Genomic DNA, 72,089 nt, shown 5'->3' on the forward strand with positions numbered 1-72,089 from the left:
TCGCCGATGAGAGGTGCACTCTAACCGGAACATTCAAGGGATTAGTTGGCTAAGCATGGGCGCCCAAGTGTGAATGGAGCGAGCTCATATAAAAGTCAACTAAACCTAAAATTCACTCATTCTCTCATTGTGCAATTGAAGAGAGCTCTTGCTTCATCTCCGTCTTCTTCTTCTTCATCTCCTTGTGGTGTCTGTATGCGTGAGAGAGAGAGAGAGAGAGAGAGAGAGAGAGAGAGAGAGAGAGAGAGAGAGAGAGAGAGAGAGAGAGAGAGAGTGCGATCGAGCATTGCGACGGCAGCACGGCGGCGGCAAGGCGGTTGAGCACGGCGCGGCGGCGACTCCTTCTTCTTCGCGACGAGGAATTCTCCACGACAGCAAGTGTAGAGCGGTGAGTGACACACCATCGCCATCTTTGAGCTTACTAGTTTAGGCTAGTTGCGTGTTTGGAGCCATTTGTGGCTCGCACACAGTGTATCGACAAGTCCCTTGCATTGACACGTGCGACAGACGCGCATATTTTTGGCGCCGCTGCCGGGGAATGCCATACACTAAGCTTGAATGGCACTCTATGCTTCTTTGTGGTGTAATTTCAATTGTAGGAAAGGTAGAGAAGGAAGGTGTGTGTGTTGAGAAGAAGGAGTTTGTTTTGCTGCTGTGTATTATTTTGTTAATAAGGAATTGAAAGGTACTCTGTTTTCTTTGTTAATAAGGTTTTGAAAGGTACTGTGTTTTCTCTGTGATAAGGTGTTAGTATTAAGGTTGTAGATCCATAATGTTAGTTATGTGTAAAGTACAGTGAGTAGTTCTGTTAGCTAGTGAGTTGTTGTAGTAGTGTGTAACGATAGCTGTATTAGTGGTAAGTAGGTAGGTTAGGTGTGTGTGTGCTCGCGTGCACATCGCGGCCGCGGCGACCTTATCCCAAAAAAAAAATTTAAAAAATAAAGGTAGGACCAAGATCGGGAATATCCCCCAGACCCAAGCCCAAGCTCACGCTCAGGCCTCAATCGCTCTTTAAAATTACGTATTTTAGCTTCACACGTAGCTAAAAATCGACCTTTTTGAGGACCAACGGAGCTTCAGGTAACCGAACGTTGTGCTGTAAAGCACACCACAACCCTCTGAGTGATATGCTCATTTCGAGCTATCACAAACTTTAATAAAAAAACCGATCATTAAAAAACATCAAAAAACGAGTGAAAACAGACGCCTAAAAAAGTAAGTGGACCTTTGAGGTTATTCGCCGACGCTTGTAGGGTGCCAAAGGTACATGCATCTGCAATGTCGTGTGATAGAGGCCGAGCAACTAGAGAGCATTTCGACTTACGCGAGTTCTCAATATCCACATACCTTAAGTTCCGGGCCCTCGGCGGGGACCCAAGGTAGTACAAACCAAGACCCAAACATAGCGGCTAGTGACTCTTCCCTTGACTACGACGTCATGAAGGGTTTCCCAATGCCTAATCCCGATAGCTCAAGCCAAGACATGCATGCCATGGGTTCACGGTTCGGGCCAAGCGTGGTTAGCCGCTTGAAGGAAACCTTTAGTAGAGCCACTCACTCCGAACATGGAGCTAATGATGTAAATCAGGGGGGCGGGGAAGTAAATTCTCCATTCATGACCAACGTAGACCCTATGCCCTTAGAGAATGTGCACGTGAATACTCCATTCACTGCACCCCCGGACTCTTCAGAGTTATTCCCCTCTGAGGGTATATTACCTGATGGTAGAAGCCTTGCTAGAGTGCAAGAGGTTGAGCGGCATATCCTACAACGAGGGAAAAGGAAATCGAGAGCTTACGCAAGGCGGAGCAACGAAGAGAGTTAAAAGCGAAATTTCCTATGTCAATATCCTCGCTAGGAGAGCAATCAAGTGCTCCTGAATTAGCGACCACTAAGGGTCAACCCATAGAGAGCCACATTGCATCTAGTTCAAAGGACACCCCTAGCACTTCAAGCCTAGATGGAGTCTTCTTAAATGAGAACTGGGAGTACGAACTACAAACAGAGACTCTAACCGACCTATACACATGTCACACCTATCACGTGGGTTGGTTAGATGTCCTACAATCCACAACGGGTGCTACCAGTGTGGAGGATCAACAACAAAGAGTTTGTGAGGTCATCCATAGGGTTATTGAGCTAGAGAGACTGAACAAGGGGATCCACATGCCTTCAACGGGTCTCATGAGATTCTTGGATACAGGGAAGGCTGAAAAACCAACCTTATCGCAAATGGAGACTCCCTCGGTAAGTCTGATGGATCCCCCATATGTTGTTTGGCCAGGGGTCTCAGTGCAATCTGAGCCTACAAGTGATAGCTTTACTTTTCCAAGTCTAGCTCATCTTTTCCTTGATGACTCCATGGCTACATGCGTACCCCAATGATAGGCATGCTAAGAAACACGCCATGGACCTCATTTGTTAGTAAAGCACCACTACATGGTAGCTCAATGCCTGCAACAGTACATACAAGTGTGTACCAATCGTATATACCTATAGGTCCTCGTACTCATGTAGTCCCTATCCCTCCCATTGTTTCAACCACCTATGCTCCACAACCACAACACCCAAGCTCTTATTTCCATGGGAAGATACCGGCTAGCATTAGCATGTCACATCCGATGTTTGCTATGCCCATGGCCACCCATATGAGCTTTGAGCCACCACATGGCACAACACCGTACCAAACGTAGAACCCAAGGGCTTCCTATGCACTAAGCCCAATGCCAATACCTACTCCACATGTAGTCTCTAGAACACCTCCACCCACGGTTCCTGCTCACTTAGGTGACTTGGCAACATTTGCTCAAGCTATCGATCGATCTATTGCTGAGAATATGCGTAACATGCCTGATAAAGAACCTAGAAGTAAGGCAGTACAAATAGCCAAGCTCACACAAAAATTTAGTGGAGACGGGGATGTGAGAAAGCATATCGAAGTGTTTGAACAAATACGCGATTCGTTAGGAGAACACAATGACCTGCATAAGAGTAATGCTTTAAGCCTAACCTTAAGTGGAAAGGCTGGGGACTGGTATAGAACCCTAAGGGTGGACCCATCAACAACAACATGTCAAATCGAAGGTTGGGCACTATTTGCAATGAGAGTTCAATTGTTGCTTCCTCCGAATCTATCTCATGGAGAGATCTTAACCTATATCTTGATTGTCACTGTCGCGAAGCTATGTCTATGCGACCGAACTAACATAGTCACTACACATAGGCAAGAGAGAAACTGGGCACTATCTGCAATGAGAGTTCAATTGTTGCTTCCTTGTGGTCTAGCTCATAGAGAGACCTTGAATCTATAGCTTGATTGCCACTATAGTGAATCTATGTCTAATGCTATGAGAGAGGAATTCAACTTCAGTTGGATATGCTTATAGCTTCAATTGAGGCCGACTAAAAAAAATCAAGAAATGCCGTAAGATCAACAACTATAATCAAATAAAAATCTCCTATCAAAATGATGCCAATAATGTATTTTCTTGCTCTTTACATGTAAATAATTTACTCAATAAATGGATGATGTAACTAGATCAATGAAAAGCAACTTCGATTGTGTCTTTTGAGACATGTTTTATGAAGAACATATGCTCACATATGTATAGATTAAGATAAAGCACAACTTTCATAAACTCAATTTTGTATAATCCTTAGTTATAATAGATAGAGAAGTTAATTACATTGCCAAAAATGTCTATCATGGGGCGTACTTGAGATATTATGACCCATATATTTATGTGCAATACATCTTTTGAAAATTAACTTATAGTGCAAAGAAAAGAGTAAGAGTATTAGAGCTCTTACCAGTATATGACCTCGATAAAAAAAAAAAGCTCTATTAGAAGGAATCTAGCAAAGATCCATTTTTGGCAATGGAAAAGGAACAAATGTGGCTCTACTCTAGCTTGCCCTCCTTTGTCAAGGGATGTAGCCATGTTACCATATACATGTGGTAGTGATGTGTGTGAACACACTAGGACAGCCGGGGCATTTTTTCCCTCTTTAGGAGGTTTTTTCCCTCGTGCATTGTATATACGCCCATCACTCTAGGGCTATCTATCTTTCCATTGCACACTAAGTTATACACTCTCTGTTGTGTACCTTGAGCTTCGTTCGTCTTCTCCAAGCTGTGTGTGTCTCTTTGCAACCCTAATTCCAACAATTGGTATCAGAGCAGGTCACGTCCTCCCGGGCTTAGTCACCAGCTGCTCTAGTACACGCTTGCTCACTTTCTCCGATTTCAGTGAGCTTTGGCAAGCGTTCTCAGGTCGACAAATACTTCGGGAAAGCTCGTAGAGCTTGGTCTGTTCAGATTTTCGATTTGGGCTCATTTCGGCCTCCGTTTCCACTACAGGCAGTACTGCACAGGCTATTTCGTCATTTTGTGCAGAATTTCTGTCAAAGCCGTTTTTTGCATAACAGGTGCCTTATAGTCTTCTACGGTTTGTGCTATAGAGCACGTGTTGTTCCCGCTCCATTTCTCCTATTTTCGGGCAGTTTTCACATCAGGTGCAGCATTTACCATGGCTGATAACAACAACACAGATGTATTCAAGATGTTTGCTGCTGAGGACAGGTTGGATGGGGACAACTACCCTATGTGGGTTTATATGATGCAACGTGTTCTTGTGTCAAAGGGTGTCTGGAACATTGTGCAGGGCATTGATGTACGTCCTAGTTCTGAGGATGTAGGCGATGTTGAGGATGTTGCAGGTCTTGCTGCAAGGATTGCAGCTGTTAGAGTTGTTTTGCCTATGGCAGAACAAGCTCGTTGGGATGTTAAGGATGCGTAGGCTCATGCATTGATTGCGTTGTCTATGAAGCGCACCATTGTTCCTCACATCCGTTCAGCAAAATCTGCAAAACAGGCTTGGGATATTTTGGCTGGTCTTTATGCAAGTCGTAATGAGGCTAAAATTGCTTTGCTGCGTAAAGAGCTGGAGTCGAAGATTATGCATGAGGAAGATGATATGGACACTTTTCTTGCTAGTGTCAAGGATATCAATGAGCAACTTATTTCTGCAGGAGAAGTCATTTCAGACAGTTCCCTTGTGCAGACTGTTCTTGATGCCTTATCAGATTCCTACCAGACTTTTGCTAGTACTTGGAGACTAATGACCCAAGGAAATCCTGAAGTTTTCAAGTTTGATGCATTATGCACATTGCTGTTGCAAGAGTCACTTTCTAGAAAAACCAGGACTAGATGGCGTGCAGTTGAACATGCTTTTATTGCTTCTCAAAGAAAGGGTGGTAACAGTGATGCAGCCACTTCTTATGGTTCTGCTGCGAGTGACAAAAATTATGTTCCTAATGCTTTTGCAGGCAGCAATTCGTCTGGAAATTCTGGTGATAAGGACAAAAAGAAGATGCGTTGCCATTATTGTAAAGCCAATGATCACTTGATCAAGTCGTGTCCTAAGTTGAAGGCCAAAGAGGCTAAGAAGAAAGAGGGTGGTTCCACTGCAAATGCTGGTTCCACTACAAATGCACCCATTGTTGAGTCTTCTGTGAAAGGAGACTGTAATGCTGATGTTGATGCAGAATGGGCTTTTAGCGCAGAGTGCACTTACAATCCTGCTGTCCATGATGCATGCTTGTCAGTTGCTGCAGATTCACATGTGTGGTATTTTGACAATGGTGCTACAAAGCACATTACCTCACATCGTGAATTGTTTACCTCTCTAGAGTCTGTCCCTCATGGGAATTCAGTCACTTGTGCCAACAACGCCTCTTATCCAGTTCAGGGAGTTGGAAAGATTGTGCTCACTGCTACTAATGGTAGTTCCTTCACACTTATTGATGCACTTTATGTACCTGGGATCAAGAAGAATCTCTTGTCTGTATCCGCACTTGCTAGACTTGGACTTATAGTCAAATTTGTGGATGACAGATGTACAGTTCATGATCTCGGTTTTGGTGATGAAATTGTTGCATCTAGGCTTTTGTGCCGTGGGCTGTATAAGCTCACTTTGTATGACAAGTGTGGACAAAATTTTGCTAATGCTATTGTAGATTCAAGGACTATTTCAAATGCAAAACTTTGGCATGCACGTTTTGGTCATCTAAATTTTGCCAGTTTGCTGCGTTTGCAGAAATCTTATATGGTCGCTTCTTTGCCGCCTCTTGAAGCACCTGTCAAACATGTTTGTGAAGGCTGTATTTTGGGTAAGATGCAGCGTTCTAAGTTTCCAAAGGATGGTTCAGTTCAGGCCACATGCAGGTTGTAGCTTGTGCATAGTGATGTTTGTGGGCCCATGCAAACTCCGTCCTTGGGCAATTACCTGTACTTCGTGACTTTCATTGATGATTACTCTAGGCATGCATGGGTACTTCCGCTTAAAGCGAAGTCCGAAGTTTTTATGTGCTTCAAACAATTTTTGGCTATGGCTGAAAATGTCTCGAAATGTACTATGGGCACCCTCCGTTCCAATCGAGGGGGGGAGTATATGTCTCATAAATTTAATGCATTTTTGGCTAGTCGTGGGATAAAACACCAATGTACAGTGCCTTATACACCTCAGCAAAATGGTGTTGCTGAGAGGAAAAACAGGTCATTGACTGAAATTGCACGATGTATGGTCAAAAGTCAAGCTTTGCCGCATTCTTTTTGGCTTGAGTCCATCATGTGTGCCACTTATGTACTTAACAGGTGTCCTACGAAAGCTTTGCAGTCTATTACTCCATATGAAGCATGACATGATAGAAAGCCTTCTATTGAGCACATGCGTGTTTTTGGATGTTTGGCATATGCTTTGGTGCCACAAGTGCAGCACAGAAAATTGGATGATAAGGCTGTCAAATGTATTTTTGTTGGTTATAGTGCTGAAAGCAAAGGTTACAGGTTGTATCATCCACAAACAAAACGTATTCTAGTTTCTCGGGATGTAGTGTTTGTGGAAGATTCTGTTCAGCCCTTGCTGTCATGTACTAGAGACAGTAATGTAAGCTCACAGGACATTTATGACACTTTGTTGCCTCTTTTCAGTGGTGGAAATACGAATGTAAGTTCCAATGAGGCAAATGTACAGCCTATGGGGGTTTCTGAAAATGTTCTAGATCAGCCTATAACTGATGCAGATTTACATGATGTACTTGATGAGGAAAGGGCTGAAAATGAGCAAGCTAGAGGTATGCCAAAATGGCTGGTGCACACTTTGCGTGACAATAAATTGGATGCACCTTTGTCTAGTCGTACTCGTTCAGGCTCTCGCCATGCATCTTATGCATCAGATTGTTATGCTTTGGCTGTGTCTAGCTTACATGATGTTGAGGAGCCTTTGTCTTTTGATGAAGCACAGAATTCAGAAAATTGGATGACTGCCATGCAATCAGAATATGATGCACTCATAGAAAATGACACATGGACTTTATGTGATTTGCCTCCTGGCAAAAAGGCCATTGGTACAAAGTGGGTTTACAAGTTGAAACGCAAACCAGATGGTGAGATTGATTGCTATAAGGCTCGACTTGTTGCAAAGGGTTATGCACAGCAAAAAGGCATAGATTATGAAGAGACTTTTTCTCCCACTTGTCGTATGACTACTGTGCGTTTTCTATGTGCATTGGAAGCTCATTTTGGTTGGGATATACAGCAATCAGACATCGTTACTGCTTTCTTGAATGGTGACATATTTGAGGAGGTTTATGTAACGCAGCCTCGCGGTTTTGTCATAAAAGGACAAGAGGACAAAGTGTGCAAATGTAACAAGGCTTTGTATGGGTTGAAGCAATCTCCTCGTGCTTTGTATGAGAAAGCTGACACTCATTTGGTCAAACAAGGCTTTCATAACAGTCCAACAGAAAGCACATTATATGTAAAGCGTGAGGGTGATGTACTTCTCATTGTGGTTCTTTATGTTGATGATTTGCTAATCACTGGACCAAATGAAAGGCATATTACTGAATTTAAGGCTGATTTAAATGCTACTTTCAAGATGAAAGATTTGGGGCTGTTGCATCATTACTTGGGTATACAGTTTAAGCAGTGTGATGGTGGTATTGCCTTGTGTCAGAAAAGTTACATAGAGACATTGCTATGTAAGTTTGGACTTGAGGATTGCAAACCTATTGCCACTCCCATGGAAACAGGTTTGAAGTTGAGTCTACATGATGCTGGCGATCCTGCTGATGTCACTCTTTACCAAACTGCTGTTGGCTGCCTCATTTATGTATGCAACACGAGGCCAGATATTCAGTTTGCAGTCTCACAGGTCAGCAGATTCATGCATAACCTAGGGTCTAAGCATTGGCAGGCAGTCAAGAGGATTTTTCGCTACCTTAGTGGTACTTTACATCTTGGCTTGTTTTATCCCAAGGGGGGATCATTGCCGCCAAACTTACATGCTTTTTCGGACTTAGATTGGGTTGGTTGTTTTAACACGCGAGTGTCCACAAGTGGTTTTTGTTTCATGCTTGGCAGTTCACGTATATCATGGTTGAGCAAGAAGCAACCTACTTTGGCCACTTCGAGTTGTGAGGTTGAGTACAGGGCAGTCTTCACAGCTGCGGTTGAGTGTGTATGGCTCAGACGCCTTATGGCTGATTTGAGTGTTGGATAGGACACTGCCAACACTATCTACACTGACAGTCAGAGCGCATTGGCAGTTGCGAGGAACCCAGTTTTTCATGCTCGCACAAAGCACATTGAGGTGCATTACCACTATGTCAGGGAGAGGCTCTCAGCAGGAGAGATCAACTTAGCTTATGTGCCAACACAGGACAACCTTGCAGATCTTTTCACAAAGGCATTGTCTTGTGAGAAGCTTGAAGCTTTCCACAAAGATTTGTGTTTACTCCCCTTTGTGGACTGATCCTGTCCTCAGGGCATGGCACTTCCCTTTACTCATGTGCCAGCTCTCGTTCACCGCATCACTCCAGAGGAAATTTGTTACCATATACATGTGGTAGTGATGTGTGTGAACACACTAGGACCGCCGGGGCATTTTTTCCCTCTTTAGGAGGTTTTTTCGCCCGTGCATTGTATATACACCCATCACTCTAGGGCTATCTATCTTTCCATTGCACACTAAGTTATAGACTCTCTGTTGTGTACCTTGAGCTTCCTTCGTCTTCTCCAAGCTGTGTGTGTCTCTCTGCAACCCTAATTCCAACAAGCCACACAACAAACATCGTGCAAGTGATAGGAGGGGACGCATGGTGGCACCCTGCAGACTTGACCCGGCTCAGGCAAAGAGGTGATGCAAGGCAATGTCAAAGGCATCACAAATATAATAAGCAAACGGGAGAGCCGATGAGGTCAGCAGGTGCCTCATGGTTGGGTGGTTAGGGCTTCATAAGCTGTCTTGACTCTGTTAAAGTTCAAATTGCATTGGACTACCCATCACAATTTTGCTGGTAGTGAGTTATGTAGGCTTCATCATTCTAGGACTGTAAGTCCAACGGAAAGAGAGAATTTGGAAAGATTCGGATTAATAAAGATGGAAATGAAATGGAAATGAGCTAGTATGTTCCCGTGTGATAACATTTTTGGTAAGAAAAGAAAAAACAAAAAGAATGGTGTTTATCCTTACTCACAACAACAACAACAACAACAACAACAATTTTAATAAATGCCCTAAGTGGATAAGACTAGACCCAAACTAAGACATGGAACATCCAGACATTGCATAACACATTATGTTACTATCCAAGAGTAGAGAGGTACAAGTAGAAATTGGTGAAGAGATAGAAATTGGTGAAGAGATAGACATATGCAATTGGAGCATGATAAGACTCATGGGTTGTAAGGTAGGTTTCACATGGCATAATTGATAGGGTTTTCCTAAGATCATAACCATTTGTTTGCTACCTCTGCCATTCTTGGTAGAGTTGGCTCGGGTGGGGTATCATTTAACAAAGAAGACAAGTGGAACGTGAGGAAAAGATAGCAGCCGACTGAGCTCCACTTTGCTGATGTGAGTGCAGAACATTGCCCAGATACCTGTACGAAAGCGCTTTAATATTGTTTTATCTGCACAAAATAAACAATGTTTGTAATGATTCTCTCTCTCTCTCTCTCTCTCTCTCAGAGAAGAGAGAGAGAGAGAGAGAGAGAGAGAGAGAGAGAGAGAGAGAGAGAGAGAACAAAACTACAAGAACATATGCCCTTTGACCACCTACTCTATGTGTGTACATTTAATGCTAATGCAAGGAGTGACTGATGAACAATTGTTTGTACAACTCTTGTGTGCGCGAGAGGGCGTCTCCAAAAAATCATTGAAGAATTTGTGAGGGCTTGAACCTCTACTCAAGTAGCTTACAAAGATAGCAGTGGGTGCGTGAGCTACTGTGGGCATCGACTGGGAAAATATAATGAGATGTCAGGCTCAACATGTCCTACTCCTAGATGACTATCATCGACAATCATTATCACTGGTACACTTTGGTGGATATACATATCTTTGCCGATGATACTACATTTGGACTACACCGACTTGGTGCACGGCAGTCACATACCGGCACGCTTTGGTGGATATGCGTATCTTTGGTAGTTATACTACATCTGAATTACACCGACTTGGTCTACCTGTAAGAGTAATCACAAACTTATCTACTCAGCTCATTCACTAGCGGTTCACACTAGACCATATTACAGGCTCCGCGAAATGTTCAATGGATAGCCCGTTGGCCAATGAAGCTCTTGTCCATGAATGCAACAAGGGGTGAAACATCAACCACATTTTTAAAGGATGATCATTAAACCAATAGGCTATTAGTCTTTCCATGTGAGCTAGGCTTATTTCTAAAATTATAACAAATTGCACTCGTTAGTCTGTAAAGGATGCTTGCTTGCCCGAGGATGGCATGGAAGAGGCACCTTTGGTGTGTACCAGGCTTCATCACACTTCATTTGTAAAAAAAGGGTTCCAAAATAATTAACCTAATAATACATTTATTGACAACAATTGTCGCCCATCAACAAATAAAATAATTGACAACACAACAAAAAATATTTTGTATTTTTTAGTTAGCAAAAAGGTTATACATCAATATAACCTTGCATACCACAAACACAATGTTTTGTACACACACTTTGATCATTTACACACACTCTAAAAAAGAATGTGTATATTCGTATGAGAGGAGAAGAAAGAGAGTCCAAAAGGAGCCACATCCGAAAAAAGCGATGTGAAGAGGTGCTCAACAGTGGGAAAGAAAGTAGAGTTTAAGCCTATGAGCAACTTGAATGGGTGTTCCTTTGAACTTACAACAGAGATAAGATTGCTCAAGTATGCAATGTGCACTTGTGGGTAAAAGAAGAGAAGGGTGGGTGGGAAAGAGAAGTGAAAATGGTTAAAGAGAAGGTAGGGAGTATGGCATATGTTACTATGTACATCACGGCGAGTGGAGTACAAGGGTGAGAAACAGCATAGGGAAGCGAGAGAACATAAATTGCTGGATGTAAAAGTGAAGTGAGAGAGAGAGAGAGAGAGAGGGGAGAGGGCGGAGTTTAGGGTCCAGGGAACTCTGAGGCTGGCACCAGCAAAATTGTGCAAAAGAACACACCTCCACGGTCCACCCACCACAACATGCCTGATTCGACAGCAGCAGAAAGGGGGGCTTCATGTTTCCCACGCAACTTACCATCTCTACACGAAGCATGCTCAGTGCTCCCGCTTTACCTCGCCCCCCTCTCTCTCTCGTCCCCATCCCCCACGCCTACGCACACAGCTCTCGCCCAACCCAACCCACATACACACACAGCGCAACTAAACAAAACCCACATGAAAGCCCCAATTTCCACTACCCGCACACATACTCCCATGTAGCATACATACGCATCCTCTCTCTCCTCTCTCTACTCAACGCCTTTTCTAAGGTAGCCATAGCTATCTCTGGCTTAACTACCTACCGTCCGCAGAGTTATCACGCCGTGACCCATCTTCTGCTGCTTGGAATTTGCACTTGCTGCTCCTTTCACATGTCATCCATTGGCATTGCATTGCACACACACTTATTATTTTTGCGTAGGCATATGCGTGTGTGCGATGCTACATATGTATGCGCTTTCAATGCCCCAAGTAGCCCGGAAAGCCAGGGCGAGTTGTTTAAAAGCGATTTCTGAGCAAGAATTTCCTGCTGGGCGGCGGCAAAAAAGGACAGACTCTAGAGAGAGACGAACACTCACAGGAAGTGAGGGAACACAGCTTGCGAGAGAGAGAGAGAGAGAGAGAGGAGAAGGCGGCCAATGCAAAGAAAGAAGCTACCTGTTACCCCCCCCTTCTTTGATCGAGTCTGCAGGGGGCCCTGATTTGGTGTGGGTGTGTGTGCTTGTGGTGGGTGTGTGTGTGTGTAAACATCGGCATCGACGAATCCCCACACAAGCACGTTTTGCCGGTTTCGTGCAAAATGGCATCATCTGCCAGCACCTCCACCATGGAAGATCATCGAGGAGAAGTCAGCAGACTGCGCCAGCGCCCCCTTTTCCCCTTCTTCTTTCCGTCCGTTTCGGGCGATGATGATGATGCTGATGATGATGAACAACATAGCCATAGCCATAGCCATGCCACGCATCTTTCCTGCTCTCGCCTTCCGTCTTCTCTGCAACTACAGGCCTTCCCTTTCCCCTCTCTCCCCCTACTCTATCCCCACCCCCGTCCTTTCTTGCAGTTCCCGCTGCCATCGCTCACTCCACCAAACTCTCCATTAATGACCATCCTCTCCTTTCCCTTACTCTCTGCTCGCCTCTTTCCCCAGATCCACAGTCTCCTTCTCCTGTTTTTCCTCTTTTACAGCACGGGCCCGTCCTTCGCAGGCATAACCAAGCTTTGTTCGGCTACTTGTCTGCAGGGTGTTGAAGCTCCAGCAAGTTGGGAGTTCGATCTGATTTTGCGTCTCTCTAGATGTAGAGCCCTAGAAGCGTGGCTTGTGAATGCGCCGTCGCGTTTAATTGTGGACTTGCCAGTTGAGCTTCTACTTTCGTGGCTTTCTACTGCTCGTGTAAAATCAATTTAGGCTAATCCCAACGTTCAAGCTAATTCTGAAACGAAACGAAAAAGCCGGTGGAATTAGCCAGCCGAAGTTTTCCATTCGTCAGCAGCAGCGTCTCCTGCTGGCAATTTGGCAGGTTTTCATGGAGTTGCAGAAGGAAATGCTGTATGGTATTCATGAAGATAAAAAACGTAAGATGAAAACACCTCTGCAGTTGGAAGCTCTCGAACAAGTGTTTGCAGGTACTACACCATGCCCACATACGCATGTGCAACTATTTTCCAGGCTTCTTTTGTCTGATTTGTCGCTCTTCTTCTCGTTTTTGCAGAGGAGAAGTACCCCTCTGAAGCTGTTCGTGCACGGCTCTCAATCCAGTTAGGGCTCTCCAGCAGGCAGTTAAAGATGTGGTTTTGCCACAGAAGGCTGAAGGAGAGGAAGTCTAAAGGGGAAGATGAGGAACATGGTAGCTCAGACAGGAGCCCACAGCTGTTTAACGAAGCTCCTGCTCCCTCATACAGGCATTCTGCGGTCTTGATTTCACCTCCGCGAAGATCAGATTACCCTTCACATAAGGAAGAACAGCTAAGTGGAAGCAGCTATCATTCTCAGGATGATTTTGCTTGGAAATTCCGGAAAAGAGTGGACGAATTCGGTGAGAGAGATTTTGAGATTTCCAGACGGAAAAGGAGCAGGCAGACAACCTCAAGTGGTGCAGATTCTCTGAGAGTTGCAGAACTACAAGCCATAGCATCTGTAGAGACACAGCTGGGGGAGCCTCTCAGGTGGGACAGTCCTTGCCTGGGCGTGGATTTTGATCCTCTCCCACCAGGAGCGTTTTCTACACCCACTGGTATCGCACTCAAACTTCACTCAGCGCAAGACTCATGATGACAATTTTTAGATCATCTTACAAAGCACACTGTGTGATTATGCAGTTTCTTTTCCACATTGGAAGCCATCACCTCCGAGAGGTTTGGGTGAAAATTGTAGTCATAGTAAGCCTGATTCTTGGCTTCTGAGAGTAAGCATTTGTTTTTAAATGTTCTACTCTATCAGATTTGCTCACATGTTGATGCTTGTGCTCCTTGATTGATTTCATTTGCACCTGAGCCCTACTACTTTACCTGTTAATTCTTGTAGGACCCATCTTCTTGGGATAGGGGATCTAAAAGCCGAAAATCCTTTGTAACTGATAATGGGCAGTATGTAAGCAGCCGGTCCGGCTCAACATTACTACAGGAGTATCAATTTATTCCAGAACGTCCAACAGGTCGTGATGGAATGGCTTCTGTATACGAAAAATCTTCCAACTTGAAGATGCTGCAAGGGTCTGACGCTAGCCGACAAGGGTTGGTGATACAAAGCCCTTTGTTACGAGGAAGTGAGAGTCTCACCAATGCATACGACTACGAGGGAACACCAGCCAACGCTGGAACTGGCTTGACACTCCAGAGAGATCCCTGCAACACCGTTATGTTCACCCAGCCACAATTTCTGACCCAGGATTTACTTCCCGGGATTGCATTTGATACTGCCCATTATGGGGGCCATGTAAACCCTTATCATTTATTGCCCACCGTGAGTTCTCTTCGTGGTATTGAGAAGCTTCATTCCTATGATAACCAGGAGACATATGGTGGAATCAAGAAACGAAAGGCATGCAGTTTTAATGCACACTCACTTTCTCTGTTTTATCAATCGAGAATTTTTAAGTGAAGCTGATTGGATGATTTGCTTGATTATCAGAGTGAAGAGATAAGGGTATCGAAAGAGGTTGATGTGCATAGGAAGCGAATACAGAAAGAATTGGAGCGAGAAGAACTTGCCAGATGGAAGGTTATATTTGTGATCACTTGAGTTACATAAAGCAGGCCGGATATTTCTATGTGAAGACTTGCTACAAGTTTTGAAGTGTTGTTTGACACAGAGAGAGGAACAAATGCAAAAGGAGCGAGAGAAAGAAGTTGAAAAATTGTTGAGAGAAAAGCAGCGAGAAGATGAAAGGTTGTTGCGTGACAAGCAGCGGGAAGATGAACGCCTGCAGCGTGAGGTGAAACGAGAATCAGAAAGACAGGAAAGGTTTTTGCAAAAGGAAGCACAGAGGGTGAGTTTGACAGTTCAAACAACGGATGCCAGCCAAATTAGCTTTCTTCTTGAACTGGTTCTGATTTTTTAATGTTGTTCTTATCAGTTAGAAAGAGAGCGTGAGAAGGAGGAGGCTAGAAGGTTGAAAGAAGCCACAAGACTAAAGGCAGCCATTGAGAGAGCGACAGCACGAAGGTTAGCTCGGGAATGTGTCGAGCTGATTGACGATGAACGCCTTGAACTACTTGAAGCTGCTGCAACATCACAGTGTCTCCCCTCTATATATCTTCTTGATGGAGAGACGCTGCAGGGGCTAGACAGATACAAAGGTTTAGAAATTTGTTACTTTTTTTAACTGTAGAACTGCATCTTTCACCTTTGCTAAATGTAGTTTGCATTCGTTTATACTCGAAGCAGCCTTTGTTGACCACTAGAATTTTTGCCTTAGTAGCACCTCTGTGATTGACAGCAGCCTTTGTCGACCGCTAGAATTTTTGCCTTAGTAGCACCTTTGTGATTGACAAATAATATAGTAAGAGCAGATGGTTGGTCCTGAACTTGCATTTATGTCAATTCCTGAATATATTGAAGTGGATGCTATCTCTATTCACCCCTTCTATGGATGTCGCATGGATTAGGTCTATCGGGGGCTGTGGCTATGGAGGTTGTTGTTATGTGTAATACTTAAATACACTTTGCTATGGAAGAACATTATAAGGATTGCACTATGTTGTCTACATCAAAAAGTTAGTAAGCTCTACAACTCCAAGTAATTGCTTAATCAATAGAAAGAAATGGTTTAGAGTAGGACATTAGGACCTACAACATTTGTGCATGAGAGTGTTGGCATACTTGAACAACGGGACATAGGTTTCTCTTCACCAATATCATAGGATGCATGATTTGAATCACAAGCTGGCTTAGTCAATTATGGTGACATCTTTTAATTACATATGGTTGTCTTGGATGATTTCTCGTGACGGCTAAGTTTAAGATGACCCATCACTTTCTATAAGCCAACCACAGTTGCCCTTCCCTACTAATGCTACGTTTCTACCATTTCGTGATGTGATGGTGGTGAGGCGTTCCGTTTTGTGGGACATTATTCATGGATAAGCTCGGGGCATCTCTCGACAATCGTCTCATTTTTGGAGATGAAGATTTTGAATCTCACATTTTCAGAGAAACATTTTGCTGTCTTACAAGCTTTTGAGTTATGGGTTTTTGAAAGGGTCATTTTTCAATACTTCAAGAAAGAAAATGCATGCTTTCTAATTTTCCATAGTTGATTTGCTTTTGTTGCACGCACTTTTTTTGTGCTATTTTTGTAGGTCCTTGTGGGGATAATGTAACAAACTTGGTCACCCCAAGTCAAGATTTTGTCGCGACACAGCAGAGATTCACTTCAAAACACTTCACAAATTTAAGAGTCGACACTGCCCGGCGTATTTTCGTGCCTAGAGAGATAGGCCCCAAAGACTGGCGTCCCTTTGGGTATTTCTTTTATATTAATCTTTGAGCGAAGTACAACCACCTACGGGTGCTCGCTCTCAGACTTTGCATCCAGATGCTCTGAGAAGTGAGCCTCTTGGGTCACCTATAAAGGTTACAATGGATGCTAAAAACAGAGCCCCAAAAGCATTAAACTCAAAAGTAACTTCTCCCAAAATCTGCCAACCAAAAACAATCAGCGTTGTTTGCAGAAATTCGTACAACCAGCCAGCGTAAAACGCGTAAAATCTGTACCGTGCCACGTCAGTGAACCACCACCTTTTTCGGGTGTCCGTACTATAGTCAGCGTATTTGTGGCCATCCGTACAACATGCTCTTTGCTTAAATTTTAATGGCACTTAAGCCCCTCGGCAAAGGTCCATAAGTTGGACATGCCACGTGCAACAGACTTGGACACTCCAAGTCGAGAATCTACCGCGACAGCACTAATAACCACTTCAAAACAGTTCACAGTTCACAATTGATTCGACACTGGCCCGGCGTAGTTCCGTGCCTAGAGATATATTGCCTGGATACTAGAGATGAGGCTTGACTGTGCCATGACATAATCCATTGTGTTGGCTCCATGTCTGTGTGGAAAGCATGTGAAGCCTCCCGCAGTGGGAAATCTCTTTAGGCCATTCAAGATGGCCAATCCATGTGCAGTCCCACGTCTATCAAGTGCCGTCCATACTCCGTATGTTCCCCATCTTGTGATAGTCTGGATAGGCCCGACTCTGCAACATCCAGCTCTCTCAGCATCTCCTTTGAAGTATCATAAAATACCGTCTGATGATGGGCAATCCTAGCATTGAAGTCTCTTAGAATGTTAATGTCACCATCTCTAGAGAATTCCCGTATGTCATCATCCAAAATAGAGAAGGGGGACTGTCCTCTGGATGGTGCATATACTGACGTACTCGAGGGAAAGTAGCAAATAGCAATGTAAAGATATCTGTCAGTCTCTGCTCTCAATCTCACCTACATGCACCTAGCTTGCTCATCCTGGGAGCTATATGTATCAATGGCTGTAGCCTGCAACTCCTTCGTGAATAACATTGCCACTCCTCCTGAGCCCTGCTCTGTGCTCTGATCGTGTCTCTTGTCTACAGGCTGTCTCCCATTTGTATCTGCTAATGTGAGGCATAGACTACCCAGGGGCCTGATGTGTCCTAGAGTACAAGATTATGTCTCTCCTGGTAAAACTCTCCTCAAAAGCATCCACATCAAGACGCATAGATCCATTACAATTCCAGGTAGCAACTTTCAGTGTGGTCCCATAGACCTCACACCGTCATGTGGAGCCTGGCTCCAATATCATCACTCTTCCATCTCGGTCATAGTAGCTAAAATACGCGTATTTTATTTGAATACACGACGTCCCGTATTGAAATGTACAATACGTCTCATAACGTTTTCTATTCTAACGTTTTTTTGCTCAAAACGTATGTCTTTTTCTAGTTGATCAATTGTGTTTTAGAGCTTCATGGTGGTTGCTTATGTATGCTATGGTTAAATATTGAAGAGTCATTGAGGCGGTCCATGAACCGCTTCATTTGTTCTTATTTAAGTATCATATCTAAAAAAGTTGACATATTTTATTTTTGATTCTCAAAAATACGTCTAGTACGCGTATTGTACACCGCGTATTAAACGTCCCGTCTCGTACCGTAGCTGCTATGATCTCGGTAAAAAGCAATCTTACAAAGAGAGAGAGAGAGAGAGAGAGAGAGAGAGAGAGAGAGAGAGAGAGAGAGAGAGAGAGAGAGAGAGAGAGAGAGAGTCACGTGCACATCTAAACCTATGTGCATGTAGACAAGCTACTTCAGGTCTAGGGTTGAGGTCAGCTTAGGAAGTGTTTTGGCACCTTTGAGTAGGCCGTGCATGTCTAGGCACCTAGAGTAGTTGCGTATCCTCTAGTTGCACACATCATGATCGGTTGCACACAACATGATCATCAGCATGACAGTCAGTACCCATCATGAACATTTTACACTGCACAGAACCCATTTTCCCTATTTTAGCCATTTTTCACTTATTATTAGTAAGGGACTTTGTTGGGGGCATGTTTGGTAAGTTGGTATATAAGAAAAGCTAGCGCTAGCACTTTCTGGCAGAAGAGGCAGCATAGATCCAGTATTTGGAAGTGCATCTTCTCAACAAGATCGCTAGGATTACCTAGCGTTTTTCAGCTATCAAGATTAGGTAGCGTTTTTCTACAACAGATCAGACCTGGCGTTTCTGTAGCAGATCCCCAGATTCAGCCTGGAGCTTTTGCATTTTGCCTGGCGTTAGCAGATCCCCTGGCGTTAGCAGATCCCCAGATTCAGCCTGGAGCTTTTGCATTTTGCAAACAACCCTAGCGTTTTGCAGAATCACGGCGTCAGATCGGCCATTGCATTAACGATTTCAATGTTCAGCCTCAGACTCCGCAAGATCAGCCCTAAACCTCGCAGATCTCACCTTTCCGCACAGCAGATCCTTGCCGCACGGTCAGATCAGGCAGCGTTTTCAGCTTCAGCTTGTTGTTCACAGATTTCAACATTTGCGTTTTCAGCGCATCATCGTCGCGTATCGCCGTCCTCGTCGACACAGAGTCAGAATTCAACAGATTTGCAAAATTCAGTCCCTAGCATTTCAGTTTTTAGGCTGTCTCGTCGTCGTCATCATTGTCGTCGACATCGACGGCAAGTCCATTGCATCAAGACCATTGTACTAGATTTGTGCAATCAATAGGATACACCTCTCGCCATAGAGAGTGGGGCCCTTGGACGAGGGTTTTGTTAGGGAATAAAGGCCTAAGTGCCTTGTACTTATAACTTATAAGTTAAAAAGACTTATAAGTGAGGGGGCCCAAGTGTGAATGGCCCCCTAGTCACTTACTCATATACTCAAAGGTGAAGCCCAAATAATACATAGCGTGGCTTTTTCCCAAAATCCAACGAGCCCTCTCTCTCTCTCTCTCACGTTCTTCTCTGCGTGTGCTCTTTCTGCGCCAATCTCCTCTCCTCCTTCACTCTCATTGCATAGGACAGCAAGTGGGCTCTCTCTCCTGCTCCCCCACACATGGTATCAGAGCTTTAGGGTTTCCAAGAGAGCCATCTTCGCAACACAGATCAGAATTCTGTTTTTGCTCGCTGCGGGAAGGATACTCAACCGTTTTCGATCAACTCTGTCGCGAAGGGATCCTCCACCGTGTAGAATCGACCTCCGGTGACAGTTTCCCCAAAATTAGGGTTTCAAAAACTGGCGAACAGCAGCCTATTTCTGCTGAAATTGACCAATTTCGGGGTCAATTTGATGTAATTTCATTAGGGCAAGTCTCACAGGTCAATCTTATAGGTGTTTCCACCAACGAGGTTCTGAAAATTCAGCAAAACAGGTGTTTACAGGTCTGATTTTTGCCCTAAAACAGGGAATTTCAGCAAGCAAATGATGTATACACCTTGTGGAAACCTTTGGTAAGGGTTTGGCAGTGAATGTACGCTGTTTTGGGGTGATTTCGCGTGAAATTTGCTCGCTGTTTTTCTGTAACAGCAAGCTGTTTTTTGCCCGATTGCGCACATTTGGGCGTGTTTAGGTCGGCAAAACAGGGTTTCAGTGTTTGCAATCACTCAGAATGGCTTCTAGCAGTGAAAGTGGCAATTTGTTGCACATTCGCAAGCTTGAAGGTGCCCATAACTTTGCTATATGGAAGAAGCAATGTTATAATGTGATGTTGCAGAAGAAACATGCGAAACCTATTAAGTTACAGGGTGTGAAACCGGTCGATATGGAGGTTGAAGAATGGGAAGAAGTGGACGAGTTGGTTCGCTCCACGATCATGCTTTCGGTGTCTGACAATTTACTCTTCAATGTAGAGAATGAGCAGACAGCATGGGGCATGTGGAAGCGTTTAGACGAGTTGTATGCACAGCAGAGTGCTGCCAGTAAAGTGTATTGGCTCAAGAAGCTTATGGATCTCCGCATGAAGGAGGGCACGCACATGTCGGTGCACCTCAATGAATTCAATTCTATTTTCAGCCAAATGACAGAGCTGAAATTCACGATTGATGAGGAGTTCAAAGCTACTTTTCTGCTATGCACATTGCCCGAGAGTTGGGATGTATTCCGGACAGCTCTTAGTAACTCAAGTGCGTCACTTAAGTATGCAGCATAGTAATAGGGAATGGCCGTTTTCAGGTCTCCGTGTCCCGTTCCCATTCTAAGTTCGTGTTCCGAATCCCCGTTCCGTGATTCAAACGTGAGTATCCGTAACAGGGAATGGCATTTTGTGGCAGTTGCTGTTCCGCGTTCCCCGTTCCGGTTTCCCGTTCCTGGTAACTATGGTATGCAGATGTAGAGAGTTCTCTCCTGATGGAAGAGATGAACAGGAAGAACACCACAGGTGGGTCTTCTAATGCATTGCACTTGAGAGGCAGGTCTCAACAGAGGGAGAAATCTGACAGTAAGGACAGGGCACGCAGCAAATCTCGTAGGAAAGATGTTGTGTGTCATCATTGTGGAAAGAAAGGGCATTATAAACGGGAATGCTATGAGTGGAAGAAAGAGAAGAACAAGGGTGCTGAAACTGATGCAAAGGACAAGGGAAATGCCAAGAAGAGCACTGTGTTGATTGAGGAAATCAATGTTGCTAGTAGTTGTGACAGTGACAGCAGCACTGATGTACTCAATGCCTCTTCTGTGGATGCACATACCCTTGCTATGGGTTCTGATGTGGACATGCATACTTGGATTCTTGATTCAGGTGCCTCCTTTCATGTAACACCTCATAGGGATTGGTTTACACAGTACTCAGGTGAGGTGCAGGGCACTGTTTATTTGGGAGATAACTATGCATGTGACATTGCAGGTATTGGCAGTGTCCAGTTTTCTTTTGCTGATGGTATGACTTTTGTTTTGCACAAAGTGCGTCATGTGCCACAACTCAAGAAGAGTTTGATTAGTACAGGGCAGCTAGATGATGCAGGCTATCACACCACTTTTGGTGATAGTAAGTGGAAAATTTGTAAAGGGGCCCGGATTGTAGCCAAGGGTTGTAAATCGGACACTTTGTATCCTTTGCATGTATCTAGTGTGCTTGACCATGTTGTCGCCGTAACCGAGCAGCCAAGTGTTTCTTTGTGGCATGGCCGGTTGGGACACATGAGTAAAAGAGGAATGGAAACTCTGTCTCGTTGTGGTTATTTGCCGTGTTTGAGGTATGCTGATTTTTCTCATTGTGAGCACTGTATTTATGGTAAGCACAGTCAAACACCGCACAAAAGGTCACTTTCTTTGAAGTCTGACAGGTTAGACTTAGTGCATTCCGATGTATGTGAAATGCCACAGTTGTCCTTAGGGGGAAAGAAATATTTTGTCTCGTTTATCGATGATGCTACACGTAAGGTGTGGGTGTATCCAATACGTGCTAAAAGCGATGTTTTGGATACTTTCAAGAAGTTTCTTGCGTTTGTTGAGAATCAAACTGACAAGAAGCTTAGGTCTTTGCGCTCAGACAATGGGGGGGAGTATGTATCAAAAGCATTTATTGACTTTTGTGCTACTAAAGGTATTAAAAGAGAGCTCACGGCTCCTTTTAATCCCTCTCAGAATGGAGTTGCAGAGAGGTTGAACCGGACTATCGAAGAGAAAGTTCGGAGTATGCTGTCACATGCTGCATTACCTCATGGTTTTTGGGCAGAAGCTGTGCAAACAGCTATTCACTTGATTAATCGCTCACCTAGCAAGGCTTTGGGTGGAAAGGTGCCTGAGGAGGTGTGGTCTGGCAAGCCACCCTCATATGCACATTTAAGAGTGTTTGGTTGTGAGGCCTATGTTCACATCCGGAGTGAACTGCGCACCAAACTAGAACCAAAGTCTCATAAATGCATTTTCCTAGGATATGGTGAGGATGGTGAAATGGGGTATAGATTATGGGATCCCGCATTACGGAAAATCATACGCAGCAATGATGTCATCTTCAATGAGAATTGCATGCACAAACAGCCCACAAAGGTCGAGGAAGTGCGCCGGGTTGTTTTTCGTGAAGATGTTATATATGGACAGCCAAGAAGGCCCAATGTTCAGCAGCCTTTACATGCTGAAAATGGTGCTGAAAATCAGCCATTAGCTGCTGAAAATCAGCCCCAACAAGTTGCCATTGATGCACCACAGGTAGGGGAACAGGTTGATGCTCCTAGACCGCCCGTTGTTGCGATACAACCGGCTGAACAGCTTGCTGTTTTTGATGGTTTACAGGCTGAAAATCCACCTGTTATGGATCATTGGGTGCGTAGGTCTACTCGGGTGACAAGGCCCCCCGATAGATATGAACCGTCTTTGGACTATGTCATGCTTACTGATTGTGGTGAGCCGTCTTGCTATAAAGAGGCTATGCAACGGGAAGACAGTAAGAAATGGTTCAAAGCAATGGTTTCGGAAATGCAATCTTTGGAGAAAAACCATACATGGGACTTGGTTGATTTGCCTAAAGGGCATAAGGCTCTGCCATGTAAATGGGTTTACAAGACCAAGGTCACATCTGATGCTTCTTCTAAGTACAAGGCACGTTTGGTTGCTGAAGGGTACAAGCAAAAGCATGGTGTTGATTTTGATGAGATTTTTTCTCCTGTTGTAAAGCTTGCCACATTACGTCTTGTTCTAGGCCTGGTTGCTTCTGAAGATATGGAGTTAAAGCAAATGGATGTCAAAACAACGTTTTTGCATGGCGATTTGCTTGAGATGATCTATATGATGCAACCACAAGGTTTTGTGTCAAAGGGGCAAGAGAAGAAAGTATGTAGACTCTTGAAGAGCTTGTATGGTTTGAAACAGTCTCCCCGTGCATGGTATCACAAGTTTGATACATTCATGAGGTCTCAAGGATACAAAAGAAGTAATTCTGATCACTGTTTGTATATCAAAACGGCAAGTGATGGATCTCTTCTATTGCTGATTTTGTATGTTGATGACATGCTTATTGCGGGTAACAATATCATGGAGTTGGATGCACTACAGCAAAGCTTAAAGAATCGCTTTGACATGAAGGATCTTGGTAATGCTAATCATATTTTGGGCATGCGTATCTCTCGAGATAGGATCAACAGGCGTCTGTATCTATCTCAACGAGATTATGTCAATAAGGTGCTACATCGTTTTCATATGGATGGGGGAAAGGCACTTGGTACTCCGCTGCCTCCATATGTAAAACTGACTGCACATGACTGCCCAAACACAGATGATATGCGGGCTGAAATGGCCAAGGTTCCTTATGCATCAGCCGTTGGCAGTTTGATGTATGCTATGGTTGCTACACGTCCGGACATTGCATTTGCGGTGGGAGTAGTAAGCAGGTACATGAGCAATCCTGGCAAAAAGCATTGGGAAGCAGTGAAGTGTATCTTGAGATACTTGAAAGGCACTAAAGACTTGTGCATTTGTTTTGGGAAGAGTGAGACATCTGTGCATGGCTTTACAGATGCAGATTTTGCTGGACATCCAGATTGCAGGAAGTCTACCTTTGGATATGTGTTTACTTTCACAGGAGGTGCAGTTTCTTGGATTTCCAGACTGCAAAAATGTGTTGCTTTGTCTACCACTGAGGCTGAGTATGTGGCTGCCACTGAGGCATGCAAAGAAGCTTTGTGGCTCATGCGTTTGGTAGAAGAGCTTGGCATTAAGTCACCGGTTCCTGTGCTACACTGTGATAGTCAGAGTGCTATTATGCTTGCAAGGAATCCTGTTTTTCATGCCAAGACAAAGCACATAGAGGTGAAGTATCATTTTATCAGGAGTGTGCTTGATGACAAGAGCATTACACTTGTCAAGGTGCACATAGATGACAATCCTACAGATCTTTTGACCAAGAGTCTTCCAGCAGAGCGGTTTGCATATTGCCGTCAGATGATGGGTGTTGGATGAGTAAGTGCATGATCAGCTGTTGTATCATAGTTAGCTGATTCTTTGATCTCCCAAGGTACATTGCCTTTAGGTGGGAGGTTGTTAGGGAATAAAGGCCTAAGTGCCTTGTACTTATAACTTATAAGTTAAAAAGACTTATAAGTGAGGGGGCCCAAGTGTGAATGGCCCCCTAGTCACTTACTCATATACTCAAAGGTGAAGCCCAAATAATACATAGCGTGGCTTTTTCCCAAAATCCAACGAGCCCTCTCTCTCTCTCTCACGTTCTTCTCTGCGTGTGCTCTTTCTGCGCCAATCTCCTCTCCTCCTTCACTCTCATTGCATAGGACAGCAAGTGGGCTCTCTCTCCTGCTCCCCCACAGGTTTGACAACATTCTGGTGTCTTATTCTTCTCTCTCTCTCTCTCTCTCTCTCTCTCTCTCTCTCTCTCAGTCTCAGCACCTTCATTCAGAGTGTCATTCACTTTGTTTGTGATCATTGCACTCTCTCACTAAAGGAACGGAAGGCTCTCCCTTTCCAGTTCGGAGTACTCATCTTGAGCAAAGTTCAACATTCACTTATGCTGCACCTTGCATTGGTATCAGAGCTTTGACAATGTTTTGTATCACTCAAGGAAAGAACCACAAGGGCTTGTCCGGCCTCCCCTTGTGCCTCTTTTCACTCATTGAGAGCGGACCGTGCACTTAGCGGCCGGCCAATCGACGTGAGGTGGGACAAAACAACCTTCGTGTGAGCGCAAGGCCGCCAAGGGGTACGCCCGCAGGGAAGAGTCGAGCTCGGGTAAGAGAAAAGCCTTCTCTAACACAGATTGCAAGCTAAAGAAAGACCTCAAGAACCTTAAGAACCTCAAGAACTCAAGAATCTCAAGGACTCAAGAACCTCAAGAACCCAAGAACCCAAGTCCCTCGTGGACTTAAGTATCCAAGATCTCAATGTATGGTCATCACCCGAAGCGGAATGGATACTTTGCGTGAAGGTGATGAGCATGGAGGTGGTAAAGAAGAATTTTCGCCACCAGGAGGTTTTCTCGACCCCTCCCCATCTACGCTAAGGGTTGCACCAAATCTCATGGAGGCTTTGGTCAAGACGATGATGGACATGATGTTACAACAAGAAAGAAAGGCAGCCTTGGATCTCGAGCGCGAAGAAAGAAAGGCAGCCTTGGATCTCGAGCGTGAGCAAGCGCGCTTGGCGACCAAAGAAAGGCAGAATTGGATCGCGAGCTTCAAGAAAGAAAGGCAGAATTGGAGTGTGAGCGCGAGCAAGCGCGCTTGGCAGCCAAAGACAGAAGGGTAGCCTTGGAGTGTGAGCGTGAGCAAGCGCGATTGGCAGCCGAAGACAGGCGAACGGCCTTGGAGTTAGAGCATGAGGCGTAGAGAGACCAACGTATGCAAGAGTTTGTCCTACAGGTACTCACTTCGAAGCCCGAGCCGGTCAAAGATGTTGGTAGTTCATCAAGCAGCACAAGCAGGGACTTTGACTCTAACAACCCCGTCGCCGATAAGATCTCATTCAGTAAGATGGATGCTAGTGTATTCATTCTTGGTTGCATCAATTTAATGCTTATTTTGCGACAACTAAGAAGACAGGAAATAGCAAGGTTTTGACGGCAGCCATGTACCTTGCTGGTGATGCATTAATTGGTACCACGCATGGCAAGAGGCACAGTTGACCGTGCATCTAGAGGAAGCCAAGAAGGCGCACCCCTTTCCTTCAATTGGGTCGACTTCCAAGACATGCTCAAGGCGCGGTTTATGACACCCCAGTACCTAGCACGGTTGAAAGACGATTGGCGCAGTCTCAAGCAAAATGGTATGCAAGTTATGTCTTTCTCTAATTGTGTTTTGCAGCAGGGCACCCAATTACGCAAATCGGATGATGAGCGCAAGGAGGCATTCCTTTATGCATTGGACGAGTATATCAAGTATGGTGTTGAGGTACTCGATCAAATCGATCTCAACAAGGCGGTAGCGATTGCTCTTGCACAAGAGATGAAACACAATAAGGGAAAGCCTAAGGAGAACAAGTCTTCTCAAAGTACCTCTCAGACTTCTCATAACCCTCAGAACGATAAGAATGGTAAGAACGGTAACTCTTCTAGCCAATCTTTCAATAGTCTTTCGGAAAAGAACTCACAAAATGAATCTAAGGGTAAAGCTAACACACTTGCTAAACCTAAGCTCACCCCGGATGAAAAAGTTGCACAAGGAATCATAGGAGGATACATCACGGCAGAAGAACAAGTTATTTATTCTAAGGAAGCTCGTTGTTATCACTTTCACGTCAAGGAAAACATGTCCTAAGATTGAATCTCACGAATCTAAAGAACCCACAAAATCCACATCCTCTGTTAATGCCATAAATGAGAACACTCGTATGTCCTAAGTTTCTCATGATCCTATCATTGATGAGTCTCTCATGAAGTATTATGGTTGTATGGATGGTCAACACATGGTGGTCTTGTTTGATTCTGGTAGTATACATGACGTGATTGGTGACTCTTGTCGAAAGAGCTCGCCTGGAGGTTCGCAAGACATCTCCTTCTTTGCTCCCGGTATGGACTCTCTCATTACACGAGAGTGCCTTGATGTGTTATTCACTGTTCAACAAGTGTCCTTTCACAGAAAATTTATAGTGTCTCCTCTCTCAGGATGTGATATGCTTTTGGGCACTAGATGGTTTCGTGAGCATAACCCTCTCATTGATTGGGCGGACAATACTCTCACTTTCAATGCCAAAAGTGACTCTTCCATTGTCATTCGTGGGGAGGAAGTTATTCATTCTTCACCTCTCATTTCTAATGTGCAAGCGAAGCTTGAAAAGAAAAAGGAGAAGGAGACTCTCTCAGTCTTTTCTTCTCGAAAGCACAACACACATGTTTTTGCATGATACAGATGTGATTATTCACAAGGATGATGATTTGCATGATAAAGATTTGGTTGTTCACGAGGATGATGGTTTAGTTGATGCTCTTTCTAGTGAAGCTAGCCTCGTTGCAGATACAATCAATCACAAAGAACCGATCTTGGCTCTCGAGTCGAGACCTAAGGAACCCACTCAGGAAGTATTGTGTGTTCGCATGATTAGTCAACACGCATTCGAGTGTTGCATTCGTGACAATTTCTTGTATTTTTGTCACCGTCTTTACGTGTTCCCTTTTCAAAGGCATGCCGTATTGTACGATGCACATGATTTACTCATGGATGAGCACGGATGTATGCGGATTTCTATCGAAAAGAACAAAAGTTTGCATTCAAGGAATTTACATTCCATGTATCTTCCTTGGCATGACACAGTCTCAGAAAGAGCACAAGAAATTTTTTCCATCAAGCATCGGCATATTCATTGTGATTTGCCACGATTGATAGATTTAGACGAGAAAGTCAAGATTCGACCTTATTTTTTTCCGTGTGTTTGGTGAACGGTTTGGCACTTCGACTTGGTTTATCTCAATTGCATGCACAGTCATTTAGGAAGCGTAGTATTTTTCCAATCACTCTACATGGAATGGGTATGTTTATGATTTTGTGTTGAAGTGGTTTCGGGAATTTTCCTCCTCGGAGATTCTTGAAGAAGGTAGATCCACGACCATAGCCAAAGTTGGAGCATTGAAGCAGCCACAAATCCCTTTGTGTCGCTTTCGACGCGGCCCAAAGAAGCAAGCATTGCAGACCTGAAGTTCAAGTATCGCACGACTCACGCATCAGAGTGGGCCGGCGAAGTGTTCTTCTCAAGATTCCCGGTGTTGTTGGCGCATTCTCTCGACGCCATACAGCTCGGTATCAGTATCTCACTTTGAAAAGGAGGGGATGTCACGTACACATCTAACCCTATGTGCATGTGGACAAGCTACTTCAGGTCTAGGGTTCATGTCAACTTAGGAAGTGTTTTGGCACCTTTGTGAGCCTATGAGCAGGCCGTGCATGTCCAGGCACTTAGAGTAGTTGCATATCCTTTGGTTGCACACAGCATGATCATCAGCATGACAGTCAGTACCCATCATGAGCATTTTACATTGCACAGAACCCATTTCCCCTATTTTAGCCATTTTTCACTTAATATTAGTAAGTGACTTTGTTGGGAAACTGGGTAGGGCATTTTTGGTTAGTTGGTATATAAGAGAGGCTAGCTCTCACTTTCTAGTAGAAGAGGCAGCAAAGATCCAGTATTTGGCAACACACCTTCTCAGTAAGATCGCCAGGATTACTTAGCGTCTTTCAGCCATCAAGACCAGCCATCGTTTTTCTACAGCAGATCAGCCCTTGCGTTTCTGCAGCAGATTGCCTTGCGTTAGCAGATCCCTAGATTCAGCCCAGAGATTTTGCATTTTGCAGACAACCCTAGCGTTTTGCAGAATCACGGCGTCAGATCAGCCATTGCATCAGCGTTTTCAGTTTTCAGCCTTAGACTCCGCAAGATCAGCCCTAAACCTTGCAGATCTCACCTTCTCGTAGCAGATCCTCGCCGCATGGTCAGATCAGCCAGCGTTTTCAGCTTCAGCCCGCTGTTTGCAGATTTCAGCATCTGCGTTTTCAGCGCATTGTCGTCGCGTCACCGCCATCGCCGTCCTCATCAACACAGAGTCAGAATTCAGCAGATTTGTAGATTTCAGCCCCTAGCGTTTTCAGTTGTGTCTCGTCGCCGTCATCATTATCGTTGACTTCGTCGGCAAGTCCATTGCATCTAGACCACTGTACCAGATTTGTGCAATCAATAGCATAGACCTCTCTTGCCATAGAGTGGGGCCCTTGGAGGAGGGTTTGACAACATTCTGGTGTCGTATTCTCTTCTCTCTCTCTCTCTCTCTCTCTCTCTCTCTCTCTCTCTCTCTCTCTTTCTCAGTCTCAGCACCTTCATTCATAGTGTCATTCACTTTGTTTGTGATCATTGCACTCTCTCACTAAAGGAACGGAAAGCTCTCCCTTTCGTAAGTAAAAGGAACCCTTGAGCACAGTTCAGAGCACTCATCTTGAGCAAAGTTCAACATTCACTTCCGTTGCACCTGAGAGAGAGAGAGAGAGAGAGAGAGAGAGAGAGAGAGAGAGAGAGATGAAATGAAATGTTATAATATATTAACGTCTTCAAGAGGCCAAAGTGACCTATGAGAGAGAGAAATGAAATGAAATGAAATGTTATATTAACGTCTTCGAAAGGCCAAAATGACCTATGAGACCAAAAAGATACAATTGGTGAATTTGCTATCATGTCTGAGTACGGAAATTACAAAGTTACAAAGAACTAACACTAAAACACTAAGGAGAAAGGAAATAAATTGAGAGAGAGAGAGAGAGAGAGAGAGAGAGAGAGAGAGAGAGAGAGAGAGAGAGATCTTGTTGAATTGTTTTGTGGCAGATTTTTTGAAAAAATTTCCCCCAGCTACTGTGAAAATGAAAAAGCCTCTAGCGATTAGTCCGTGGATTGACTCTCAGTTTAACCTTGGACATCTCTTCATGGTATGTTTAAAGCTGTGTGTTATACAGTCCCAGATCAATCACCCTCACTCTCAAGCAGTAAAGCTGTGGGCTCGTTGTCTGTTAAACTGCTGATTCTTTCTATGGATTTATACCCATGGTTGATGGGTGGCTTTTTTAGCTACTAACACCGTTCTATGGATTTTGACAGGTTTGGAGGTTTTTGATTGCATTTGCTGATGTTCTTGGCCTTTGGCCATTTACTGTGGACGAATTGGTGCAAGCTTTTCACGACTACGTATGTTCTTTCGTGTGCAAATAGCTCTGTTTCTGGGTTCTCCAATGTGTCGACAGTTCCTGATCTTTTTGATGAATGGTGCAGGAGTCTCGCTTGCTCGCAGAAATACATATAGCCCTGTTCAAAATTATTGAGAAGGATATCGAAGACATGGCAAAGGCTTCTGCTAATGCTGGGGCTGTCAATCAGTACACGGCTGCATCTGCCATTGGAGGTGGCCATACACAGCTTGTTGAAGCTGTAAGTTAAATCTGCAGTGAGGTGGCTAGTATTGCTCAACACATGAGAGGCCTATAATCGTGTATTAGTTCTTGACTTCTTTGTAAATGACAAGCCTAATGCACATGGCAGGCCTTTGCGTGGGGGTTTGATTACAGGAATTGGAGCCGATACCTTAATGCATCAACGTGGCCTGAGGTTCTTAGGCAGTTTTCCCTAGCAGCCGGTTTTGGTGGCTCCAGATGGAAGCGTGGTGATGAAGGTCGCCACACTCATTCCAAGGTTATCTTCTCGAAGCCTTTAGGGCTTGGACTGCTAGCTTTGGAGATTTTTTATTGGTTTTTCTTCTTACTTCCTTGCCTGTCTCAAGTTTTTGGGTCTTTTTGTCACTTGTGTCTCAGGGAAATGCTGCTTCCAATGCTGCCATTTGTTTGAAAGCAAAAGGAGGAGGGTCCCATATCCGCAAATGTGGCGCTCGACTGACTCCTGGCACTGTGAAGTTTGCTGCTTTTCACGTTCTTTCTGTTGAGGGCTCACGAGGTTTACCGATAGTAGAAATAGTTGCCCGCATCGAGGTTAACTTGAATGTTCGGCAATATGTTTTCTTACATAGATTGTCATGAGTTTAATGCATTTGTGTTTCTCTTTAGAAATATGGCTTGCGTGACCTTTCAACCAGCAAAACTCCGGAGTCTTCTGTTGCAGCAGCTCTGTCGCGGGATACATTTTTTTTTGATCGAGTAGCTCCTTCTACGTATTGTGTAAAACCAGCTTATCGTAAAAAGCCTGAGGATGCAGAACGTCTGCTGCAAGCAGCATCTGAGAGAATTTGTCTTTTTCAAAGTGGCATCTTGGATGCGTGTGATGAAGAGAAATACATGGAGGGTAGTGAAGAGGGAGAGAAAGAACCCTTGCTTGCTGATGATGTGGAGGATTTTACAGTGGACGATATGCGTGGAGGGCAAGACAAAGGAAAGGTTACTTTCTCTTTAAAAGGTGGTAAAATTGTTTCTGCTGGAGAACGGAAGATAGGAGGCTGTCCAGGAAAGACCAAGACTTTTGAACTGCATAGCAAGAATGGAGAGAGTAGAGGCAAACATGCGCTGCTTTCAAGTTTGTCGCATGGAAATGCTTCAATGCAGGATGGAAGGGAAGGAAGAGCACAGAGAGATAAGACTCTTGCTTCTGCAGTTGATAATGAAATCGACGAGAGCCATGGAGGTGAGCCATGGGTTCAAGGGCTATGGGAGGGAGAGTATTCAGGCCTTAGTGTAGAGGAACGCTTGAACGCTCTCGTAGCACTGGTAGAAACTGTCAATGAAGGCAATACAGTCCGAGTTGCTTTGGAGGTATTGGTCTGCTTTTTGGACGTCCATTTAAATCTTGATACTGTTCTATATGTTAAGGCTGCTTTTCGTTCTTTGACAGGATCGTATGGAATCTGCAACTGCTCTCAAACGGCAAATGTGGGCTGAAGCACAGGTTGATAAAAGGCGTTCCAAAGAAGAGCAGTTATCAAAGCTCCAGCCTCAAAATAGTGGTGATGGTGTTCAAAGTGAACACACTAACATGAGTCCTATAGTTAGAGATGGCAAGGGTTCAGATTCTTTCTCAACCCAAGCGGATGTCAGGAAGTCTCCTATTGGGGATAAAGAGCAGGGAATGCAAGACTCCCATTATCACGAGATTTCAGTCGCAGGAGGTTCTTCAGAGAAGTCTCGTGCACAACTGAAAGTTGAGATTGATTTTCGAGCGGATGAACTTTATGTTTTTAGGTCTTTGCCATTGGGTTTGGATAGAAGACGCAACCGTTATTGGCAATTTATGACATCTTACGCTGCTGAAGACCCAGGTTGTGGGAGGATTTTTTTCGAGTCTTCAGAGGATGGCCATTGGGAAGTTATCGACACTGAAGAGGTTTGACCAGCTTTTGTTTGCATTGCTTGCAGTGCAAGAAGCCTGTAACTAAGAATTTCTTGAAGCTGCGCAAATGTGAGCTCAAGCAAGTTTTTAAATCTGTTTTGTTTCTTATATCAGGCTTTCAGTGCATTGCTAGCTAATTTGGACACTCGAGGTGTTCGAGAAGCTCACCTCCATGGAGTGCTCCTCAAACAAGAGAATCTTATAAGGCAGGGAATGAGAAAACTTTCTTCCAAAGCGAGGTTTGAACAGAGGTTACCAGTAAACCATAATGAGGACAAAGCTGTTGATAAATCCTTTATCAGAAGCTCTACCAGTGGCATTGCTGTAGCAGGTCCCAAGGAAGAAGATGGAAGTTCTGGTGATGGTTCAGTTATTCCAGAATCATGTAGGCACATGGGGGCCATTCGTATTCAGACTGGTAATAGTCTAAGTGAGAAGCGTGGTGTCCTTGAAAGATATAGAGAATTTGATAAGTGGTTTTGGAGTAAAGAAAATCCCACTGTGTCTTTCCTTGCTGCGATGAGATTGAAGAAGAAGCGGTGCTCTGAGCTTCTAGCCAAGTGTGACATGTGTCATGATTTATACTGGCATGAAGAGAAACATTGCACTTGCTGTCATACAACTTTTGAATTTTACACCAAAAAGGATACGAAGTATTTGGAGCATGTTAGTGAGTGTAACAAATTTCGGTCAGAAAGGAGTCCAGATGAGAAGCTTCAATGTATTATACGGAAGTTTCCATGCAGAGTCCAGCTTTTAAAGGCACAGTTTTTGAGTATCGAGGTGATTATTTGACTTTATTTTACGTTCTTAAATTCAAATGAAGCAGGCGAGGCTTCTTGTTTGCTATAAACAGTGTCTGTTTGTCGTCTTCACAGGCTGCCATCCCTGCAGAGGCTCTGCGGCCATGTTGGTCGGAAGCAAAGCGCAGGTCGTGGGCATCCTCATTAAAGGATGTTAGCTCTCCTTCAGATCTCCTTCAGGTGGTTCTCTAGTGTTCGTGTAATTCCTTTTGGAGGAACTCCAAACGTAGTTTCTGTTCTTAGTTGGATCGTTTTGCCCCCCCTTTGTGCTCATTTTGTGAAAGGACTGCAGCTTCTTTCTGAAGTAGAGAGTGCTATCCACCGAGACTGGCTATCGCCTCGTTTCGAACCAGCCAAGGAGATTATGGAGTCTGATACAGGGGCTGTCTCATGCATTCCGGCTTGGGTTCCCTGCACGACAGCAGCTGTGGCAATGCGGGTTGTTGAGTTGGATTCGGCTTTGTTCTACAGTGAGGACCAGAGGCGGAAATCAAGTCAGCGCAGGAAATCTGTGCCCGTAAGTGAAAGCAAGGGGTTCATTTAGCATGGTAAATTGGCCTAATGTGCTTCTAACTTGAAGATTTCTGTGATCTTTCAGGCTGTGGGAGCACGTCATGTAGACACCAAACTTGAGAGGTCAAAAGAGACTGGCATCAAGCAACCTGATACAGATTGCACCACAGGTAAGGAAGCCAGAGACGACCTCAGTAGAGGGTCTGAGCATCAGGAGGCTGTGAAGGTCAAGCTTCAGGGCTTTAAGAAGCAGCCCGACCAGACAGGCGCTAACCTTACTCTGGGCAGTACCCAGGAGCGTGAGAAGTATTTAACATCATCTAGTTTGGAATTTGAAGAGTACAGCCGAGATTTGCATGCTCGGAAGGCAGATGCAAAGCTTGAACTCCATACATCTGACTGGACAAGATCCTCAGATGATAGGACTTCCATGTCGGCTCGTGATGATGATAGGGCCCATAGTGGAACAGAAGAGGAGGAAGTTGTTATCGAGGACGATTTTGAAGAAGAGGAAGATGCACATTTTGAAGAAGAGGAAGATGTACATTATAAACGGGGCCAGCCGAGCAAGGATTGGGTGGCTGCGAGCGAAGGTGGTGAGACAGACTCATTGGGAGAGGAGAGCATGGACATGAATATACAGGATGACGAAGCTGATGATATTGGTGAGCATTATTCTAGAAACACGCGGGAGATTAATTTTGAGGAAGACGGTGATGATGAAGACGAGGAAGTTGAAAGCTCAGATTCAGAGTCCTTTTATGAAAGTGAGTAATTTGAAGGAGCAGATGGATGGAAACCTGGTTCTTGTACTGAGGAGCATGGTGACCCCGAAGATGAAGGCAGAGGCTGAATGTCAAGAGACGGGTAACAATAGATCTATGCTGGTTATCAGTATTCCCCACGTTCAGAAGGTTAATGGGTCGACAATGACACAGATATGGGAGGTTGTGATGCTCCTTAACTCTCAAACAGAGTGAAAAATGCAGGACAGACAAAGAATCTTGAGAGGGTTGTATCATATAAATTTTGTACAATAGATCAGTTAGGTGCCAAAGGTGCCCCACAGACGAACTAAATTATACATTCTGTTGTAATTTGTGCCATTTTTTGGGGGAGGGTTTACAAGCTTGCTTTGTATGTACGACGTTGTGCAAGTGACATGATTTGAACAGTTTCAAAAGATGTCTAGCACCATGTTTCAAAAGTGTGCATGTCCCCATGTTCCTTGCTTTTGGCACGACTTTGAGTACGGCCCCTTTGTCTATCACTAGCTATTTAGAGAGAGAGAGAGAGAGAGAGAGAGAGAGAGAGAGAGAGAGAGAGAGAGAGAGAGAGAGAGAGAGAGAGAAATGAAATGAAATGTTATATTAACGTCTTCAGAAGGCCATAATGACCTATGAGACCCGAAAGTTACAAAGTGGTGGATTTGATACAAAGTTGGAGTAACAAAATAACCTAACAACAGTACAAAACAAAGATATATACTATGGGGTCTTAAGTTGATCGATGTGAACCAAGCAAAAGACTAAGCAAAAAATGGGCGGCTTGTTGGTATAGCTGAATCACAAGAGATCTAGCATCGGTCGTTGGCGAATTTCATCAATTTCCTCCATGGTTAGTAGTCTGATCGGGCGTCGTGCATGCTTGGCCAGCGTGCTCTGAATTTTTTGTCGTAGCCTCCATCGATGTTGTGTAGTTCTTTGCAATCGCGGGCGCTTGGATTTCCCCAGTTCAATCGCTCGGTCAATCAGTGTGCCTCTTTTGTGAGATGAGGGGGGGCTCTGCCGTGGGAGTGGCTCTTACGGTTGTCCCGTGTCTGCTCTGAAGAAGTCTGTGATCCGTCTTTGAGACTGGCTAGCCTCGCCATTCATCAGGCTATCTCTGTGTTTGCGCAACTCGAGCAAGAACAAACCCAGACATCTCTGATCTTCATATCCCATGACTCTTGAGAGTGGTCCAAAACCTCTTTTGAACAAGCAATAGAAGCGGCCTCATATCTTGTAGTAGACGGGGCAGTGACGGTAGAGAGAGAGAGGGAGAGAGAGAGAGAGAGAGATGAAATGAAATGAAATGTTATATTAACGTATGAAATGAAATGTTATATTAACGTCTTCAAAAGGCGAGGATGACCTATGAGACCAAACTGATACAAAAGTGGTGAATCTGTTACAATGTCTGGGTACCTTAGTACTAAAAGTACTAAGTGTGAAAAGTGAGTGAAAATAAATGTGAAAAACTAACTACAAAGTATTAAATAAACTTCTTAGGAGCATTCTGGGTGTCCGGCTAGAATGCTTCTAATCCTTTGTTGTACTCTCCTCCGGTGAAGTGTGCTCTTGCATCTCGGTCGTGGTCGTCTCAAGTTCCTAAGCTCAATTGCCCTGTCAATGAGGGTGCCTTTGGTATGAATGTGGGTAATCCTTTGTGCTCGCTGTTGGCCTCTTGCTTCTCCTTCCATTCTTGCTTCTCTCGATCCGAAGAAATCTGTGATCTGCCTCTGAGGCTGTAGTGCTCTTTGTCTTCTCATTAGATTATCCTTGTGCCGATGTTGTTCCAGTAGGTACAGGCCTAAGCATCTTTGATCCTGTTATTGCATGACTCTATCTAGAGGTCCAAAGCCTTCTTTAAATAGGCAATGGAAACGCCCACGTATCTCATAGTATATGGTGCAATGGCATATGTAGTGTAATTTTGTCTTCGGCTCCATTCCGCATAACTTGCAAATTTTGCTCTCAGGTGGGATTCCCCTAAATCTGCCAAATGCAATTTCCAGCTAGTGTGAGGATGTACGAATCTGACCAATAGCACATCTCAAACCATGCGACAGGTGGGTATCCATGTAGCTCGGGCGAATCACAAAACCATCTTCAGATAGCTGTAAAAAGTTTTCTATGTAGTCGGTCATCTTCGTGCCCAATTCTTGTGTAGGGTTTGAGTTGTGAGCTGCTTGCCCGCTTGCCTTGAATCTGCTAGCCACCAGCTAAGCTGTCAGTTCTCAGCTATCCCTTTTTGCCTTCCATCACTAGAACTGGCAGCTTGAAGTCCGTGGACACTATCTCCTGTGACGGGTTTCTATCACTCTCTCATTTCCTGTTGCTTCTCCTACCTCAGTTTTAGGCCAGCCCGGGTGGCTTTTGCCTCACAATGCATGCTATGGTGCGCTTCATCTCCAGCACAAGGTTTGGGTTTGCTATTGTTGACGCGTTGCTCTGCTCGCTATTTGATCGTATTGACAAACGTTGTCGTATCTAGCGGAGCTCGTGTTATTGTATTTATTGACGACTGTTTATACATGCTACTGTGTGTATCATTTTTCCAAACATACAAAATTCCTCTCTTTGATTTTTTAAAGAGGAAATTTTAGAAAATTAGGCTATTTTTTGGGATTTTTACACTATTTTTATCTATTCTGGGGCAGCATTTCTCCTTTTATCCTTGCCGTCATCCTGCATTTTTGAAATTGAAAATGGCACGATCTTAAGCCGAGACACATTTTTCCCAAACACTTGTCATTGCTACATATAAATTTCTATAAGTGGAGAGTTTTTCAAAATTAAGTTTTCAACATATGGTTGGTAGCGCAAACCGTTGCTACGCATTTTAGAAGGTGAATTTCGAGTGTGTTCTACCTTTCTTCTTTCGTAGTTACTTGCAACTCCTTCTGTTGGCATGTGGAGTAGATTGTGTATCCGATGCCCATTGCGTCTTGTTGCTTGAAGTTGTGTGAGAGCAACAATACTTGGCTAAGTGTTCCCAAAGAACATTCTTTTAAATTAATAGAAAAAATTGGGCTATTGAAAATTACAAATTTTTTCCAAAGTTTTAAAGGTTTTTTAAAAATATCACTAAAGTATGAAAATTTTTACAATTTTTTTTAAAAATTCCATAGGTAAAGACCAAAACATACCAGGTGCATTGTGAATGCTGAGGTTTACTGTGAACACTGACTTGGTTCTTGTTGTCTTGTTTTGTACAATAAGAATGAGGGTAGTGTGAGACAAAATGCAAAATTCATGAATGAGTCGAACAACATTGAGTTGAGCCAATATGACCTATATGCGGCAGCACTTTGATTGTTGATGTAGGCATATGAATCAATATCTGCTAATCTTGTTTTCGAATCGCGTCTTGTAATCTTTGGTGTGGTGCTATGGGTTGTGCCACCTTGTTGTAGTCTTTCTTGAAGTTGGTCAAAATAACCCTCGTAAAATTTTTCTCCATAGCATGTATAGTTACTCTATGAGTTGCTAAACCATGTTGTCCACACTTGTGATTAACAAGGATCAATATGCGCCATTGAAGAGAATGATTGCTACCCTGGTGTATGCCATGACTAGACACAAGGCACAAGGTGCAACAATATCCAAAAGAGTTGTGCATCTTCATAGACGCCTTTGCACTAGGTTTTTCCTGCGTGATGTTGTTGGCATGCCCAAAGTCCTCATGACTATAGAGGACACAAATTAAATATTGCTGATGTTAGGACAAGGGACCTGTAAGGGCAAGGGTGGCTAGATCGAGTGGCTAAGAGCCACATGTACGGTATGCATGGCACAACAATCCAAGAAGTTGAAACATGTTGCTATGAGAAATCGTGTTTAACTTAGCTTGCTCTTATGTTTAAGATATTGCACAACAGTTTTTCTAGTATTGTCATGTCTCTCACATAACATGAGAATGTGCATGCAGGATTTTGAGGTTACACAGCTCCACTATTAGGGTGTGGACTCACATAAATACGGGTGTGATTATGTTCACTTGCACTGCAGGAGCTCTCCTACTATTAGCCACATGGTATGAAGGGTTACTGGCTTCACAAATCTATGAATCATCGGTTCCCGGAGTGCTATCTTTAATTCGTAGATTTGTGAAGCCAGTAACCCTTCACACCATGTGGCTTACCAGACAAAAGTAGCCATGATTCTGTGCTAAGACATGAGCATATACAATGGATCCAACCACTCTTAAGACTAGATAAATCAGGTAACCTACTGAACCAAAGAATGTAGGGGACTGCACCAATCGCATTCATCACATCATGCAAATTACGCATCAGATTCGGACCACTCAACACATTCATGTGAAGGTGAGTGCTCCTCATCTTGCTAAATTTTGTTGGTCGGAGCCGGTGTGTGCAGGGTCTCTTCAATGCTCTGATACCATGTAGTAAACACACACTATGCGCAGAAGACAACGAGGGAGAGAAGGAGAAGGCGCTGACTACACACAGAAACTTCAATGGGTTAGGTTGATTCGAGATGGGTGTTGATAGCCACGCCTCGCAGCGCCACCCATTTGGATAATGCATGATTTTTCATTGGATTTTCCCAAGAATTTTTCATGGAAATGCTGCTTTTATTTTATTGATATGCATTCAATAATTAGATCAAGGTCTAAACTGTGACAAGAATCACTCTAAAAAATAGCTAGAGCTTATTTTTTGGCACTTGTAAATGGCAATGAACTATTGGATTATGCTGAACTCAAGACATTCCCCATCAGCAACCATATGCTTTCTCGCAAACAACCATCATTTTCTAGGAGAACTTGAGTAAAAGACTGTTCAGTTTTTGCATAGCCAAAACCGGGCTAGGCAATTTACCGGTTATTGATACTTAGATGGAGCAACAATTTCTGGAGTAGCGAGAAGATACAATCCTTGTAGACTTGACAATTATTAAGATATATTGCATAACACTCAAAGCTTAATGAAATTGCACAAGAATTGATACTTTTCATGGGAAAGCTCCACAATGGGCTTCCCAAATGATTAGTTGTAATCCATCCCAAATGCAATACAGAAGAGATGTAGTGTATCCAACATGAGGATCTGTTTGGTCAGAATTATACCTTTCATATCTAGACTTGACAGATAGGGCATGATACAAAAGGCATAGGCATTGATAGAACTTCTAAGGTGTGTGCACTATTGTGGATGGATGCGACATGTAGACCCAGGTCATAGGGTCCTTAGTCTCCCAAGGCCGAGAACTAGACGGGCGAGGCAGGGGAGGGGACGGTGGAGGCAGCAACGGCGAGGGTAGGGAATCAGTAGGCTTACGCTGCCGAGCAATACTTAAAATATAGACAAAGCAGGCCAACAAGAGGACATAGGGTAGCCCCCCCAAAACAATTGTGCCCAACTGTTAGGAAATGAGATGTAGCTAAATAGATAATTGAGTAGATTACTTAATCAAGAGAGACAGATTTACATACATGAGATTATAGAGTAGAGAGAGAGAGAGAGAGAGAGAGAGAGAGAGAGAGAGTACACACGATATACGTGGTTCACCCAATGTGGGCTACGTCCACGGGAAAGTAGCCACTCAATGGCTTTAGTACTTCAAAACAAGAAGTAGTTTACAAAGAGATTATACCCTTAATGGAGCTCCCGCCTTGCTTCACTCTCATCACCTCACACTCACCTTGTTGCATCAACTTCACACTATGAAATGTGTGTAGAAATGGCCTCCTTTTATAGGCCAAAAGGGCTGCCCTCTCTTATGAGAGGCAACCATGTGTAGCCGCCCTTGTGTGAATAAGTCCAAATCGGACCCTCCAATCCGTCCATGTGTGGCCGTCCTTGAGAAGACAAGTCCGCTTTTGAATTCGGCAACCGGCCACCAGTCATTGACTTTCGACCACCGGCCACGGCCATTGACTACTGGCCACCGGCCACCACCGGCCATTGACTATCGGCCACCGGCCAACCGACGGTTGTTTTCCGACCACTTTCCGGCCGTCGTCCGGCCATAATATTCCGGCGAGCAAAAAAAAGTCTCGGGGGCCTACGCCCCCGAGGCCCCTAAAGTTGCCTCTGATTCTTGTTCGTGAAAATTTTGGTTTTCGGTGAGTGATTTTTCTTCACGCACGATAGCTTCTCCTCATAATGGGGGCCTTACAAATGTGCGCTTTTACCACAGAAAATTACAAGGGTAAATCAGGCTCCATACTTAACAATCTCTCACTTGGAGACTGATCTCCAAACCAAACCTGTGACTGCTTTTCATTCTGGCTTCTTATCTTTGAATGCCGATTGAAGATGAGCAAAAGCTCAACTTCTCTTTGTTGACCACCTTTGTAAACATGTTTGCAGGATTTTCACTTGTATGCACCTTTCATAGCTTTAGCTGTCCCTCTTCCAAAAGAGTGCGTATGAAGTGATATGTCACCTCAATGTGCTTTGTCCTTGAATGAAAGGTTGAGTTCTTCGCAAGATGGATAGCGCTTTGGCTATCACTGTACAAGACACAATTGTCTTGTTTGAATCCAAGCTCTTCTAAGAATCTGTGAAGCCACATAATTTCTTTGCTTGCCTCCGTCATTGCTACATACTCTGCTTCCGTGGTAGAAAGTGAAACCACTTTCTGCAGCTTTGAAGCCCACCTTACTGCTGCGTCTCCAATCATGAACACATAGCCAGTAGTGCTCCTTCGAGTATCTTTGTCACCTGCCATATCTGCATCAGCATACCCTTCTAGAAAAATATTAGTTCCTCCAAAATACAAAGCATTTGTTGTTGTCCCTTTTAGATACCTAAGTATCCACTTCACAGCTTGCCAATGCTCTTTACCTGGGTTGTCCATGAACTTACTCATAACTCCCACTGCATGTGCAATGTCTGGCCTTGTCCAGACCATAGCATACATTAGAGAACCTACCGCTGCAACATATGGAACTTTAGACATATAGGCTATCTCCTCTTGTGTCTTTGGACACATATCCTTCGTTAGTTTAAAATGACCAGCCAAAGGTGTAGAAATTGGTTTTGCATTTTGCATTGCAAACCTTTCTAGTACCTTCTTGATGTAATATTCTTAAGATAGCTTTATTGTCTTCTTCGTCCTATCCCTTGATATTTTCATACCAAGTATCCTCTTTGCAGCACCTAAATCTTTCATTGAAAAAGATTTAGACAACTCCTCTTTTAGGTCTTTGATGTCCTGCATGTTAGCACTTGCAATCAACATGTCATCAACATATAACATTAGGATGATGAATTTCCCATCTCCCAAATTCTTCGTGTAGACGCAGTGATCCGAGTTGCATCTTGTGAATCCATGATCCAACATCCATCGATCAAACTTCAAGCACCATTGTCTTGATGCTTGCTTTAAACCATACAAGATCTTTTTTAATCTGCAAACCATTTTCTCCTTACCTTTTACTTCATACCCCTTTGGTTGAAGCATGTAGATTTCCTCCTCTAAGTCACCGTGAGGGAATGCCGTATTTACATCCATTTGCTCGAGATTTAGATCATGAGAAGCCACAAGGCTTAAGATAAGCCTAATTGAGTTCATTTTTATAACAGGAGAAAATATTTCATTGAAGTCAATACCTTTCTTTTGAGAAAACCCTTTTACCACAAGCCTAAACTTGTACCTTTTCTTCCCACCTTCTTCTTCCTTCATCTTGTACACCCATTTGTTTTGAAGTGCCCGTTTATCTTTAGGCAACTCAACCAACTCCCATGTTTGGTTGCGATGTAGTGAGTCCATCTCCACTTGTATGCTCTTCGTCCATTCTTCTTTGGATTCATGTTGCATAGCTTCTTCGTATGATTCCGGCTCTCCAGAATCTGAGATCAAGAGATGGTTGAAGGAAGGAACAAACTTTTCTGGAGGTCTATTTGCTCTTGTAGATCTTCGGGGAATAGGTTGAGGCTCCTCATTTGGTTGACGTTGTTGTACATTGTCACCGTTTGCAGTCCTTGAGTCTTCACCGTCCTCAAGCTCCATGTACTCATCACCTGTTTCTTTTGTTTGTTTTCTTTTCAAGTAATCTTTGTACATATTTTGTTCGTTAAAAATTACATCCCTACTCCTTAAGATTTTATCATCTTCAGGATTCCATAGGCAATACCCAAAGTCACCTTCTCCATAGCCAATAAAGAAACACTTTTTGGACTTTGCATCTAGCTTTGATCTTAGGCTTCTATCTATGTGCATGAAAGCCTCACACCCAAATACTTTGAGAAATGCATAATTCACCGGTTTACCTGTCCATGCCTCTTCTGGAACTCCCCCATCCAATGCCATTGAGGGTGACCGGTTGATTAAGTACACAGACGTACTTACAGCTTCTGCCCAAAGCTCAAGTGGTAGGCCTGCATATAACCGTATGCTTCGTGTTCGCTCCACGATTGTCCTGTTCATCCTTTTCGAAATCCCATTTTGTTGAAGTGTCCTTGGGGTTGTCCTTTGCCTCCGAATGCCATTGCTAACACAAAAGCTTGGCTGCAATATTCACCTTCATTGTCGGATCTGAGGCATTTAACCTTGGTACCTGTTTCATTCTCCACAAAGGCTTTCTACCTTTGAAATATGAAAAATACATCGGATTTATTCTTCATGACATAAACCCATGTTTTTCTAGTTGCATCGTCTATGAATGTTACATAGTACAATGAGTCACCAAGTGATGTTGTACTTGCAAGACCCCAAACATCAGAATGAACCAACTCAAGTTTTTTATTTTTTCTTTCATTTCCTGATTTTTGAAATTTTATCCTCTTTTGTTTACCATAAACACAATCTTCACAGAACTCTAAGTCCACTTCTTTCAAACCTGGTAGAAGCTTCTTTGTTTGAAGAATTTGCATTCCTTTGGCACTCATATGCCCAAGTCGATAGTGTCACACCGCACTCTCAACTTCTGTAGTTGCTGCACAAGCTGAAGGTTGCGTGCTAACAGTACACAAGTAAAGTGTACCAACCTTTTCTCCCTTGACAACCACCAAAGATCCCTTTGAGATCTTTCACCGTTTGTTTCCGAATGCAATGTTGTGACTTTCATCGTCCAATTGTCCTGTAGAGATTATATTTTTCCGAAGAGAAGGAACATGCTTAACATCTTTAAGCTTCGATTCATTTCCATTAGCAGTTTTGACAGAAACTGTACCTTTGCCGACAATCTCACAAGCTTCATCATCTCCCAAGTATACATACCCAAAATTACCTTTGGTGTAGTTTTGGAAATGTTGCTTGTGTGGTGTCGCATGGAATGAAGCCCTGGAATCTACTATCCAGGAATTAGACACATTGTCTAATGAGAGAATTAGAGCATCTTGCTCTACTTCACCTGCCACATTGGCCTCCGATGTTAGCTTGTTGTTTTGAAACTCTGTCTCCTTCTTCTTCTTGGATCAGCAATCTTTCTTGACGTGGCCCTTCTTGCTGCAATTCCAACATTCATGAACCGACTTTGTGCGTGACTTGCTCCGTCTTAAGCGATCACGACCCTTTTGGTTTTTGAACCTCTCCTTAGGCCTTCCTCTTGTTTTCACTGACAATGCAGCACTTGATGATTCTCCTGTGCTTCTCCTTCGTATTTTCTCGCTTAGGAGAACAGCCACAACATCATCAAACTTAAGAGTATTTGTACCAGAGATAGAATTACTTACAGCCATCACAAGACTGTCCCAACTATCCGGTAGAGATGATAATATAAGGAAAGCTCGCACTTCGTCATCGAAATTGATTTTCAACGATCGAAGTTGACTTATGTTTGTGTTAAAGTTATTTAGGTGTTCTGCAACTGAACCATTCTCTGCCATCTTTAGATTGAACAAGCGCTTCATAAGAAATATCTTATTGGATGCTAATGGTTTCTCGTAGAAGTCGTCAAGTGACTTCATCAAGTCCTCCGTGGTCTTCATCTCCGAAACATTGAAGGCCACTGTTGACGCCAAGCTTAACCGGATTGTTCCTAGGGTCTTTTTATCAAGGACAATCCATGCTTCATCTGCCATCGTTGCGGGCTTCTTTGCAAGACCACGTAGTGGCAAATAGAGGTCCTTCTGGTAGAGATAGTTTTCAATCTGCATCTTCCAATGTTGATAGTTTTTGCCGTTGAACTTCTCAATCTTGAGCTTCCCTTCCTCCGCCATAACTCCCACTCAATTCAAGGAATCTTTTCCTTGAAATAATTTAGCTACGAGCAAACTTTGCTCTGATACTAATTGTTAGGAAATAAGACGTAGCTAAATAGATAATTGAGTAGATTACTTAATGGAGAGAGACAGATTTACATACACGAAATTAAAGAGTAGAGAGAGAGAGAGAGAGTACACACGATATACGTGGTTCACCCAATGTGGACTACGTCCACGGAAAAGCAACCACTCAATGGCTTTAGTACTTCAAAACAAAAAGTAGTTTATAAAAGGATTATACCCTTAATGGAGCTCCCGCATTGCTTCACTCTCACCACCTCACACTCACCTTCTTGCATGAACTTCACACTATGAAATGTGTGTAGAAATGGCCTCCTTTTATAGACCAAAAGGGTTGTCCTCTCTTATGAGAGGCAGCCATGTGTAGCCGTTCTTGTGTGAATAAATCTAAATCGGACCCTCCAATCCGTTTATGTGTGGCCGTTTTTGAGAAGACAAGTCCCTTTTGAATTCGGCCACCGACCACTGGCCATTGATTTTCGACCACCGACCACCGACCAACGGACGATTGTTTTTCGACCACTTTACGGCCAACGTCCGGCCATAATATTCCGACGAAAAAAAATATTCCGACGAGAAAAAAAAAAAATCTCGGGAGCCTACGCCCCCGAGGCCCTTAAAGTTGCCCATGATTTTTGTTCGTGAAAATTTTGATTTTCGATGAGTGATTTTCCTTCACGCACGATGGCTTTTCCTTATAATGGGAGCCTTACAAATGTGCGCTTTTATCACAAAAAATTACAAGGGTAAATCAGACTCCATACTTAATACCAACATGTTTGCTTGGTACTTAAATATGGGAGGCAAAACTGTAAATCCAACAGCTGCAAAGGCACCAAGCACAAACACAATTGACAATGCAAGCATTGCAGAGGCCACCCACAACGTTCGCCGCAAATGCACAACCGTAGTGGCTATATACCTATTGGGTATAGCTATTAAATCCCCAAAACACCCTCACCCCCACATGCTGCCTCACAGCAGCATATGCTTCATATGCACCATCGGTTGCGGACGCCATTGGCATGTCGTAGTACATGACATAGTTGAGTGGGGGTTGAAGCCACCCTCCAAATGTCACACTCGCTATCAATGCGGCGGCGACTAGCACTGCATTCGCTGCGTCCACATACACTTGTCGGTCCCTCTATAGTCCTTCCAAATGATTCTTCACATCTTTCCTCTCCATCAACTGCTTCTCTATCGCTGCATGGTTCCTCTCCTTTGCATATTGCAACGGTGTCTTCCCATACGTGTCCTCCACATTGGGCTTCAAGTCTTTGGAAAGGCAGAGCTTCTCCACTATTTCAGACTCACCCAAAATGGCAGCCCAGTGTAGAGCTGTTCTCTCTGTCTCTTCACCTCTTCTGTTGACAACAGCATCTTGCCATGCCAAACCCTTGATGTGCTCCTGCATGAAACGGGCTATGTCGTCTCTGTCAGCAAGGAGAGCCAAATAAACTGGCGGCAGGTCATCAAGGATGTTGTACACAGATGCGTTTCGAGGAGTTTGTCGTGCTTCCCAGAATGCCATTGTGGTGGCTGTGCGATTGAAACGGCGAGTACGATGGTGCTGATTGCGGTGGCGGACAGTAAACAATCCTGCCACCCACCGGAAAGACTTGACAACATGGTGTTTTAGTATAGCTCGCCGTCTCCGGAGCTTCTTGAGCTTGGTTACCATGCCACTTTGCAGATTATGAACAACATAATACTCTTTCATCCATTGGGCAGCCTCATCATGTGTGACCCATTTTTGAATTTGCAATTTCACAGATTGTAAAGAAAGGAAGGCATGTACAAAGTGCATGCCACCTAATTTACTAGTGTGGGCAATATTAAGGCAAAGAACACTCTGCCCAGCACCATCAACTGCATTCAGGTCAGCCTTATGCTTGACAAGCATGTGGAGAGCCTCCACATTGCCGGCGATTGCCGCCCAATGCATGGCAGTTCGGCCATCATTATCTTTAATGTTGACCCCTGCAGTAGGTACTGCTGCTGTGATCTCCTTCTGGAATGCAGAGAGGCCAACAATCCAAACCATTTCTTCAGCTCCTCCATGTGCAGACACATAATGCAGCAGAGTAGCTCCATCTTTGCTGTGTTTCTTAAAGGGATCCACATTCTCCCGAGATAACTCCAGTTGGATTGCTTTTATGTAAGCCCTCACTGCCATTGCATCCTTGATGTGACTGTGTGCCCTTGCAATGGCGTCTTCCTTGTTCTTATTTTCGAACCAGATATCCGCTCCCGCAGAAATGAGAGCAGAAATAATCTCAGGATGCATTGCTGCAAGATGAAGGGGGGCATTTCCATGGACATTCTCTACAGCATTGATGTCTGCATCCTGATCTAATAGCCATCTGACGGTCTCTAGCTGCCCATTATAAGCTGCTGCATAATGTAATGACGTCCAGCCCGAGTCATCCCTCACCTCATCGATGTGTCTTTTCATTGAGAAATCAAATAGCAGATCCATGCAGGGAATGCTGTTGCCCCATCCTGCAGCAAAATGTAAGGGTGTGGCACCATACTTATCCCTAGCATATACAGAAGCCTCTGCTCCGAGAAGGGCACTAACAATGGCTGGCTGACCTCCACCTGCAGCATAATGCAAGGGGGTTCTACCACTGTTGCCCCTCTCATCCACTGCTCTGCTCTTATGAGGCGATTCCGCGAGCGCGTCGAGTAAAAGCTTCATAACACCCATGTCTCCACTCAATGCGGCGGCATGCAGAGCAGTATCCCCTTTGGTACCTGCTTTAAGAATATCATCAACAGCGCCATGATCAAGAAGCAGCTCTACCAATGCAGCATGTCTCAACCGCCCCGCAATGAACAGAGGTGTAACACCTTGGATTTCTTCACTATCTCGTGTGCTAGGTTCCCGGATGCCATACAAAGTTGTCATGTGCACATTGACAGTACCTTGTTGAGAAGGTCTCCTGCATCCACCATTGACCTCATGAGGGTTGCCCAATGCAGGTCTGTGATTCCATACTTGCGCAGAAGCAGTTCTTTGTCAGCAGCTGATAGCTTGCAAGGGATTGACAAAATCTCCTTGGGGATCCAATTCTGTAGATCCTCTGGTAGTATTGATTTGAGCATGAGGAAATGGAAAGGCGACGAGCTTACACTTGGATCCATGTTGTAGCCGGTACGACTTGACTGAGGGTGATTTGAGTCCTCCATTGTCTTGATCGGATCATAAGCAATCAAAACGAGGGACAATCTTTCTAGGATAATGTACATGCACAACAAAAGCTCTAATCATAATTAACAGAGATAGCCCCGACAATCAACAGGGCCGTCTTCTTTGCCCAGCTGATCATCAGCTTAAGATCTGCTGATAAACCCATGTTGGTCGCTGTTGCTTTCAGTTGTCTCTCGTAATAGACGGCACTGCAAGAAGCTGACAATGTGCTCCTTATATGCTTTTCTGCATTGATGAGTGTTCTGCCAATGGAGATGGCATGGTGTTCTTCACCTTCTTCCCTATGCACACTACACTAGACTTTGTCCACAAAAATACACTTGCAAAACATAGTGCACAATAGCATCAAAAAGTACCAGCCAACAAAGCAATCAAACCAGTATTGGGGAAAAACCTATATCCCAAACATACACAAATCCCTTTAAGTCAATACTTAAGTGGAGATTTTGCAAATTATACTATACTTTTAGCAATATTTACACTATTTCCTGCAAAATCAAAGCGGAATGTTTACTTTTCAATCTACAACCAAGCTCTTCCAAAACAGCTACCTATAAATCAAAGTGGGTAAGGATTCCTCTATATACAGAACCTTTGAAAAGAGTTAAGAGCCTTCTCTCTGTGGGAAAGTGCAGCCCATTATAAAGGAGTCCCAACAGAAAGGAGTCCAACAAGACTCCAAATCTCCAAGGCCAGGCATTGACAAAAGAGTATAGAATAGAATATAGCCCACATCGGTTGAATAACAAAAATTTTATGTGCTCATTTTTCAGTGACAATGAATGAATAGCACATGCATGATGCCATGATCCATGATTCCATCCTTCTCCTCGTTGGCTTTAGGGTCGCGGCTCGCCTTTATGCACCCAACGTGAAGGTTCACGTGACCTTGGTTGGCACTGCAAAACCATGTAATGAAACTTACGTCAAATCAGACATGAAGGGGAAGGACCCGCTACCCCAAGGGGCATTATTAATGAGGGGCGAGCGGTGGGATCAACCGGCTGGAGAGAAGCGTGCGGGGATCTCGAGGCGAATGGAAGGTGGAAAAATTAGGCGCTCGTCGTAGCTACGCGTGCAAAGTTTTCTTGACATGTAGGCAAATCATGAGATAATAAATAAACTTGGATAGGCGGGAAGCCTGTCCAAGTTTACTTATTTTTGTCCTAGTTTACCCTTGGAGATCAAGGACTCCGTGCGCCTTGATCTCCGTGTCCTAGTTTGCTTGCCATTGATCCCACCACGGGGTCTTCATTGAAGGCTCCGTGTCCTTTAGTGCTGAGGGAAGGACCCCCTCAGCCTCAGGACTAAGTTACACGGGGTCTTAAGTGAAGGGCGAGCAGTGGGATCAAGGACAGGGAAACTGGGCGCGAAGGGAGAGGGGATCTCGACGCTCCACATCAGCATAAAAAGTAAATGCGGACAAAATTTGTAAATGCGGACAGGCCTACTGATGTGGTGTGGGTGGCGTGGCGGGGTTGAGCTGTTCGAAGCGTGGCCGAGCTGGAATTTTTTTTGGATTTGCGTTGGATGCGGGACGCATTTTTGAAATTGCCAACGCTATGCACGCCTGCTTCTGGTGCAGGACCACCGTTGCTTGTTGTAGATCAGGCATCTTGTGCATGCCTGCTTCTGGTGCATGACCACCCTCCTTGCTCGTTGCAAAATATGGGGCTGGATGCAAAGTGTGCTTGTCAAAGAGAGGGCTGTCCAGTAAGGCTACTGATGCTCTCAGTAATAGCCATTAAGTTTTAGGGTTTGGGAAGGGCACCATATGGGTGCTTGTTTAGGGTCTGAGAAAGAACAGCTTGGGAACGAAAAAAGTGCCTTTGACGAGGCTACACACAATGGAGTTCGATGGGCATGTCAACCAGGTTCTATTTTGATCTTTTTGTCTACAAATGTCTCTCCCTTGTGTGTGCGTTGAAATAAGCATCTAATGTCTCCACTATTTTGCATGTCTCTTTGTCTACCAAAGTCTCACTAATGTGTGCATGTTTAATTTCAGCAAGTTGGGTTGCCTGCAAGGGGTTAAATTCGCAAGGCTTGCATTGTTATGCTCCTACAGGATCAAGCTAACAACGCAGCCAATCGTTTGTCTAAAGATTACCTTGGTTTTGCGACTACTACGGAGGGCGAATCATCAAAATGGCTTTTTGGAACACCATAATCTTGGGGATGAGATGGATGTTTGTATGGATCCATTGCCTGATGTTTAGGACTTGGGGGATTCCTTAGATGCATTACAATACTTATCAAACATATTCTTCTTATTTGATGAGAAGATGTACTCCTTAATGGTGAAGAATTTGGATGGGACGGTCACAATGTCGCTTTCAATTCTAAAAGCACATGATGTGAGAGGGATGATGAGTCTAAAGAGGTGGAATAGAATGAGAGATGATCTCTCCCTTTGCCCAATTGCCACCTCACAACAACTCTACTTGCAACTGAAATCATCAGGGCTAAAAATCGCATACATAGAAGATTGGGCGCGCATTGTACGTGCAGCCCATTGTCCCTCAAGGCATGAAAAACACCTAGGGGTGGTTGCCACTATTAACGCAATCAAGACCGAATGGTGCATTGACATGAGAAACATGGGATATCTCATGACTACATAAGAGATTCGGTAATTGAGTGTGATTGTTTGTTGGAAGAGAAACCTATTTCACATGATGTCTCCTCTTGGCCTGCTTGTAGCTGGTCTACTACTACTTCAAGCACATCGATTGAGACAGCCCTATCCCAAGTGGAGCCACAATTGGCAAACATCATGATAAAGCATCAGACAGGGCTTGTCTTGGTCAGGTCAACAAAGAAGCATGGATTAAGCAAGTGGATGCAAGAATACATGTGTCATCGATGGGGTAGCATTCAACGAAAAGGTGCAGACAAGCGACAAGATCGAAAATCCAAAAGGCGCGGATGTGGATTCAAGGTGGTGGTCCAACACTTTGAAGAATTTGATAAGGTGATTATCAAAGTCCAAGGTACTCACGAGGGACGTGTACCTGGCTCTCGTGCAGACCTTTATCACCTGCCAGTGCATCCATCTGTAATTGCATGTTGCATAAAGGACATGTTTGATATAGGCACTTGCTGGCATGTTGCAAAAATATCAAAGGCAAAGGAACACCTTCACATGGATCATGCATCTACACTTGATCGTGTGATCTATCAGTTCTTCATGCTACCAAAAGAAGTGTGAATGTTGCTACACCGGATGCGCACACAAGGTATTTCACTCTCTCCCAAAGCATCTCAAGGGTTTAATAGTATCGTTTTACGAGTAATTCTTTGCAGATCTATATTATGTTGCATCTCTTGGCCTTACTATAGGAGAATATGCAAAGCATGATTGAACTGCAATGCTTACGGAAGCACTTTGCTTGCAAGATTTGAAGAAGGTACCATTGAGAGCTCAACATCTGGTCACATTTCGCATGCTTTTTCGTTCATGGGCATGCGCTTACTTGTAGGTCATATTTGTCCAACCGTACAACCCAAGGGCAGATGATGATGCAAGAGACCGTTTATTCTTTTCATTCAAGATGAGGACATGCTTGAAATTGCTATTCGTTTCTCTCATCATAACTCTTGGGCAGTGGATAGCACATTCAAAACAAATGTCTTTGGATTACCGCTTTATGCTGCAGTCTTGCCCAACCAAATTGGTGTAGGGATGCCAGTATGGCTTATGTTATACACGAGCAATGTGGGCACTAATCAAGAAAAAGTGGCTTTGGAGTTGACCTTCAAGTTGGTCTTAGCAAGGCTAGGCAAAACTCGTCTTGCAGCTATTGTCATTGACAAGAATTAGCAAGAGTTGGAAGCGATTCTCAAGGTGGTCAATGTGGATCCTCATTGCTAGAGAGAAGATGAAGCCGGGAACCCAAAACAAGTTGCATGCCATGTGTTACTATGCTGGTTCCATGTCAAGAAGGCATGGGTGGAGAACTTATTGCCGCAGGTATTGTAACATTTAATGGTCTAAAAACTTATGTGTAGCGGAAATTAGCATGAACATAGTGGGCATTTCATTAGAATAGATTCCTAATGAGAATTACAAGACTGCTTGGGTGGAGAGAGCAACAAAAAGCATAACACCTAGTTAGATAGCATCAACAATACTTTCAAAAGAGAGAGAAATTAAGCTATTGACAACAGTTGAGGACCGGATTTGCATGGAGCCGGTCCCCCCTCCAAAAGGCTTTGTATTATGGTTTCTCCCATCAAGAGAGACATTGTACAATACAATTCTTTGTGCAAGACTCGCTAGTGCAATGAAGATGAAAGCTTCATGCACTAAGCAAAACACTTAGTAAACACAACTTTAATTATCCCCGTTCTCAGACCCAAGACCTCACACACCTTCGAAGATGGTGAGAGCTAGCAGGGTATGAGAGTAGATTGAGAGGAAGAAGGAGTATCTTACGAGAAAGATGTACATCTCCTCACATAATCACTCATATTAGCATAGCTTTAGCTTAGTAATTAGCTTGGTAGAGGAGATGAGAATGCATTGAATCTTGGCTCTTGGTTGGATTTGCATCCACAAGCCAAGAGTGTGTCGATGTAGGCTTCTATCTCACAAGCTTGGAGTAGGTGATGAACTCTCCATTAAAGCTTGGGAAGAGATAGTCTTCTCTTTTTTCACACATGAGATTGTGTGAGTGTGTGTGTGATAATGCCTTGCAAAAATCAGCCCCCTCTCTCTCTTGGGCGAGCCCTCTTGCTATTTGCTCTTGGAGGCTCCCCATTGGACCTTCCCAAGTCAAGCCAATGGCTATTAAGCAGCATAAGTGATAGCCTTCTGACATGTGTCCCCCTTTCCCCTTTTGTGAGAGCTTTAGGTAATTTAATAATTAAACTAATCTCTCATTGGACCCCTTTGCCTCCTTGCCAATAGGAATCAGGCAAGCCATTGGGCTCCTGAATGCTCATTGGACCCCTTGGGAGACTGTCCAATAGTCTTCTAGGAGACTTAATTCTCATTGGTTCTTTTATTAAGTGTTTTTAAATTAATTAAACTAGATTTACTCTAGCCTAATTCTCATTGGTCCACCTCCAAGGCCATCCAATAGGAATTGGGCACACCTTGTTGGAATCTGGGCTAGGGAGCTAACATGTGTCCCTAATTCCCTTTGTGTAAAGGGAGCCTGTGTGTGTGTGTGTGTGTGTGTGTGTGTGTGTGAATTTCTCTCTCATCCCCTAGAAGAAGGGCTCGCCCCCTCCCATGTAGGGATATGCAAAGACTTTTTAGTTACACACAAAGCATCCAATTTCCCCTAGGGTTGACCTTTGGACACAACCTTTGAATTTTGGAACCTTAGCATTTTGGAAGTCTTAATGGGCTGAACCTTAGGGTCTTTTTAGCCCATTGTTGCACACGGCTCTTTTGCAGATGGCCCCCCCTTTGGATCCCTATTTTCCCTCCTTTGGATCCCTACTGTGGCCGGTCTGCTAGCTTAACCAATATTCTAGCTTTTTCTCCCCTGGCACTTCCCCACATTAAATGATCAGTTTAATATGAGAAAATCATTTAGGAGAATTAGATATTGATTATTATGACAGGTATGCAGTTGTTGTAGTTGCTGCATAGCTTTCTGTTCCTTTGGTGTGTAAAGGGCTGCTATCAATATTAATAACCAACTTGTTGAAATCATTTCATAGGTTCCTAAGGACAAGCGAGCTGATGTCTATGATCACTTATCAAATCTAATGCAAGCACCAACTGAGGAGATTTTTAATTTTGGATATAGACAGTTTCTAGATACATATTCAACATATGAAAAAATCTAGCGTTACATTGGTGACAAACGGTTGGTGTGGCAGCACATGCATGTGGCGAACAAGGTGGTTTGGGCGTCTATTTGTACATGGGAATGTGGACACTACAAACTTGGTTGAACCATTATGGAAATATATCAAGTATACTTTGCTTGATGCGAAGATAAATAGATCGATACTTGTCCTTTTGCATGCCCTTGTGGGTGATTCATTGCATGGCACCTACATCAGAGGAACCTTGCTTGAGTTCTTTAAGCAAAAGCAAGAGATTGGTAAGAGTCGATTGGTTTTGGAGTTTGTAACTAGTATCGTATTCTATTGTATATGCCAACTCCTAAGTTCTTGTGTTAAAACTTGTGACAAATGATCCTACCACCCTTCAAGTGATAGAGGAAAGCATTTTGCTGTTCAAAATTCCTAGCATGTCATATCCTTTCCAATGGTATCATGTGAGCATCCAATTGAGATATTGTGATTGTCCTGACTGGGGTTCAGAATGCAAGCATCAATATGAAATCTGACTAATAGTTCAAAAGCACTTTCCTCAACTTCTATGTATTTTCCCACTTCTTGATAGCATACATGCCTTCAACCATGTGGTTCGGGAGGCCAATGCTCAAGCAAGGGAGCAAGATGCAATGTTGGGGGATCAAGATTCAATGGAGGACCAAGAGATGTCAAGCCAGCTACCCACCATGGTCGAGGAAAGTGTAGCCATTATTGATAACCAGATTCTTGGATGCATCTCGGACTTGAAAGGACTTTTACAAAGCTTTGAAGAACAGTTGGGGCAGTGTGATAGTGACCTAAAACTCATCCTCTTTAATCAGTTGTGCAACTCAAGGGATTGGCTCTCCACTCTGATTGTCCCAAAGCGCATCGACTTGCCAGCAACGGGCTCAATCAGACAGGTCCAAGCACATGTAACACAAACTTGGCTTGGTCATGGTGTGGCACAAGAAGCCGATGGATGTGGAGCTGAAGCTGGGCTGGCCTCAGTTGCCCTCCAAAGGCCTCAACTATTGGCATTTTAAGACGCAAATATCAGCGAGGAAGGAGCCGAATACGCTTAAAAAAGAGACCTAAAGTGTTTTGCTTCCATTGCTGTAGAAAAAAAGTCTTTTTCTTGATCCAAGAGAAAGCCACTCATGCCATGTTCTCTTTCCCTTGACACTTAAGCAAGCCCCACCTGGTTCAGAGTCTCCTCTTCTAAATTGACATGTTACTCTCTTCAATGATGTCATTTAGAGGGGGCAAGTGGTTAGATGTGTACATGGAGATCTTGGTACGGAGGAGAGGAGGTTTACGATTCGATGTGGGGACGGCTCAATACTTGATGGGGTTCTTGCATCCCAACAACGAATGGTTCTCATAACATGAGAGGCGAGGCTGTTACCACTCTTTGCCTTTCAAAAATATTGCTATTGGATAACAAAGTAGTACATGCGGTGGTTTACGCCGAGTCAAGATTGTAAGTGGCTCTTCATAATGCATGTTTGTATTAATACTACTTTGATTGGGAGTTTTAGTGATGTATGGCCTTTGGAATTTGCAAATGCAAGCAAGTCTTGCTGTCTTAAATGGTCATTGCTAGGCAATCCTGCTAGATGTTGATAGTTTTTGTCTTCCCTTTTCTTCGGACATGCAAGGATTTCTTACATACCAAATTGGTGGACAACCAACAATGCAACAATTTTTGGATCGATATTTGGAGCTTTTAATGCCTGGTCGTTTACTGCATTGATGTTTGCATCGATATCTGTAGCTTTGGAGGCCTTCTTACATACCAAACTTTTGGGCAAATGAGCAGTGTTGGGTCTAAGGTTGAAGTAGTGGAGATGGGTTTGGAGGTTGCATCAATTTTTGGGTTGATATTTGTAGCTTTCAATGCCCGGTCACTTATTGCATCGATTTTTGGATCAATATCTGTAGCTTTTAAGGCCTGCTTACATACTAAACTTTTGGGAAAATGAATAGTGTTGTGTCTAAGGCTGAAGTAGTGGAGATGGGTTTGGAGGTTGACGACAAATTGCAATTATTGCATAGATTATTGGGTTGATATTTGTAGCTTTCAATGCCTGCTTACGTACCAAACTTTTGGGCAAATATATAGTGTTGTGTCTAAGGCTGAAGTAATGGGGATGGTTTTGGAGGTTGAACATCAATTTTTGGGTTATTGTTTGTAGCTTTTAATGCCAGTTCTCTTATTGCATCAATTTTTGGATTGATATCTGTAGATTTCAAGATGTGCGTACCATGCCTGGTCACTTATTGCATCAATTTTTAGATCGACATCTCTTAGCTTTGGAGGCCGTACCAAACCGTTGGGCAAGTGAGTAGTGTTGTGTCATATCGATCCGTCGTGTCTCAATGTCTCATGCATTGAGGAGTTAAGGTTATGTTGGTAACAATAGCCTTAAACAAGTTTGAATCCACCATGGTCAAGTCACGGTGACCATAGCCAATGACAAGGGCTGACCCCATGCTGGTTGTAATGATTATAACCTATAAACATGGAGAGTGACCAAAGCCCTAACTCTATCTACTAAGTGAAGTAAAGAATGTAAAACCATAACCAGTGACTATAGAAATGATGATCATAACCAACATATTGAGACTTAGCAACCTTAACTAGAAAAATCAAATGTGCCCATAATGAGGTGACAATGGCCATAACTTATGAGTCTGAAGATGGCGATGGTCGCAACTTCACTTGCTGAGAACACAACCGCATGCTGTAACCTTGTTGCATACCAAAGCCCCACCCAACAGATTCAAAGGCCAGGACTTCAACACATTTCAATTTCACCTTTACAGAATGCATTCACAAACCATAACCTTCAAAGCATAGCCATAACCAACAAAACTGGGCACTATGAATTGAAATAAAAAGTTTGAAACCACAGGCGATGACCTTGGTCAAGGCACAATTTGTGTAATCAATGACCATATTCAAGACATATGCTAGAGACAGCACAAATGATCATAACCAACATAAGCATATTGAGACTTGGCAACCTTAACTAGAAAATTTAAATGGGCGCATAATGAGGTGACAATGGCCATAACTTATGAGTTCAAAGATGGAGACGGTTGCAACTTCACTTGCTGAGAACACAACCGCATGCCATAACCAAGAGATTCAAAGGCTAAGACTCCAACACATTTCAATTTCACCTTTACAGAATGCATTCGCAAACCATAACCTTCAAAGCATAGCAATAACCAACAAAGCCGGGCACTATGAATTGAAATAAAAAGTTTAAAACCACAAGCAATGACCTTGGTCAAGGCACAATTCGCATAATCGATGAACATATTCACGACATAAGGCCAGAGACAACACAAATGATCAGAACCAGCATATTGAGACTTGGCAACCTTAACTAGAAAATTTAAATGGGCGCTTAATGAGGTGACAATGGCCATAACTTATGAGTTCGAAGATGGAGATGGTTGCAACTTCACTTGCTGATAACACAACCACATTCTGTAACCAACAGATTCAAAGTCCAGGACTTCAACACATTTCAATCTCACTTTTCAATCGACGACCATATTCCAGACATAATTCGTATAGCTGACAGCCCGGGAGACGGCAACCTAAACCATAAAATCCCCAACCGAGACATAACCTGGGATGACAATGAGCATTAAACCATAGCATTTTTAGAGTGAAACCTTTGAGAGATAACGAGTAGACCAGTAAAATCCTAGCAAGGAAAGTATCGATTTAGAAAAAAATGCATATAGCCATAGTCACAAAGCATCTATTACAGCCGAAAACCCAAAATCACAACATGTAAAGCAAGTCATATATTATGTCGCTGATACAAGTTGTCGTAGTCATTGATGTTGTTAAGCCCAAGAGCTAGGACACAATAAGCCTATATCGAGGACAAGCACTCCATACACCAATCATGGAGCTGCTGCTTCATGTTGCATACTTCGTCGTGCTGAAACCAGTTCCATTTCAGTCAGTTCCTTTGTGGCCTCTCCTCTAATCCTCCCACAATAAGCTCCCTACAAAACAACCCAACTGTTTGTAAACCTTCCAAGAGATACACATATAAAATGCACTTTTGGCTAGCCAGGTACCTGATGTATTTCATGACATAAAATCCACAATCAATGCTATTCGGCTGTTGCGGGGCATCCACAAACTTGAGCTCAAGCTGTGACTCATCAACCAAGGCACGCTGAAGTGCTGTATCATGCACCACTTGAGCAAGGCTCCGAAGGCCACTACAAAAAATTCATGGCACTAAATGGGTTAGTTGCTTGAGGTCATGTAGAAGAAAGCAATGTACATACATAGGTATCAAGAATACTGACATGTGCATAGTGTCAAGGCACTCAAACAGACTCGTGAGATGTAAGAAGTCAAAATACAGCAAATAGTTCTTCTTTTCGGGCAAGCGAAGGAGATTTGCATCTCTATTAACATAAAGAACAAACAACGACCAATGGTGCCTAAAACAAGAAGATCACAACTGTGAATAAGAGTATTTATTCTTGAAGCATTGCACGGTGTCTTTCTTGGATGGACCAATACCTGCAAATTAGTGGCCAAAAATATAATACCATTTTCGACAAGTCAAGGCTAGCAAACTGTGGTGAGAGAAATTGCTCGAGAAGGTGGCCAGACATTGTGTACCATAAATCATCAACAAAGCAAACCTTCTTAAGAATAGAAGGCGACAAAACATGTTCCATCCACCTGCATGCAAACAACCACCTTGGAGATTAGAAGAACACATTGCCAACAAAAAGAGAGAGATAGAGAGAGGGAGAGAGGAACCTTATTGGCCAAACAAGGCTATAATCCAAGAGCTAGCCTCTCCATGCAATATAGCATTGACTAGGGGCTGATCTACATTCGTGGACAATTTGAATCTTGAGGAATTGAATGTGATGCTGGCATTAGAAGCAAGCCTAAAACACCAACATGCAAGACTTAGAATAATGTGAATTCTTATCAACACTCTTTAAAAATGCAAAGCTGGGATATGGAATCACCTGGCTGTCGCAATATTTGTCCGTGTGGTGACCACCGAGTTAGGTTTTCAAGTGAGCTCAACGAAGCGAGTTTTTGTTTTTTTGGAGGGTCACCCTCCCTACCTCCTCTTCCTTCTCTCGCCACCCATGTGCTTCCTCCTCTTCCCTTGCTCCTCCTCCTCGACCTCCTTCTCCAACATCCTCCCTCTCCTCCACCTCCTCTCTCCATCTACTCCTCTAACCGCCCTCCCTTCCTCCATCTCCTCCTCTAGCAACCACCCTCCCTTCCTCAAGGTCCTCCGCTTCCCCACTCCCTTCTTCCTTTCTCTTTCCCTGTCACTCTCTCTCTCTCTCTCTCTCTCTCTCTCTCTCTCTCTCTCTCTCTCTCTCTCTCTCTCTCTCTCTCTCTCTCTCTCTCTCTCTCTCTGCCATCCACCATTGCATTCCCTCCTGTCCCAGAGTAAGTTGCACCCCTCATCACCCTAGAGAGATGCAATGAGTCATCAAGCAAATCCCATTTCAATGTGGACTTCTCCATAATGGTGAAGAGTCCACGATCTTCATCCCTGCATCCTCACCTTTGCCGTCATTTTCACTCAATTAATTTGGATCGGGGACTTGCTTCTTTGATGGTGTCGGCAGCTTAGACTGGGATTTATCCTTACCTGTAGCCTTCATCTTCTTTTCAACTTCTTCTTTTGTAGGGTGGACTACTTGTTTTGTGCTAGTTGCGGCCTTCTTCGTGATGCTTCTGCCCTTTTTCTTTGGTGGCTCCCGGCTAGGGTCGTCATCTTTTGTTGCTCGAGTTACTCACCTACTTTCAACGACTTCACTTTTTTGATCTGCACTTATTTTTTTTGGAGCCGTTGTCTTTGTAAACAATTGTAAACAATTATTATCTTCATTTGTTAGTAAAAAATTATTAATTTTGTTGTGGCTTACCTTTGCTTTAATCACCTTTGTAGGAGGTCCTAAGACATCCACTTGTTGAGAGCCTCCTGATGCTCTGCATGAGTGGGTCGTGGAGTGACAAATGCGGATCCGCAAGCTCCGGACGGTTTTGTACCTTGTTCTTTTGCCTGAACACAAAGCAATGTTTGTTAATTGGAAAAGAATGCATATAAAAATCTTCAGTAGAACTAATACTAACCAAATATTTTTTCGGCCACGCCACAACAATGCCCACCACAGCACCTAACGTGCCCACCACAACACCTAACGTGCACACCTCATCATCGATTGGCAGATTATGTGGCAACATCAGTCCTGGAGTTGAACCCAATTTTACAGTGATCCCTAATGTGCCTCTAGGTAAGTTGCTTCCATCAATATTTTCGTGGGGTAGAGACTGCATCGCTGTTCCTTTGCCCACTTCCTTACGCTTGCTTAAAAGGACCACATGCTCATGCCTGCCAAAGGACACACTTGCATGCGCCATACTATCCATCGGGGAAATTTTGTAAGTGCACCTTAGTTGACTCTACATGCCAAGAAAAGCAAAGCTATGCATTACAGAATTCTGCACATGCTCTTAGCCACCAATAACTTCTTTTTAATAACAAATGGCTTACCTATTTTCACTCTGAATGCCGAAACGTCGGATAGCTTTCTCGACAAATTTTTGCAACGCCTACTTTTCGCTTCAAAACTCATGAATATATATATATATATATATATATATATATATATATATATATATATAGAGAGAGAGAGAGAGAGAGAGAGAGAGAGAGAGAGAGAGAGAGGGAGGGGAGGGTGTGGAAGGAAGAAGAAGAAGAAGAAGAAGAGAGTTTTAATGTCGTAGGAAACTATCCCACGAGACCTTAGAGAGAGAGAGAGAGAGAGAGAGAGAGAGAGAGAGAGAGTACAAAAAAAACACCTTGCGAGAAGAAAAAGTAAAAGAAGAGGTTTTTAACGTTGTAGGAAACTAACCTAAGAGAGACTCCCTTAAGCTTAAAAAAAAAAAAGGAACCAAGTAGTACCGATATCGCTAGTGCTTGGTTTTTTTTTTTTTGAATAGCATACTACCAAAAAAAAAAAACCAAGCACTAGCGATATCACTAGTGCTTGGTTTTTTAAAAAAAAAGCATACCACTACTGCTCTTCTCTTATTTTATACTTGTTCATAATGGGTCCAGCTTAAAGAAAATGCATAGTCAAAAAGATTCTCTCTCTCCACTTTAATACCCCGGGCCCCACCTTTTGCCTCTTCCTCGTCACCAAACCCTACTTGCTCAACACATCAACCTTGCCTTGGGATGATGCCAAACTTGACCTCTTTTTCCTTACCAAACCATGTCGCTCTCTCTCTCTCTCTCTCTCTCTTAGCCCTGCCTTGGATGGGATGTTGTTCGGTGCACGATCTACTCGTCACTGACCACCAGCAACGTCTGACCCTCGAGATGCAAATGTAGGCGATTGTAGCCTCTAGTGCAAGCGACACGGTTTTTGCTCATCCAAACTAACGATCCACTTGTGTCTCCGTACCAAAGAGAAGCCTTGCTATTAAAGGCGCAATATCCACTATTTTTACACACACACACACACACACACACACACACACACACACATAGAGAGAGAGAGAGAGAGAGAGAGAGAGAGAGAGAGAGAGAGAGAGAGAGAGAGAGAGAGAGAGTGGCCATCAACGAACAAAGAGTCGTCATGCTTACTAGTGGTTGAAGGGAAAGAAACAGAGAGGAATGTCAAAAGATTCTAACTAATTCTTTATTTTACAAAATCGTGTAGACATACATACTGGCTCTTCTCTTATTTTTATCCACGGCTTGCAAGATCCCTTACTGAGTCACTCTCCATACTTTTTCACTCAAAATTACAAAGGGCAGTACTCGAATGAGGGTAGAGATGAATGGTGTTGGGGTTCATCAACACACACAGAACTTAGGTGTTGACAACATGTCACACACACTAAAAACAGAGTTAGACAAAGCCAAACATATTCAACTCATCAGCATTTCACCATTCACCAAATTCCGACACAACAGACTGAGGAACAAACATGAAACATAGAGCAAGAGACGACACAGTTTGATTCATCTTGGTCCAAAGATAACTTCCATTTCAACCAAAATTACATACTCACGTGAACCAGCATGACCTTTAAATGGTAACTTTTGGCAGTTATAACAGTTACATCCATTTGACCAAAATCCAACTTATCAAGACTCCGACTTACTAAGATCCGACTGACTAAGAGTTTATTGATCAAACATAAGTACAAGTACTGATCTGGTGCAGGGTCAACACTTGGCACAGCCCGGTGGTGGATTTCCTTGAAATCCGACTTGGATCCACAATCCCTTGATCTGCATATTCTGCACCATCAACATTTCTCTCTACACTGGTTCAGCTTCATTAGGAGCCTCCACATCTGGCTCAGCCATACCCTGCTCTTCAACTACTGACTTAGGTGCGACTATCCCAACAGGTATAGTTTCCACTGCTTCAAGCACTTCAACCTGCTGATTCATCAGTGCATCATCCTTCAAATCTTGACCTTCCTCAATAGGTTCCTCCAACTGAACACCATATCCTCCTGCAATTCTTTTAACTTTAAATCCTGAGCTATTTTGAACCACATGTCTCTGTCCTTTTTCACATCCTCTAACTCCTGCAGTAATTCACCCTCATGCTCACTTACAAATCCCTACTTCATCATCTCATATGGATGCTTTATTGCTACAGCAAGTCGGTTCTTCATAGAATTCCAAACTTCCTGAACTGCTTGCAACAGCTGATCTTTCAAGACATAAATTTCTCCCTTTGACATAAGCACTGCATTGACATCCACATCGTCACCTTTTACTTGCTTCTCCAACTCTTGCAAAGGAATCAACCTCTGATGTAGCCTTTGAACATGAACCTGCAAATCAACATTAGTCTTTGACAAATGCTCCATTTCCTCATTCAATCTGGCATCTAGCTTCATTGTCCAATCTCTGAACAGTCGCAAAGACATTTTTATTCTTGAAACTTCTGCATGATGCTTTTTCATCATATCCTCCAACTCCGATCTGATGTACTTGCTGAATCTGACTCAGCTGCAAAGTCATAGCTTCCAACTCCATGTCCTTCTGCTTTACTTGCACTTTACCTACTGCTGAATCTGCAACTTGTTTAAGTTGCTCCTCCATTTGTACTTGCTGACCCAACACAAATTCTTGCACCAACTCAAGCATCCTTACAACACTGTCAGCATCTTCACATCTGCCTTCAGCTTTAAAAGATGTACTTGGAGTAGAAAATGCAAAATCTAAAGCTTTAGCAACACCCTGCTCACCAGCACTTACTTTTCTCTTCTTGGACAAAGTAAATGTTTTGCCCAACCTTACTGGTGTTTGAACATTTGCAGAGACTTTTTGTGAGAAGACAGATAACTCACCAAAGTCTTGGAAGAAATCTGGGCTAGCCACAGCTTCTCTAGCCTCCTCCTCTGTGTAACCAGCCTCATCAAATCTTGAAACTGCTTTCTCTTTTCTGGTTCTCCATCAAACAGCTTGTCGAGTTCATCAAACTGCTCTTTACTTTTGTTCTTCTGAACTTCCGACTCAACAACAGTAGCAGAGATATTTGGCACCACTGTTTCTCCTGCTTTCACCATCCCAGCATACTTGAATAATGTAGCTAGGAATGGAGCCAATCTACTGCTACACTGACGCTTCCTCTTATCTGGAGTAAAAACGTCTGCATGAATTTTGTCATGGACCCAATGGGCCCAGCTGAAACAGCCTCCCTGCTCTACAAACGCCAATGGAGGATAGTTTTCTTTTGACATGTAGTCAAATTTAGCCAAAAAACAAACCCTCACAAGATACCACTTTAATTGTTCCCTGCGGCCATACTCCACATTTTTAAGCATGTAATACAATCTTGTCCCTTGTCTGGACCCAAACTCCTTCTTCAAACAATCATCTGAACACTTTGGTGGAACATTTATCGTTGTGAATGGAAGCTTGAAAACGCAGCAATAACCTGTGGACACAACATGACCTTGTCAGATATTGCTCCTCTCGTTTTCCTTAGCAACTCTGCTTGTGACTTGGCATAAAAATTTCCTTTCCATTCTTTCCATGGCAACATTGCATACTCATAAAGCCCCAACTGTCTGAGCCATTTCTCATTCTTCTCTGTATCAGCTTCCATCTCAATCTTGAGATCTGTGTACGGATCCATCAAACTCTGAAGCATCTTGTTTGCCGACAAAGATGGCGGTTCCTCCTGTGAGAACTCCTCTTCTTCCTCATCACTTACATCCACCCGCAGGTTGAGTCCCTTTCTCCTCAGCCTGGTTGCGACAGGCTCTGCCGACTCAGTTTCAGCCTCCGGTCTCATGGCTCCTGCAGCCTTTGCTTTAGGGGCCATAGTGCTTGATGAAGGAGTAGATGAAGAAGGCGACTGCAAGAAGTAATCAGCAGATAGGTACTTGCACGACAAAGAGACGAACATTTCATAAGAATCGATCTGCATGCATCTGCTGAGTGACCTCCTTGACAGCTCCCGCGCCCCAATGATTTCAGCTAGTGGCGAATAATTTTCCCACAAACCCAAATATTGTTGAACGTTAAACCCTTTACTTTCAGGTTTAAAAATTCCGATCCAGTTAATTCTGATGCACCAAATTTCGATCAACCAACATCCGATGCACCAAACTAGATGACTGCATACTGTATCATGTTTATTTGAAGTGAATTTCTACCCATCAGAACCTTGCCAAGCACTCCTCCTGCCTTCCTTCATCACATGTTCTCTGCTGAAACCCTTATCAACATTGCTTCTAATACCATGCTCACTTGATAGCATTGCTTGCTGACTCTGAAAAATTGGTAATTCAACTGCCTCACACAAAGCAGCACCTACCACTTTTGGTGTCAACCAGTCAAGGTGAGGTGGTTTACCTTGAAATTTCTTCAACCTGAATCCATTAACTGGTTTTTCCACTCTGGTTCCAAACACATTAGCAACTATAAATGTGCCTTGGACTAAATCTTCAACAATCTGGTAAGGACCCTTGTACCTCAAAGTCAATTTCCCTGGGAATGGACGAAGCCTAGAATTATACAGCATCACCCAATCTCCCAATATGAACAGTTTGAACTTGACATTCATAGCTACCCAGGCTTGTCTTCTCCTCTGGATGATCTCAGTGATATAAGAACTCACCAGCCTATCCTCTTCTAGCTGCATCAAATACTTACATCTGTGCTTTACTGACAATGCAGGAGACATTTTCTCCGCAGATACTCTCAAGCTAGGTAACACAAATTGCATAGGTACTACAGCCTCCAACCCATAGACCAACCTGAAAGGTGTCATCCCTGTGGTGACTTTGAAAGCAGTCGTGAATGACCATAGAGCTGAATCCAACTTCAGGTCCCAATCCTTATGATCATCCTGCACAATCTTTTTCAGAATTTTAACAAGAATTTTGTTGCTACTTTCTTCCTGTCCATTGGCTTGGGGATGATATGGGGTAGAATTCTTGTGTAATATCATATGAGTTTTAGTCAGCTCCTGTATGACCTCATTCAAAAAATGTGTCCCCCTATCACTCAACAACTCAACTAGACAAACAAATCTTGTCATAATGTTATGATACAAAAACTTTGCAACACTGGCTGCTTTGTTATCCTTCAGTGCCACAGCTTCCACCCACTTAGTACAATAATCTGTAGCAACCAAAATGTACCTGTTCCCCCTAGAGCTAGTGGGCTTCACTGGTCCTACAAAGTCCATACCCCATTTTTGAAAAGGTTCCAGGGGTAGAATAGGATGATCTGACATTTTGTAGCTATTGTCTGGCTGACCAAGCTTCTGACACACCACACATCTTTTGGCATACTCATGTGCATCTTTTAACAAAGTAGGCCACCACAAACCTGCCTGCAAAATTTTCTTTCCTGTAATGTCTCCTGAAAAATGTCCACCAGCTTGTCCATAATGAGCTTCCTGTAGAACTGCTGACTATTCAAATTCTAGAACACACCTTCTTATCACTTGATCAATACCCTTCTTGTATAATGCTCTTGCAATCACCAGAAATGGTATGCTTTTCAATGAAAATTTCTTCCTTTGATCAGGTGAAAACCCTCCTGGCATAACCCCATCAGTTAGGTACACCAACATCTGATCATCCCAAGAATCTGGAACATCCTGCTGAACTGAAAATAAATCTGCACGAGGTAACTGATCATCCACACCTGTTGGAGATTCCCCTGTTTCCAGTCTGCTCAAATAATCTGCCACAACATGCTCTTTCCTAGGAGTATGAATAATCACAAACTCAAATTCCTGCAAAAGCAACATCCACCTTGCTAATCTCCCTATAAGCATGGGCTTCTTAACCAAGTACAACAAAGCTTGGTGATCAAAATGAAACATAACCCTGTTACTGAGTAAGTAATGCCTGAACTTATTCAATGAATATACCATGCCCAAAGCCTCTCTCTCAGTCACAGTATAATTATTTTCTGATGGAGTCAACATCCTACTTGCATAATACAATGGTCTATACCATCCTCTAACCTTTTCCTGCATCAACACAGCTCCAATTGCAATATCCGATGCATCAACAAAAACATGAAAAGGCAATGTCCAATCAGGAGGCTGCAATATTGGTGCTACTGATAGCATTTTCTTTAACATCTGAAAGGCTGTCTCCTGTGGTTCATCCCATTTAAAGGCAAAATATTTCTTTGTAAGATGAGTCAAAGGTGCACATATATTAGCCAAATATCTAATATACCTTGAGTGCCACTTCACCTGGCCCACAAACTTGCTAAGCTCCTTCACATTCTGAGTTGATTTGGCTGCCTGAATTGCTTCATCTTTTTGGCATCAATGGCCATCCCATCAGCAGCAGATACTACATGTCCCAATAAAATACCACTCCTGACTGCAAGTACACTTTTATATGGATTCAAGGCCATGTGAAACAGTCTGCATCTTTCCGAACATAACTTCAAGTGAACCAAATGTTGATCCTTCGTTCCAAATACTGAAAAGTCATCTACAAAAACCCTCATAAAATCCTGAAGGTAAGGTTCAAATGTCTTATGAGCCACAAAGTTGAAGGAAGGTGGACCATTCTTCAAACCAAAACTCATCACTGTATACGCAAATGCTCCCCACTCAGTGATGAAGGCTGTCTTGTGTTGGTCTTCTAGAGCTACCTTGATCTGATTGTAACCTGAAAAACCATCAAGAAAGCTATACCATCTCATGTCCAGCTACTGCATCCAACATAGCATCACAAAATGGCATAGGGAATGGATCAGTAATAGTTGCAGCATTTAACTTCCTGTAATCCACACACACCCTCAACTTCCCATTCTTCTTTGGCACAACAATAATTGGTGACAACCATGACACTTCATTAACTGGCTTGATGAATCCTACTGCCAATAACTTATCTATTTCCTTCTTTACCTGCTTTGCAAAATTGGGGTTCATTCTGTATCTCTGTTGCATCATTGGTGTAGCATCCTCTCTGAGATTAATGTGATGTTGATGTAATTCAGGATCAATGCCCTTTACCTGTGAATAATCCCAAGCAAATACATCTTTATACTCCTGCAACAACTGAATCAAACCTTTCAAAAATTCACCTTCAGCATGGATGATGATTCTGACCATCCTGGGATCTTCTTCAGTTCCCAAATTAAACTCTTTGACTTTATCCTCTTTTACCATGGTGGAGGTACCAAACCTTTTCTCATAGATCTTTTCTGCCACTACTCTTGCTTCCTTCTCCTCTTTATCAATCTGCTCTTTCTGAGGCACCTCTAAATTCCGATCCATCATCTGCAACACTTCAGATCCAGCAATCTCCTGGCTTGGAACTATTTCTACTTCATCCTCACCCTGATCTTCACCTTCTGTATTATCCCTTCTACATCAACCTCAAAGACATGCACAATAGTGGGATTAGCTCTCAAAAATTCATCCTCTTCATCATCTTCCACTGCATCTGCCAAGTTTATGGTCTGAGCACATAATGGTTTAGTCTTTGGAGGGATTTGTTTTCTTCCCTGCATTGATATGGTTACTGACTGCTTCCCCTTTCTCATCATGACAACATTTTCTCCCCAATCCTGCTTAACTCTAGCTTGTCTAAACCAGGGTCTTCCCAACAACATCTTGTAGGAAGAATCTGAATCCTTCATTCTAAGTACCACAAAGTTCACAAAGAAAACCATACCTGCAATTTCAATTGCTTGCTGCTTGAGAATGCCTAAAGGCTGGACTCTCCTCTGGTTTGCCATCTTCACTTGAAATGGTGCTGGAGCTAATGTTCCTCCTACCTTCAGAGTTCTATAAAACTCCTCAGGAAGTATATTCACCCCTGATCCTCCATCCAACAACACCTCTTCAAATAGCATGCCTTGAAACATTACTGCCACAATAGGTACTACAAAATCCACATCTGCTGGATCAATCTACTGCAACATTACTTCAGGATACTGGTTTGCCAACACTTGGTCTTGCTGACCCTGAAGCTTCTTCAACAATTTCTCCTTAAAGACTGGAACTATACATAATAATTGATCGAATGACAATTGCAAGGGAGAGTTCACAAGTGCCTCAAACCAATCTTTGTCTTCTTTTGTTGGCATCAAACTTGGCCTGTCTAGCTTATGCTTCTTCTTGGATACCTCCAACTCTTCATTCTTCTCCTCTGCATACTGAACCTGCTCCTTCTGCACTTTTTCATGAACCTTATCCCTCACATCTTTCTGCTCTCTCCAATTAATTGGTCCCTTAGCTTTTGCTCTTGTGACTGCCAATGCTTCAGCTTCTTCCACCTGACCACATTGGTAACAATCACAATACCATCCTTGTTCATGTTCCTTCTGCTCAGTCTGATGTACTATGACTGGCTCTGGTTCATGCTGCTCCTGAATTTCCACCAAAATAACATTAGCCTGAGCTTGTTGATTATGCTATGGTTGCTGCTGCACTCCTTGTTGGTCTGCCTGACCAGGACTCACAATGGGCATCCCTCTTTCTCCCCTGTGTCTAACCCATAATTCACAATTGAGACCAACCCAATGGTCTGGTGATCCACAATAGACACAAGGAATCACTCTGTCTCCTCTTCTTTGATTGTTGTTTTGCTCTCTCCAAGGAGGTTTTGGTGGTCTATTAAATGGTTGTCTTTCTCTAAATGGAGCTACCTAATTTGCTGCAGCTTCACCTCTACCTCTTCCTGCATTTGGCTGCTCCCTATTCCTGGAGTTAAACCAACACCTAGAGGTGATATGTCCTTCTTTGTCACATATTTCACAATACAACTTAGCTTTGGGTGCCAACACTGAATAACCAATGCTCTTTAATTTGCTCACCAATTCCCCTTCCTGAGTTGCTTTATCCTTTTTGGACTTCTTTCTTTGTGCTTTTCTTCTTCTTCTTTGACTTTTCTTCAACATCACTTGAATCAGTATTATCATCTGAATCAGCATCTTCATCAATTTCATGAGCATCATTGGAGTCTGACTGATCATCAGAATCATCATCTTCTTTGGACCCGCTCTTCATTTTGGGTATGCCAAGTCTTTTTTCCACTTTGACTGCTGCATCAACTAGTGCAACAAAACCTGGACCTATATCCACACTTGCCACAACATTCTTTAAATCTTTCCTCAAACCTGTCAAAAAATATCCTGCCAACATCTCATCAGTGGGCCTCTCATTGCCCTGAAGTCTTTCAACCAAAACTCTGAACTTTTGAGCAAAATCTTCAACCACCATATTATCCTTTTGTCTGATCACCCTGAGTTTCTTCAAAATGTTTGCAGGAGTCTTCTCCTTTCTGAATCTCTGTAAAAAGGATGCTTTCAAAGCATTATAGGTAGCAAAATGGGCTATACCATATTGGCTAAACCAACTCATGGCTTTGTCTTCTAATGTAGCTGCAAATTGATCCATCTTTGTTTGGTCATTATGCAATGCCTGATAACCACTAGCCTGCCACTTTGTTCAAACTGGGCAGTGTGACAGTCTGCATCTTCTTTCAACTTTCCTCTAAATTTGGCTGCTTTCACTGTAGGGTTTGGATGGGCCATGGGAGGATTTCTGGGTGGTCTCCTAGGTCTTTGCCTGGTAGCCCCCTGTAGTGGGTCAAACTGAAGCCTTCTTCTTGTCCCTGCAGGTCTTCCTGTCAAGGCAAGTGCTCCAACAAATTGCCTCACATGCCTCCCATATGCTCTCTCAGAACCCTCAGCCCCTTGGTTCAATAACTCCTGTTCACTGTCACCGAACTCCTTCTCTCCATCAGAGGCATCATCATAATGAAAAGGATCAAAATCAAGGTTTCCTGCTCGCGCCCGTGCCCTCGTATAATAAACTCTGCCTACTCTCCTCTCTTGTTGCGACATACATGATTCTCCACAAATTCACAACAGCAGAATCGCCAAAGTGTTGGGGTTCATCAACACACACAGAACTTAGGTGTTGACAACATGTCACACACACTAAAAACAGAGTTAGACAAAGCCAAACATATTCAACTCATCAGCATTTCACCATTCACCAAATTCTGACACAGCAGACTGAGGAACAAACATGAAACATAGAGCAAGAGACTACACAGTTTGATTCATCTTGGTCCAAAGATAACTTCCAAATTACATAGTTGCGTGAACCAGCATGACCTTTAAATAGTAACTTCTGGCAGTTATAACAGTTACATCCGATTGACCAAAATCCGACTTATCAAGACTCCGACTGACTAAGAGTTGATTGATTAAACATAAGTACAAGTACTGATCTTGTGCAAGGTCAAAAAATGGCTTTGTAGCACGCCTTCTGAGCTATCCCTTTGGTCTCAATCTGCACGTTGCTCCTGCACGCTCTATTCATATTAGCCTATCGATACAAAGCATTGCCTTGGCCTACCTCCAGTCCTGTTGCTCCTCAGCAACAACACCCTTCCTTTCCTCAAGGCGCTGCAGACGGCCTCCTTCTATCTCCTAGCTTGCTCCTCCTCTCTCGGGCTTGCCCTTCTGCACCTCGTCCGTCCCCTCCTTACCTTCGTGGATCCCACCTTTGCAACATCGAACGAACGAGAGAGAGAGAGAGAGAGAGAGAGAGAGAGAGAGAGAGAGAGAGAGAGAGAGAGAGAGAGAGAGAGAGAGAGAGAGAGAGAGAGAGAGAGAGAGAGAGAGAGAGAGAGAACCTTGCGAGTAGAATAAGTAGAAGAAGAGGCTTTTAATGTCGTAGGAAACTATCCTAAGAGAGACACTCTTAAGCTTTTTTTTTAAAAAAAGGACCAAGCACTAGCATATCGCTAGTGCTTGGTTCTTTTTAAAAAAAAAGCATACCACTACATACAAAAAATGAACAAGACATACATACTAGGGGGAATTTTCTATACATGCTCCACAAGCACCTCACAATAGAGCAAATCTAACTACAATCCATTTATTTTTGTCGGATCACTCTGACCCCCCCCCCCCCGGGCCCTGCTGCCAACTTCTGACGTCCGCTCGCTCGCCCACCCTCTAACTCACCAATGCTTCCCCTTGAACTCGTCGCTACCTCCGCCTGGGGCTCTGCCTATGCTACTTTGCTCTCAAGCAGATGTGTTCTCAAGTCGCCCCCTGCTCTGCTCTCGTGCCACCCTCATCCAAATCTCGAAATGGAAAGTGAAGATCTCTCTCCAAATCCAATCGCCTTCTTGCCCTGCCCACAGAGAGAGAGAGAGAGAGAGAGAGAGAGAGAGAGAGAGAGAGAGAGAGAGAGAGAGAGAGAGAGAGAGAGAGAGAGAGAGAGAGAGAGAGAGAGATTGTTTTACTCGCGAGGCATTGGGAGAGCGAAATTGTCTACACACACAAAGGGAGGGAGGAGAGAGGATGGAGTAGAGAGAGGAGTGGAGGGACGAACCTAGGCCGTGACATCAAATGATGGGTGAAGAAGCATGTGCTCTAGTGTATTGCAAGGGGGATGAGAGAGAGGGGAGGGTGAGTGTGATTAGTGGGAAGAGCGGAGAGCAACAACAAAGAGAGGGGACAGAGAGGTGTAAAAATAAAAGCCAAGCACTAGCGATGTGGTGAGAGAGGGGGGGGGGGGGGAGGGGGGGGGGGGGGGGGGGGGGGGGGGGGGAGGGGGGGGGAGGGGGGGGGGGGGGGGGGGAGGGGAGAGAGAGAGAGAGGGTAAAAAAAATCAAGCACTAGCGACATCACTAGTGCGAGAGCTGTAAAAAAGAAAAAATGGTGATCGGCGTCTAACTCTAAACGGTCACTCAAAAAAGGCACGTGGGTTGTGCTCACAAGGACAACCAGTTTGGGAGTAATAAACGGGCTCAGATTCCCATGGAGTACGATCTACCAACCGCAATCTCGGGTGTAATCATGCACATTACTGAGGTTGTCACCCTCGCCAAGGTGAGCATTCTAAGTTTAGAGGCAGTATCCCTGCCAAACATTTTAACTATACCCTCACCCCAGATGAGTGCTCATGTAGTGAGCAAACATTAAAAGCTTGAGTGCTCTTCTGCCTCTTTTTGCATCCTCTACTGCCCAGCATT

General features: G+C 43.6%; 2 protein-coding genes and 3 pseudogenes across 2 annotated transcripts; 4 read left to right on the top strand and 1 right to left on the bottom strand.

Moving 5' to 3' along the window:
- The first annotated feature begins 11,476 nt into the window (after nt 1-11,476).
- LOC147462520 (uncharacterized) lies at nt 11,477-12,960 on the top strand. Its single transcript, XM_086484218.1, has one exon. The coding sequence runs from the start codon at nt 12,355-12,357 to the stop codon at nt 12,958-12,960; it is 606 nt and encodes a 201-aa protein (XP_086340344.1). The 5' UTR covers nt 11,477-12,354.
- An 83-nt stretch (nt 12,961-13,043) lies between these two features.
- On the top strand, nt 13,044-34,788 carry LOC147462521 (homeobox-DDT domain protein RLT2-like). Its single transcript, XM_086484211.1, has 18 exons — nt 13,044-13,178; nt 13,265-13,786; nt 13,872-13,957; nt 14,077-14,592; nt 14,683-14,772; nt 14,864-15,040; nt 15,128-15,350; nt 29,767-29,867; nt 30,037-30,123; nt 30,208-30,363; nt 30,475-30,624; nt 30,744-30,917; nt 30,993-31,691; nt 31,771-32,259; nt 32,380-33,048; nt 33,144-33,248; nt 33,361-33,585; nt 33,667-34,788. The coding sequence occupies exons 1-18, from the start codon at nt 13,079-13,081 to the stop codon at nt 34,354-34,356; spliced, it is 5,259 nt and encodes a 1,752-aa protein (XP_086340337.1). The 5' UTR covers nt 13,044-13,078; the 3' UTR covers nt 34,357-34,788.
- A 10,403-nt stretch (nt 34,789-45,191) lies between these two features.
- On the bottom strand, nt 45,192-48,393 carry LOC147462522 (uncharacterized; annotated as a pseudogene).
- Nucleotides 48,394-49,814: 1,421 nt separating this feature from the next.
- LOC147462523 (uncharacterized) lies at nt 49,815-51,441 on the top strand (annotated as a pseudogene).
- A 2,532-nt stretch (nt 51,442-53,973) lies between these two features.
- On the top strand, nt 53,974-54,585 carry LOC147462524 (uncharacterized; annotated as a pseudogene).
- The last annotated feature ends 17,504 nt before the right edge of the window (nt 54,586-72,089 follow it).

The sequence above is a fragment of the Adiantum capillus-veneris genome, chromosome 2 (assembly GCF_014529385.1).
Source record: "Adiantum capillus-veneris isolate H3 chromosome 2, ASM1452938v2, whole genome shotgun sequence".
Classification (NCBI taxonomy): domain Eukaryota; kingdom Viridiplantae; phylum Streptophyta; class Polypodiopsida; order Polypodiales; family Pteridaceae; genus Adiantum; species Adiantum capillus-veneris.

Bases quoted from the DNA above. Each gene is read 5' to 3' on its own strand.
- LOC147462520 (XM_086484218.1), top strand. From the start codon at position 12,355: ATGGCATCATCTGCCAGCACCTCCACCATGGAAGATCATCGAGGAGAA.
- LOC147462521 (XM_086484211.1), top strand. From the start codon at position 13,079: ATGGAGTTGCAGAAGGAAATGCTGTATGGTATTCATGAAGATAAAAAA. The intron at 13,958-14,076 runs GTAAGCATTTGT...TAATTCTTGTAG, and splicing joins CTGATTCTTGGCTTCTGAGA to GACCCATCTTCTTGGGATAG. The intron at 31,692-31,770 runs GTATTGGTCTGC...GTTCTTTGACAG, and splicing joins CAGTCCGAGTTGCTTTGGAG to GATCGTATGGAATCTGCAAC.